Source organism: Danio aesculapii, chromosome 3 (genome assembly GCF_903798145.1).
Source record: "Danio aesculapii chromosome 3, fDanAes4.1, whole genome shotgun sequence".
Lineage (NCBI taxonomy): Eukaryota > Metazoa > Chordata > Actinopteri > Cypriniformes > Danionidae > Danio > Danio aesculapii.
The window spans coordinates 36,674,141-36,746,229 of record NC_079437.1 but is presented as its reverse complement, the minus strand read 5'-3'; the positions used below and the strand labels follow the sequence as shown (position 1 = coordinate 36,746,229).

At 36.2% G+C, this 72,089-nt stretch overlaps 3 protein-coding genes across 3 annotated transcripts in view; 1 reads left to right on the top strand and 2 right to left on the bottom strand.

The window, feature by feature from the left end:
- The window catches only part of gosr2 (golgi SNAP receptor complex member 2), a 13,266-nt gene extending 9,580 nt beyond the window's left edge, over nucleotides 1-3,686 (bottom strand). Inside the window, exons 1-2 of the mRNA XM_056453916.1 lie at nucleotides 3,510-3,686; nucleotides 2,982-3,046 (exon numbers count right to left, since the gene is read on the bottom strand). Of these exons, the coding sequence (XP_056309891.1) occupies nucleotides 2,982-3,046; nucleotides 3,510-3,538 (94 nt within the window). The 5' untranslated portion in view covers nucleotides 3,539-3,686. The remainder of the gene's footprint in view (nucleotides 1-2,981; nucleotides 3,047-3,509) is intronic.
- A 22,390-nt stretch (nucleotides 3,687-26,076) lies between these two features.
- Nucleotides 26,077-35,921, bottom strand: wnt9b (wingless-type MMTV integration site family, member 9B). The gene is made up of 4 exons (XM_056453915.1): nucleotides 35,764-35,921; nucleotides 34,489-34,742; nucleotides 32,925-33,190; nucleotides 26,077-29,948 (listed from the first exon to the last, which is right to left on the bottom strand). Exons 1-4 carry the CDS (start codon nucleotides 35,847-35,849, stop codon nucleotides 29,478-29,480), a joined length of 1,077 nt encoding a protein of 358 aa, XP_056309890.1. The 5' UTR covers nucleotides 35,850-35,921; the 3' UTR covers nucleotides 26,077-29,477.
- A 3,222-nt stretch (nucleotides 35,922-39,143) lies between these two features.
- Nucleotides 39,144-52,151, top strand: arf2a (ADP-ribosylation factor 2a). Its single transcript, XM_056453914.1, has 5 exons — nucleotides 39,144-39,250; nucleotides 47,623-47,780; nucleotides 48,233-48,343; nucleotides 48,423-48,547; nucleotides 49,980-52,151. Exons 2-5 carry the CDS (start codon nucleotides 47,633-47,635, stop codon nucleotides 50,139-50,141), a joined length of 546 nt encoding a protein of 181 aa, XP_056309889.1. The 5' UTR covers nucleotides 39,144-39,250; nucleotides 47,623-47,632; the 3' UTR covers nucleotides 50,142-52,151.
- The last annotated feature ends 19,938 nt before the right edge of the window (nucleotides 52,152-72,089 follow it).

Sequence of the window (72,089 nt, the reverse complement as noted above, 5' to 3'; positions counted from 1 at the left end):
AAACATGAATCATGAGTCCTGTAGTCCAACCAACAAACCATAGAAGAAAGAAACAATCATTTTTGTCATCATTTTTGTCATTTTGAGTTCACGTAACTTCTTTTTGGAAACTTTATTTTAAGAGCATGCTTTGTTTTTAGTGTCGTTTCACAAATTTGGGCTGTTTTTGATTGATCATGGGTTATATATGCAAAGAAATGAAGTTGCATTAATTACAGAAATTTATTCTCAAAATGCATTTTGATTGGATTGTTAGGGTAAATCGAGTGTTAATGTGTTGATGGCAAATGCAGGGTGTCTGCGAGGTCTTAAAATGTCTTAAATTTAAACAAACAAAACTTTAGGCCTTAAAGTCTTAAATTCATTTAAATATTGTGTTTTAGATCTTAAATCATTTTAAACAGGTCTTAACTTTTTTTATTCCCAAGTAAACCTAAAACAACACCCAAATTACCAATCTCTAAACTTTTTTTAAATTGTTTTTATTGCAAAGAGATACAATTGACAACTGCTGTTAAACATTTTTACACCAAATTATACAATTAAATTCCCTATGCAGGTAAAGAAATCTAAAGCAACACACCTTTTTACATGATCTTCCATTAATACAAAAACTGTTTACAGAAGTAACCCATTAGAAAAAATCATTAGTGTTTAGCCCTGTATAAGTCTAAAATTTAATTTATAATGGTCTTAAAAAGTCTTAAATTTCACTTCAAGAAACTTGTAGAAACCCTGAAATGTAATGTACTGTACATGTAAAAATACAAGCAATTGTCACATTTCATTAATTCAGTATAATAATATTCATTAAATTAGAACTACTTTGCAAGATGTGAAAATGAATAAACAGCCAGAGTGGAAATCGCGCAGTGACATGCAGATCCACTGATTAATAATGAGCGCAGCTTCCTTGGAGAGAAGCGTAGACTGGTGGGAAAGTTTTATCACTTAGGCAGTCTGCCCTGACCCCCCCACCCACCGAGACAATGCAATCTCACAGTCGCTCTCACACAGGCAGACATGCGCGCACATTACGCATCCTTCCCGCCTATGACATCTCACATGATGTCATCACTATAGGTCGGCGACGGTTATCTTCTTCAGACCCACCAATGAGCCACAACACCACCTCAAACCCACACATACACAACAAACCACACCACCCTCCTGTCCAGCATACACCGCTCCTCCCTGTCCTTCCTGCACTGGCACCAGCTTGGCTCTCTATACAGCAATCAGCTGGCCAGTGGCACCGTGATGACTGCTAAGTGATGATTGGTTGGTCTAGTTTGTGTGCAGTTTAACATATAGGTGATCATGTGGAAATCACTGGGGTCCAAATGTATTTGCGATATGAGCACTGAAATGACATTTAGAGGGTTGTGGGAAACACATTTTTAAAGGGTAAACTGGTGTAAAGGCCTAGAACAGTTGCTTACTGATCTAGATTGGTTATATGTGATGCTATTAAAAATGAATGTTGCTTGTGTGCTTTCTCTGATCTCTTGAAAGAGAATAAAGATATGAATTCATGTGGAGGTTAAATATCAACAAAACAAGGGCAATGCCAAATAAACAACTAATTTCTCAGTGCACCGCCAGCAAACATCTCATCTTGTAATTACATTAATTACGATGATACATGACAGGAAATACTTGGTTGTACTTAAGTTTATTGCCATATCAGTATCACAGGCTCTCATGGAAGATCTAGATTCAACATTACACAAACAATATAATAAATACAAACTTTTTTCAACTGAACTTGGAGAAAAACTAATATTTTACATACACAAATACATATTAACTATAACAAATTATCATGAAAAAGATTCCCAGTTTCTCTCAGTAAAAAAACTAAATAGAGAAGATCAAAAATGCACACTCATTGGCAACTTTATTAGGTAAACTTGCTAAGTCAAATATCTGCCAATCAAACTGCAGCAAATCACAGAATTAGATGAGGTGAAGGTGATCTGCTAAAGATCAAAATTGGAAAAAAAGAGGATTTTAATGACTCAAATTCTGCAGGTTGTTAGTCACAGATAGGCCGCTCTGAGTATTTCAGAAACTGCTGATACACTGGGATTTTCACAAACAACCATCTCTAGGGTTTATAGAAAATTATCCAAAAAACATAAAAGAGTGGAATTCTCTAGTAAGCAGCAGTTTTATGAGCAAAAAATGCCTGATTTATGCCAGAGGAGGAGAATAAGTGCAACAGTGACTCAAATATTCACTTGTTAAAACCAAGGTCTGCAGAAGAGAATCTTTTGAGACACAAAAAAATTCCACCTTGAAGCAGATGAGCTACAGTAGTAGTAGAAGAGCAAATCGATGACTCTTCTTTTAGCTAACAAAAGGAAACTGTGGACATAAATTAAACAAGACAATGACAAAAAAAGACTATGGTCTGATGAGAGAGTCTCAATTTTTTCAGCAACATTCACTGCGTTCACTATTTTCAAACGTCTTTAGGTGGTTCTTTGCCCAATTTCACAAGGCTAACAAAAGAATTATGTTATTGTTCATAATATCTTCATCAAATATTAGCAGATTAGAGATGGATAGTAATTGTTTACTTTTTATAGCCTAACACACAATCAATCAGTTGATAATTGATCTGTATTAGATAATCTGAATATACTGTACATTTGCAATAGATGTCTTTTTTTTTTCTTACACTACAGGGTAATTTCAAGTAATTTCAACTATTCTAAACAATTTGGGATTCTTTCGTTTCTGCTTCCAAATAATATAATACACTAACAACATGCAATATGGTTATTTGAGGGGTTTGGTGAAGAAGAAAAAAATAATAATAATGTGGGTGGGATGAGAAGGCAGCTTTGAGATGATATTCGTATACCAAACTGGCCATATCTGAGCGTAATTTTGTTTGAGTGTCCTATTTTTATCCAATAGTCTCTGTGGGACTGAGGATCTTCAAGCTATTGTAAGTGTAAACACAGACTTACAGTGGACTGACTGTCGGTCTGTTGTCTCCAGTCGTCCCATCTGAGACTGAACCTCCTGAATTTGTCTGGAAGTTAAAGTTACGTGAGAATAGAAAGAGTGTTAATTACATAATATACATTATGACAGCCATTATTCAGTGCCGTTGGGAGCACTTCATATATATATGTGACCCACTAATTCAAAGGACACATCTGCTAAGATTGATGCTAAAATTACACACGATTCAGCTTACTATTAGTTTGATCACACAGTAGGTAAATTGAGCGGCTGACAAGCCATAATAAGGTATTATATCAGCTAAAAATCATTACTAGTCTTACACATGAAGACCACAGGAAGCTTTTTGTGTAGTTAACAGATGCTCTCAGTTCCAATCAGCTTCTGACATTTCCAAGCGATAAAAGAGCCTATTATTTGTGAGATATCAATAACAACTAATGAAAACGCTAAACATTTAGCATTATTACGTAAACACTGAATAGTTCCGATTACTGTTAAAGCCAATAAGCCAATCATCATAAACTCACTTATTGGTCTGATGGTAAAGCGTCTCCATTTTCGGTGACGGTCAGAGACACCAGCAAAAACAGTTTTTAAAAAAAGCTTAAATCGAAAGCTATGCAATGTTTTATTGTTTCCGTTTCGTTTAGTTTCACATATCGCTGTCACGAATACACGTCACCGGAAAAAGGGACTTTTTTTAGACGCCCTCCCAACCGCCTGACTAAAAACCAAACCCAATGCTTGACGAGAGAACAGCGCCAGCAGTCTATGGCGGCGAGGTATAAACGACTTGTTTGTAAACTAATTATTTGATAGCTCGTATAACAATCAGACAAATTAAATTTTATTAAGAAGCGTAAGTTATTCCTGATTTTTTAAAATTATTTTTCGTTCAAGAATTGAAAAGTTTTAATAAAAAGACCAAAATATTAACTAACATTCTCTCTCTCTCTCTCTCTCTCTCTCTCTCTCTCTCTCTCTCTCTCTCTCTCTCTCTCTCTCTCTCTCCCTCTCTATAAAGGTGCAGTGGGACTAAATGGCTCATGAGGTAAAACATCTTTTCAACATACTTATTCATATGTGAATAAGTAACTGGATAAGAATGTCTGGGTGTGAGTTTATGCTAAACATATTAGAATTGTTGTGTTATGTTAACCACAGACCTTAGGTCGTTAATTGAAATTCTCCTTTATAAAACCCATAGAAACACTTTGTTCGATGTTTTTGAAGGAACTAGATGAATTACTGTTCTTGTGTCCTTGCACTATATACAATATTCAAGCTACTTATCAGCTATGAACTCAACCATCTTGTGTGTGCACTTAAAAAAAAGGTTATTTTATCTTTCTTGTACAAAATATACACCTATCAAATCTAGATAGTGTACACATTTTTCCCAGTTAAATAAATGCAGCATCCAGATAAAGTCTGCATGAATCGGAAGTTGCAGAGACTTATATTTCAGTTTGTTGATTTACTTCCATCTGAAACTGGTTATTAAGTAGGGGACATGGCTTTTTTTCCGCATTATTCCCTCATAGCAAACTTAAGGTACGAGGGGTGTGTTTACGAGTATTGCTATTAATTCACTATGGAAGATATTAAATTGATGTTGACCGAGAAGGACCACCATGGTAAAGTCTAGATAGGATACAGCTGCGGACAGCTAACATAACATAAATAATACTTGGTACAACTACTGTTTTCACTTTACTGTGATGGTTGGGGTAGGGGGTAGATGTTTATAAAATACTATTAATGGGAAATTTAATAAGTAATATAAATAATTCGTATTAACTTCCAGATGCAACTGTATCTGATCTAGCAACACTAGACCAGCACTCTAAATGTGGAAGCAAATGGTCAGATTTGATTTACAAACATTTCAACTTGCACAGACTAAATATTCACTTAGAGAACAACAGTGTGGGCTAGCAACATAAACATTGGGAACATTTTGATTACGCGCAGACTTTAAAGTGCACTTTTTCCTTTCACAATTTATTGTGTTAATACACAAATTCTTAAAAATACTATAGAGTTGTGCTGTAATCATTTGTGGCATTTATATTGCTTTTGTTGGTAGTTTAATCCTGTGTGTCTGCCCAGGCTCACAAGGAAACCTATAACTATTTGACAAATTGTCCAAAAAGTGACTAATTCTTTCAAATTCATATGATTTAATTTGTATGAAAACATACCATTTTTAAAGGATTATTTAGCAAATGTACAAATGAGACCATACAAATTAGCAAATTAGCAAATTAGCCACTAGATCAAGAATGTATGAATTGCCAGGAAACTGACTTGGTCCCTCTAGGGGCTAAAGAGGCAATGTAGAACTAGAGATTTATCACATCTTCTTTTTGGACAAAATATGAAACTTGGTTTCAGTAAAAGCTATTTTTGGATGAAGTTTTGATTTCAGATTCTGGCGCACTCTACAAATTAATCAAATTTGAATCAAATGTGGCCAAATTGTCAGGTTTATTTTTTTACTGCTTTTTGTTGATTAGAATGGCTAATTGCTAAGTTTTTAGACATTTTTGAAAAATGCTTTTGTTGCCACAGCCATATATGGCCACTTGATATGGCCACAGCCATATCACCCTGCAGCCCAAGATCGCTTACTCACTGAAGCTAAGCAGGGCTGAGCCTGGTTAGTACCTGGATGGGAGACCACATAGGAAAACTAGGTTGCTGTTGGAAGTGGTGTTAGTGAGGCCAGCAGGGGGCGCTCAACCTTCGCTCTGTGTGAGTCCTAAGGCCCCACTATAGCGAAGGAGACACTATACTGTCAGTGAGTGCTATGTTTTGGATGAAACATTAAACCAAGGTCCTGACTTTCTGTGGTCATTAAAAACCCCATGGCACTTCTCGTAAAAGAGTAGGGGTGTAACCAGTGTGCAAATTATGGGGGGTTTGGGGGATAGACCCCCAATTAACACTTGATCTTCCCTGAAGGACATTAAAACAACATTTATAGGGGGTCAGCTTTTTAATACTGAAAAAATAATTATCAGTCTGCGAGGAAAAAACTCATTCAACAGTCTGAAACTGGCAGATCTAGAGCACCGATAGACAACATAACTGTACACAAGACTGTTTTCTCATAAAATAGCTGTTTGTTTCTACATATAGCCTTAAAGTAAAGTCAAATTAGATGCATAGTTACAGTAACCTCGGATACTGTATATCAGAATACACTAAATATCACCACAAAACACTGGAAACCTAAATATGTTTTATTAATAAATTAAATGTCATTTAAATAAATACGTATATTTGATTCACTGAAGCATGTATTGCAAAAACGAACATTGCCAAAAAAAGTTGACGTCCCAATTGTCAATGTATATTTCGCACCCTTGGTGTAACCCCGGTGTCCTGGCCAAATTTTCTCAATCGGCCCTTACCAATAATGGCCTCCCAATCATCCCCATTCACTGATTGGCTCTAACATCATCTCTCCACTCCACCTATAGCTGGTGGGTGGTGAGTGCACTGGTGCCATTTTTTTCTGTGGCTGCCGTCGCATCATCCAAGTGGATGCTGGACACTAGTGGTGGTGTGGAGAGACCTCCCCCCATGATTGTGAAGCACTTTGGGTGTATGGCAATAAATACTCTATATAAATACACATTACGTTACATTTTAATTATGACACTAACACTTAATTTCAGGGCGTCACAGTGACGCAGTGGGTAACTCGATCGCCTCGCAGTCCAAAGACATGAGGTATTGGTGGATTAGAAAAGCTAAATTGTTCTTAGTGTATGTGAGTGAATGCAAGAGTGTACGGGTGTTTCGCAGTTTTGGATTGCAGCTGGAAGGTCATCCGCTGCGTAAAACATGAGTTGGCGGTTTACTCCATTGTGGCGACCCCTTATTAATAAAGGTACTAAGCTGAAAAAAGAATGTATGAACACTTTATTTCAACATCTAATGTAGTAGCAGAAAATAGACACACAGCAACTGCTCGATAACAAGTTCTGGGAGCTGATTTTGTGGCTTAGGCCCATACAAAATGGGGTCCCTGTACAAAAATACAGCATTGTATTTATAATTACAAATTTAACTTTTTTTAATGACTGAACCGAATGTTTAGATTAGCTCACAAATGGCAATTAGCTGCCAGCTTTATTCTTATACAATGTGAATGAGGTTATTTTTCCCATATGATCTCTACATTCAGAAATCTGTTCCATAAAGCCCGTTAAATGACAGCTATTAATGTAACCCTCAATCCCATTCATCATTACTGTGAAACATGAATCATGCAGCAATTGTAGCTTTATGAAAGCAAAATACCACTGCTCTTATGGTATGGTTCCAGCTTGAGGCCTTAGGGAAGGTGTGTCGACTTTCATCCCTTGATGGAGCATCAGTGACAGGAAGAACATAATGACAAAAGCTCTTGGGGCTAGATTTTGTCAACTCCTTTCGCTCATCTCAGCTTTGTCTAATTATGCTGGTTTCCGCAGCCCTGTATCAGAACACACTAGTCAGATCTGGTGCCTCCCACGCCCGGAGACACAGACACAAAAATAATGATATCAAAATTTCCACAGGAGAGACAGACAGACGAGGTGTTTGTTTGTTGACCTGTTCATCATAGTTTGAAGCCAACGAGTGGAGGAAAGTGACGTTGATTTCTCTTTATTGGTTTTTGCTTTGCCTGTGGTTAAACCTCAACAATGTCATCATCAAATTCTTCAGAGATTGTCTCTGTCTGTGAGTGTGTGAAAGAATAAGACAGTAGTTTGATATGATTTTTATATAATATAATATAATATAATATAATATAATATAATATAATATAATATAATATAATATAATATAATATAATATAATATAATATAATATAATATAATATAATATAGATTTTTCCATATACATGCGTTAGACCTATTTACCTCTTTAAACTGTTCATGTCGCAGTGGGATTTTCTATGCCAGACCTGCATATTAGATCAAGCTCATTAACAGGGTTATTATTATTATTATTATTGTTAAATATCAATATTTTATCATTTGCGAAGTTTGTGGCTGTTAAATAATTAGTACTTTTTTACATTTTTTAAATACACAATTTTTTTTGGTGCACTCTGAAAGTGCTCATAATTGTTGTTGCTGTAAACTCAAAACATACTTTTGCTGCTTGTTCAAACTTAATATGAGTTGATCCAACACAATTCTTACTTTTTTTGGCGACAACTTAATGCTTTATGGGGTGGCACTGTGGCTCTGTGATTTGCACTGTCACCTCACAGCAAAAGGGTCACTGGTTCAAGTCCTTGCCGGGTCAGTTGGAATTTCTTTATGCAGTTTGCATGTTCTCCCGTTGTTCGCGTGGGTTCCTCTGGGTGCTCCGGTTTCCCCCACAAGTCCAAAGACATGTGCTATAGGTTAATTGAATAAACTAAACTGGCCGTTGTGGGTGTTTCCCATTACTGGGTTGCAGCTGGAAGGGCATTTGCCGTGCATATGCTGGATAAGTTGGTGGTTCACTCCGCTTTGGCAACTCTTGATGAATATAGGGACTAAGCTGAGGGAAAATGAATGTATAATGGTTTTATGTTCAATTCACTTAAGTTTGTAAAAATTATTAAGTTAATTTATGTTGGGACAACATGAAAAAATTGTGTTAATCCCAGCATTTTTATAGTGTAGTTACTTTTTAAATTTAGTTGTATGTAACCTTTGTAGTTACTGAAACATTTTAAAATATAAAAGTAAATATGGGTTAAAGACAAAGTGGCTTTTTCAAGCTGCAAAACAACAAAGGTGTAATACAGCATTATTTTACACTATACATTAGAATGACACTCACTAAATTTTTATTGGTAACACTTTACAATAAGGTTGAATTACATCATGTTAATTAACGCATTTACCAGTATAAGCTACTAATGAACATAATGTGAACATTACGTGCCATAAAATCTTATTTCAGAAGAATCAAGGATCTTTCAATGGCACATCAAATTTTAGGATCACATTGCAACCCCAAATTACAGATTATTTATTATTTTAAAAACTTTGCAGCTATTTGCTACTACTTTAAACATTAAAAACCTAATTTAGTGTGATCACTTATTATTTTATTGAATTGCAGGTCTTAATAAGTATGTTATGTTTATATTTACATAAATATATGCTAAGCTAAATGATGAATTCTTTGCAAATGTTACTTGAAAATGTAATGCAAAAATGAGACATCTCATTAAATACAAACCATATTAAAAATAAAATCTAATAAAATGCAGCCATATTAAGTGCAAACATTTGATTTATTGGAAACATTTTAACTAACTTTAGTTTCAATTAACTAGAACTAGAATTGACTGGCCCAGTCATTCTTCTCTATCTGTCTCTCTCTCTCTCTCTCTCTCTCTCTCTCTCTCTCTCTCTCTCTCTCAGACGTGTGCTGTGGTCAGGTGTGTGTGTAATTATGGGTGTCTGTAGGTGTATGTGTGTGCATACGTGCCTGTGTGTGTGTTTATGTGCTACTCAAGAAGATCACGGCAGTTACCTGTTTTGACTGGTGTTGATGTTTACCCCCCCAAACCATTAGTGTGGTGGGTGAGACAGGCAGCTCTGAACAGAGGCCGAATGGCGGTTGATGTCTGTCTCTCCAGGCTACCTTTCTGAAACAGTGCCCCTTTCTTAACTCCCGTCTTTCTCCATCCATCCAGCTCGCCCCCAGCACTATCTCTCTTCATGCTCCTTCTTGCTCTTCGCGCACTCCATCCTTACTGTCATAACAGCTCCCGAGGCCAAGCGGGATATTCAGGGAAACAGAGAGGGAGGGAGACAAGCAGACAGCAAGTCTTGAGAAATGGAGGTTTGGGACGATTATTCTGGGAAGAGGAAGTAGATGGAGAGCAATGTAGCTGGTTGATGTTTTCCATCATATTTTCAGAGGTTACATGTGTCAAAGCCATCTGTCCTGCAGCGACAGAGCATCGCTCAACCTTCTTCCATCACACAGCTAGACACACACACACACCTGTGAACCAGAGGCGGGGGGTTTCGTCAGGTGTCTGATTTGTTAAATGCCCCTGATGACCTGTTGTGCTATGAAATTCATGCAAATGCTTAAAGGGGACAAATAATGGAAATCAGACTTTTTTTCTTGTTTAATGAAAAACACATCTCAGAACATCTGAAGAAAAAACTAATTAATTAATAAATTGGGAAACCCAGTAACTCTGTTTTGGTAATTCTTTTCTGAAATAATCTGAAAATAAATAAATAAATAAATAAAATAAGCAGCTTGGATATCACTCCCCTTTTTGGTGCACTGTAAAAAATGTTGGGTTCCACACAATTCCTTTATGTTGTCCCAACACAATTGATTAAGTTAACTTAGTCAATCATTCATTTTCCTTCGGCGTAGTCCCTTATTCATCACAGGTCACCACAGTGGAATGAACCGCCAACTATTCCGGCATTTGTTTTACACAGCGGATGCCCTTTCAGCCACAACCCAGTACTGGGAAATACCCCCCCCCCCCCCCCCCCCACACACACACACACACACACACACATACACATACACTATGGTCAATTTAGTTCATCCAATTCACCCATAGTGCAATGTCTTTGGACTGTAGGGGAAACCGGAGCACCAGGAAGAAACCCACATGAACACAGGTAGAACTTGCAAACTCCCCCAAACCTTAATGTTTCCATCCACAGTGCCGCTATTTTGGCATTATAATGTCAAGTATATATTGACGGTCAAATTTTTACTATTGTTAGTTTGTGTAATACATTCTTCATGAACCAAATTTATATATTTAATTCAATTCCCATTTAGTAATTAAACTATTTTAACGTGTTTTATTTTAACGTGTTTTGAGGGATATTGAGTGTTTTCTGACCTGCAGTAACTTCTCATTGGTTATTCAGCAGATGTGGCTCTCAACAACCTATTTTTGATATAAAACCAATGGTGACAAGTCTGCATGGCCATGACCATGAAAGACTGCACTTATTATTTTACTGGTTAACTTCTGGTGACATGGTGGCTCAGTGGTTAGTACTGTCACCTCATAGCAAGAAGGTCGCTGGTTTGAGTCCTGGCTGGACCAGTTGGCATTGTGTGTGAATGAGTGTGTATGAGTGTTTGTGGCTGGAAGGGCATTTGCTGTGTGAAACATATGCTGGAATAGTTGGTGGTTCATTCCTTTGTGGTGACCCCTGATAAATAAGGGATTAAGCCGAATGAAAATGAATAAATGGTTAATTCTATGTTTGAGCAGATTATGCATCTACTTTTACCATACTTTTAGGCTATATGTACACCTATTTTACAAGTGAAGTGTCTTGTTAACAAATATAGTGTCTATTGGTGCAGTAGATTTGCCAGTTTCCAACAGGTGAGTGAATTTTTTTTGCATAGACTTTGCTTGCTTGGCAAGATTATTAATATGGCAAGAGTTCACATTTGTATGAACCGTTACAGGGGTTGTCAAATGTAAATTTATATTACCTGTTATTTGAATTATTAATATGATTAGTTACGATACATATCAGAACAAACTATTTCTCACCTTTTAAAGGGGTTGACCCCATGCATCTTGTTTTGACAATCTTCATTTAGACAACTAAGTACAGCGTGCAGGGTTTTTTGCATCTAATTTTACTAATTTTTGGACTGTCAATATCATGCTGTAATATCTTTCACACACTTGGCTGGATGTCAAGATATTGAGCTTGTAAATCTGTAAATAAAGAATACAGAAACAAACATTGTTAAGTCCCTAACATCACTGAAATTGGCACAGAAAATGTGAGAGGAAAAAAAGTATACAGTAAATAAATAATTTTAACTTCTACATAAAAACAGGTGGGTGGCACGGTGGCTCAGTGGTTAGCACTGTCGGTCACTGGTTTGAGTCCTGGCTGGACCATTTGACATTTCTGTGTGGAGTTTGCTTGTTTTGCCCTTGTTGGTGTGGGTTCCCACCTGGTGCTCCGGTTTCCCCCACAGTCCAAAGACATGTGGAATAGGTGAATTGGGTAATCTAAATTGGCTGTAGTATATGAGTGCATGTGTGAATGAGAGTGTGTTTGGGTGTTTCCAAGTGCAGGGTTGTGGCTGGAAGGGCTTCCGCTGCATAAAGCATATGGCAGCATAGTTGGCGGTTCATTCCTCTGTGGTGAACCCTGATAAATAAGTGACTAAGCCGAAGGAGAATGAATGAATAAAAACAGCTCATTTAATTATCATAATATTACAAGTTGCATTTTGAATCTGATACTCTTTGTTTAAAATGCAAACTCTAACTGTTTTGTGTTTGCAGGTGTGTTGAGTGGCACATAGACATCAAAAATTGATAAATGAACATATTATGTAACCCATTTTTTATAGCCTTGCAGTGCAGATGGCAGACTCTCCACAGAGAGAACGCAGATGGGTTCAGTACTGATAGGCTTGGGAAAGAAAAAGCTGTAATCACATGAGATGTTTAGGTGAACACATGTTGTGTATGCTTATGAAAAAAGAGTGAATGTTGATGTGAGGAGCAGAGGAGTAAGGACTCCAATCTGCCGTTATCTGCAGAGCACTTGTTCAACAGTCTGGGAAACTCTTGTTTTTACTGCTAATAGAGGTCAGGTTTGAGACTTGATCTGATCACACAGGCAGCAAATGGGTGCTTTGTAATCATTGGTCTATATTTTTGATTGCAAATTGTGTTTCAGTACATGTTGAGAAGTGTGTCGTATGATCTTAGTGGAGCTTTGGAGTTGAACCCTACAGGTGTTTCTTTAACACTAGGCCAAGGCTCATGGGAAATCCTCCCTCACAGTTTTCCCAGACTTCAGTCACTCTGCCAGGATCATGAGGAGACCAAATCCTGGTAATGTGTGAGCTGCAAGGCCGAACAACACTGTGCTAAAAGAACACGAACACACACACACACACACACACAGCTAAAGTGAAAGGAATTTGTGTGTAGACACCTGTTGCAGTTTCTAGTCTTTGCGCTTTCTTTAGGGATCCACCAAGCATCATTTACTTGCTAAGCCGTCAATCACATGCAGTGGTGGAAAGAGTACTGAAAAATCATACTCAAATAAAAGTACCATTACTTGCCTAAAAATGTAGTGCAAGTAGAGTAAAAGTATCTGTTGTAAATATTACTCAAAGTACGAGTAAAAAGTAGACCTTTCAAAAGTACTCAAGAGTAGTGAGTAGTTGAGTATTACACCGTTAAAAGCTGATGCGTTTACATGTAATTTGTACATGTGTGTGTAAACGTAACATTCTGTAGTGCATCAAGTTATTGCCCAGCGGGCACACAACGTCATAGGACGTTAATATTAGGTTAGATTTAGGTTATGTCAGGTAACCAAAATTCAGTGTCTAGCCAGCGTCTAAGGACAACGTTATTTTGATGTCCAATAATGACATCAAATGACATTGATATTTGGTTGATTTTAGGTTGTTTTAGAAAGTGACCAAAATCCTACATCGAACCAACATCATATTGAAGTCAAATACTGACATTTATTCATCAAGTATGGCAACCAAAATGCAATGTCTGATAGACGTCATAGTGGTAACGTCCACACAACTTCAAGCTGTAACATCATTAGATGTTAATATTTGTTTGATTTTAAGTTGGACGTTGTAAATTGACATTGACTTCTGACATCAACCCGATTTTCATTTCTAAACAAAATGCAACATCCCCACAACGTTTAGTCTACAACGTCAATCTGACGTCATGTGCCTGCTGGGGGTTTAAACCCATTTCAGCCATCACATAGTAAACATACGTCATCTTTTCATAGATGACATGCATCTAAACATTCTCTGGGTCATTGCGTGTAAAGACTTTGGACATCATCTTGGACAATTTTAATGATTCCAGTTTGCTGCAATTATAAATCACACATCTTGAGGTAGCCCTTTATGATGCGATTTACCTTTTATGTGCGATTTGATTGTACACGAATAGTGGGGTAAAAGTACAGATTTACTGTACTTAAACTAAAAATTACTCAAGGGAAAGTAAAAGTACACTTTTAAAATGACTTGGTAAATTACAATTCCTAAGAAAAGCTACTTAATTACAGTAATTTGAGTATTTGTAATTAGTTACTTTACACCATTGATCACATGTGCTTAAAAATGAAAAATTAGAATTTGTATGTTAATTTAACCAACTTCAGACCATCCATGATGTGACTTAGTAACTTTTTAAGTACAACATCAAAGATGATATTTAGCTGGAATGTGATTCCTAGGTATTCATAACATCAGTGTCTACCAGCATTTTAAGAGTGTAAAAATACAATAAAATTATTTATTGAATAAATAATACCGCTTTAATATCCTTTGCTCCAGATGAAATTGAGGTTTTAAAAAGTTAAATTATCCTTCTGTGCAAGAAGCGAAACTCTATTTATAATATAAATAATAATTAATCTAAAGGTTTAGCTTTGCATAGATTCTTGATGCAAGTACTTGAGAGTAAGATTCTTAAGAGTAAGTACAATATATGCTGTGTATTGTTCATCAAAACTGCATCTACTCGAGCTTGGCTGCTGCAGCATTTACAACACACATTAAAACATTAGTGTTGGAAAAAAATTGCTGCTAAATTTATTGCATTTGTAGGAGGTTTTTTTTTAGATGCAAAACTGATTGGAGGAGAGTATGTAAATGAAGCATTCGACACAATTTACTAAGGATCTAGGTTGTCAGTTAATCGTCTCCGCCCAAACCTTATACACCCCCCCCCCCCGGCTAAAACATGCCTTAAAGACGCCATAGAATTAAAATCTGAAAATGTATAGGCATATCTGAATTATAAATGTTCCATACATGAAAATGATATACCGTGTGAGCCTCAAACACCATTGTTTGCTCGTTATCATATAAACTCTGTGGGTGTAAAAACCCAGTGGAAGAACAGACCAATAAGATTAAAACACTGACTCTGACAATCCAAAGGGATCATTATTATGCAATTGATTGGCCACAATGTTTTCTAGTAAGTTTACAACACATTATCATTTTTATCTTGTATTAAACTTACTGTAGGGACTCTTATTTTGAAAATAGGTGTAAAGTCTGCTTGAAATCAAAATTTACAGTGCACATCATCAATTTTAGGTGAACAATTAATGTGGAAGAGAATCCATTGGGAAAACATTTTTTTGGTAATCTTCAAAGTTTGACCATTTGCTTCCATGTTTGCAGTGGTGGCCCTTCTCTGTTGACGTTAGTGTGACAGCTTCAGCCTCAATATTCTTAACCACAGCTAACTTACTGTTAGTTTGCAGCGAGGAAATGATACACAAAAATTAAACCCACCTCCTACTTAATTTTTTTTTGTCAGCTGGAAAGTAAGAATCAACATTCACACTCATTCAACACTCACCCAGAGTTTAACGTCATCCATCTTCAACATTTTCACTATCCCATATTCTGAAATGATACCTCACAGCAAACTTAAACAATCTGTAGCGGTAATTATGCATACAGCATGCCTCAATAATAAAACAAGAGGAAAAAAATGTTTTGACATGATTTGCTGTGGTTTGAAGTTGTCGCACGAATTGCATCAACAATTTTGTCTCTCCTATTGGTTCTTGGATTCACACTTGTCACAGCTGTTGTCACACTGCAGGAAAGAGACTGAAATCTTCAGAATCTACCGGAACTTCATCGGAGGAAAAATCTGATCGCAATGGCCATTGAGTGACTGTCGTGAACAAGTCAAACCAATCCTTTTAGGATTTCTCAAATCTGTCTCAGACAAGCCAAATAATGGCTGAAATCCCACAGTGTGAGCAGGGCTTTAAGTGTTTATTGTGCGTTTTATGCATAATGTCATATTACTCAACTCACACTGTCATTTTTCTGAAGAGGTGTGAAAAATCTTCATAGACTCATCTATTTAAGCGGAGGTGGATATTAATTTGTGCCTGTGATTTTGCATACATTAAAACCACAAAATACACCTCTGAATACGTCTCTGTCAGACCCTTTTTTTAAGAGTATAATTATAATGAAAACTGGGAAAAATATTTGTAAATTAACAGTTTTCTGTATTTGGTGATGGATGTTTTTTTCACTTATTTATGCCTTTAAATTGCATTATGGGCTATTGATCTTTCCTCCAAAAACTTTTGTTGTTGTAAAGTTTGAAAAGTGATAGATTTTTAATAGTTTGAAGTGATATCGATTGTCTGTGTTTGTGTTCTGTATTATGGTACAAAAGCCTGGTAATAAACTGCCAGTACCTTTTCTGTCATTTTATAGACTTAATTTTCTTTATATTATTTCTTAAACAATATCCTGTCCCAAGCTACCAAAATGGCAGTAAAAGTCACTTTAGTTAAATTTTCAACATCAAAGGTCAACTTTATTTAATTCACGACACAACTTAAAAGCAAACCAGGCTACTCTGGTGGCCTAAAGATAGCTCACTCACTCCTTCCAGCTAAAATTAGCCTCTTCACCACTTAATGATTGTCATTTAACAAGGAATCTGCTCGGTTTGTTCAAATGTTTTGCCGCTCATTTCTTGTAACTTCGCTCACCTACACAATTATATTGGCACATATAAGACATTAAAAGTTAGACCACATACAGTACCATAATTACAGACAGTTGCAGATGAAGGGATGAAGAGAGAGATGGGGGATGAAGGGATGGATGGAGGTATGGAGAAATGCACTGAGCCTGTCGTAGCTCCAGGCGCTGTGGCTTTGTGATGTGGGTTGAGCAATAACATTACTCATTTCACATTCCAAATTCTTACCCTGTGCCATCGTCCACCTAACACACACATGCAAACAAACACACACACATAACTATCCAGACAATATCTTTTTATTACATTTCTTCTTATCTTTTGTAATGAAAACGGCCTTCTGTCCTTCCATAACTCTCACTTTTTTCTTTAATATTTTTATAGAGTGGTCCTCTAGGGTGCATAGCAAAGCAAATTCATAGAAATGTGTTCTTGCTCAAGGCTAAGGAGCTAAGCATCGGTTTGTTCCAATAGGTAACACATAAACCAGTAATCAATGTAAAACTATGTTAGCCATTATGAATAAAGGACATTTGCTAAGCAACGGAAAAATAATAATTATGAAAATGTACAGTAGACTAAACGTGGCCTACTTGCTGAAAGTATTGTATTTTTTAAAAAAAAGAATATAATAATAATAGTAATAGTAATATGTCCTAACAGTAATTCTCTCTATTCCATAATCTAAAAGACTTGCTTGAAAACATGGTGTAAATCCCAACAGTCAACTTTATCAAATGAAATGAGTGTAGCTAACTCAAAATGTACTGAAAATTAACTCTACTTATTTGAAAAGAGTTTTGAACTCAGTGTTGAAGGTAATGAGATAAATAAATGCCTAAAATTACTTCAACTTAAATAAAATAAGTTCACAGTACTCATATAGATTAGTTTTTAAACTCAAATGGTTTGTTGAAATCGGTTTTCTCAAATGGTTTGAGTTGCCTTGATCTATTGGGTTTTACAGTACTCAGTTGGTTTGAGTTCTCTTCATTTATCGGGTTTCATTGTGCTCAAATTGCTTCATTTACTCAAATGAATTAAGTTCACATTACTCATTAGGATTAGTTTTTGAACCTAAATGGTTTGTTGCAATCGGTTTCCTCAAATGGTTTGAGTTACCTTAACTTTCTGGGTTTTACAGTGTACAAAGTAAAAAAAAAAGTCTATATGAGTACTGTGAACTTAATGTATTTAAGTTGAAGTAATGTGGTTTTTAACTGACTCGTTACCTTCAACACTGAGTTCAACACTCTTTTCAAATGAGTAGAATTAACTTTTGGTAAATTTTGAGTTAACTACACTCCTTTCATTTGATAAAGTTGATGTTGGGTTTTACAGTGTATGAATTGTAGAATTTCACCTAATTTCTAAATTATATGTTTTTATTTAGCTTTTTCAAAAGTTAACAATACAGAACACCAAAACTGAGCAGCAAATCAACTAAAGTAAAACATACACAAACATAAATAAATAAAATTGAAAAAAGCTACAGTATAATGGGAAAATACTATTTTTGTCAAATCAATCAAATCATGTAGTACTGTTTTTTATCATTCAAATTTTGATTTCATTTATTCCATTTATTCACTGTCTTTTCGGCTTAGTTCCTTTATTAATCAGGGGTCGCCACAGCGGAATGAACTGCCAACTTATCCAGCATATGTTTTACACAGCGGATGCCCTTCCAGCCACAACCCAGCACTGGGAAACATACACTCATACCCACTCTTGCATTCACACACATACACTACGGCCAATTTAGCTTATTCAGTTCACCTATAGCGCATGTTTTTAGACTGTGGGGGAAACCGAAGCACCCAGAGGAAACCTACGTAAAAACATGCAAACTCCACACAGAAATGCCAACTGACTCAGCAGGGGCTACAATCAGCGACCTTGTTGCTGTGAGTTGATTTTGCTACCCACTGCGCCACTGTGACGCACAAAATGGATTCCATTTCTTTTTAAATAATTCACCCTTACCTCTCAAAGAATATGTCATCTTCTCCAATGGTATACAGTTACAAACTTCTGAGATTAAGAGTAGTTTAATTGGTTCATCAATGTCTGTTTTCCATTTTAAGCAGTACATTTTTTAGAGATTGTCAATAACAATTCAGTAAGCTTAATAGCATGATTATGCTGGAGGTTAGACAACTAATTTCTTAATCTGTTTAAAGTCGCTTTTGATTAAAGCTTTTTTATTATATTTATTTAAAGAAAATTAAAACATTTTCAAATTTATAAATCAAAAGCACAGCAAAAAATTATCTGTCACAATTTACTCATTCCCAAAAGATAAATTTTGTATATCTGATCTGGGCTGTGGTGTTTCATTTTGTCATGAGATTTAAAGATTTAATTTCCATCTATTTCATCCAAGATCTAACTGGTATTTTATGCAATGTGTCTGTTTTCTATCCAGACAAAAGATGGCAGATAAAGTGTCCTGTCCCCAGAGGCTAACAGATCTACCTGTTTGACCTGGCTGATGAAACACACATTCACATTATTACATTATAACTCCCTCCAAAAGTGAGTACTGAAATACACAACAACTCAAAAGATAACACACTTGCCTATGCAATGATGAAGATAAAAATGTGCACATCAAAAGCAGCCATTAAAGAACACACACACTCTCTCCCCTGTTGCAGGCTCTCTAGGGGATGTGTGCGTGAGAAGAAGGCTGTGGATGCTGGGCTTTGGGGAAATGAAGGCTTTAGGATTCGTTATTAAACTGGTGCTGTATCATCCCTCACAGACCCCCTGTGGTTCCCCATAGCAGCTTGTCCATTCGGAAACCAAACGCTTCTGTGTGAAACCAATGTCAAACGGTAACTTATTTACATTAAGTCAAGTTATTAGTATTTCTGTAGCGCTTTATTATAAATGTCATTTTTGAAGGAATAGATTGATTGTAGGGGTGCTCTACCGACCCTAACTGAGCAAGCCAAAGGCGACAGTTGCAACCTAAACTCAACCAATTGACGTAAATGGTGAAACAAACATTAGCCAACTTGTCCATCATAACATAGCAGCTTGTCCGTCCGCAATCCAAATGCTTCTGTGTGAAACCTCCATCAAACTGTAATAGTTCACCCAAAAATGAAAATTACCCTAGTCACCCTTAAGGCATCCTTTGTCTATATGACTTTCTTCTATCAGACAATCTGTAACGTGAATGGGACGCTGACAAGGGAAGTGCGGATCCAAATGCAGGTTTATTGAGAATGGTCAGGCAAGCAACGGTCATAATCAGGAGCAAACAGATGTATGCAGGCAAATCCAGAGTCATAGTAAAATACACAGGTGATAGATCATTACAGGCAGGGAGCAGACAACATAAACAACTGAACAAGGTGAGGGTCAAAACCACGGCAAAGCAAAGCAAGGAAACCGCATCTTAAGGTTCACAAAACTGTTTACAAGACTCAGCAATGAGGTGTGTGTGTGTGTGTGTGTGTGTGTGTGTGTGTGTGTGTGTGTGTGTGTGTGTGTGTGTGTGTGTGCGCGCTGTATTAAAGTCCATCTAATCAATCGTGATTTGAAACAGGTGTGTATGTGTGGTGCATGAGTGGAACTTGTAGTCCATCTGCCAGGATTAAATCGCTGGTGATTATGACACAACATAGTCAGAGTAGTTTTACATTTTATCCAGCATCTCCCATGGTGGCCCATTTTTTACATTTCCAAGTGCATGAATCTGTTGTAAAAATATTCAATATGCTGCCAGGAGGGTTAATTCATGTCTTATGCAGCACATTGGTGTGTTTTTGTGACAAAAAAATATTTTCAATTTTTTAAGTATAAACTCAGACAGCATGGTGGCACAGTGGTTAGCACCATGTTTGCATGTTCTCCTCTGGTTCGGGTGGGTTTCCTCCGGGTGCTCCCAGTGGAATGTGAGTGTGTGAATGTGAGTGTATGGGTGTTTCCCAGTACTGGGCTGCGGCTGGAAGGGCATCCTCTGTGTAAAACATATGCTGGATAAGTTGGCGGTTCATTCCACTGTGGTGATCCCTGATTAATAAAGGGACTAAGCTGAAGAAAAATTAATGAATGAATAATTTAAAACTCAAGTCGTTGGCATTTTAAAAAAAAAAAAATTTTGTTGATTTTTTTTTTTTAACCATTATTAACCATTATTTTTACAGTAATGCCAAGTAAACAAGTTTTCTGGTTCATCATAAACTTGTAAGCTGTGTTGTAAGCGGTTACCATCTCTATTCCCGGATCCTCTACTAGGAAATCATCTTACGATATGCGTCATACATCAAGTATAGTATTTATATATTTAATATACTCCCCTTCTCAAATATTTGTAAGAACATGTATTTCGTTGTTTATCTTATTAATAATCATATTAGTTGATCTATGATGGCTGATGGGCACCGCTATGTCAAACCTCATTCACAATACGAGCGACTCGCAGCAGCAAAGCGACAAGCGACCGTTTATTTCAATAGAGTGTGCAACTTCTGTCGACCTCCATCTACATGAGTGACAGTGACTGCTGGCGACCAGGTGGGCGTGTCGATCGACGCTGGAAAGTTGAGAATCCTTCAATTTCATGCAGATGAAGAGCGACTTTCTTGACCAAAATACATAAAAGTATGTGTCTGTTTAACTGGGGGAAGTATAAAGTAAATGTTTATACTGTTACATGAACGTGAAAATATTGTCACATTATGTGTAAAATGATTATCATTGCCGTGTTTATAGAATTCAGCTTGTATTTTACAAGCCATGCATGTTTTGTTTTGCTAGTACATATTCACCTTATTCTCCGCATACGAGCGGGCGCAGACATTTGAATCATTTTGGCTCGAGACTTCCGGTCTCATTCACTTCTATTCATTTTTAGATGTTAAAAACAGCTCGTTTTGCCGCTTGGGGTTACAAACTGATATTTTCTTATAATATTATTCTACTTTGTCTGTATTGTCATGCAAACACTTTTGTTGAGTAAGTAATGTGACCGTTTTCTGCCGTTTATTATTCCTAATCATTTCTCCCATAGGCAGCTGAATCGGAAGTTCTAAAACAATAGCAAAAATGAGCGCACTTCTGCGTTGTAGAATTAGGTCAATACAGTATATGTTAAAATGACTACAACCCGAAACAAACATTTGAACGAAAACATTAGTAAGTTTTGATCTTTATCAAGTAATGCGCTTGTCTTCCTTTGGCTCAGGGCCAGCTAGTAGAACAGACTTTGCTGCTTTGTCAATGTGCGTGGCAATGTTAAAGCTGTTCGCCAATCGCAGTGCACTAAGACAGCTAACCAATCACAACAAACCCAGAACCAATCGAGCCATTTGTGCCAGTGTGGAGAGAAGTACTGTAATAACGAGAATTATGATGGGAAATAGCATAATTTTTGAGCTTCCAAGCATGAGAGCATGTTCTAGGACACCCCTAAAAACAGAATCAAGACTTTGTAAATGAGCATAATAAGACCCCTTTAATGACTCCATTTACTATAACATGTAAAATGTGATAGAAGCAATAGTCTTAAAGGAATTCCAGCAAATCATAATTTTCTCTTAACATAATATTTCAGTTCAGTTTAATTTGAAAGTCATTGTTGAAGAATGTGATTCACCGGAGGCGTATTGACGTAAATTGAGTGCCACACATTTTTCATTTGTTCATCCATATGCTGCACTCACTCACTCATTATCCAGTCTGAGCTACCTTTCCCTCCTTGACATGCCCTAAGGGATAGAAATTCCTTTGTCAAAGCATGCGTGCATCTGCCTAAAAGTAGTCAACGAGGCTTAAGTTAACTGTTTTTAAACTTGGGTTTTATACCAAATCAGCTTTTATTGACAAAACCGACGCATGACGTTGCTGTTGTCTTGTAAACACGAGATCTCTGGGCCATTTCACCTCCAAGCTTTTTTCCCCTGCAGGCCTTTAATAAAGGTAAGTAGTGATAAACACCCATTAGACGAGGCCTGGGTTGAGGATCTGGGCAGACAGTGAAAGCACAGATCTGTTTGATGGAGCACAACTATTACTCTCATTACGGCTTAACAGAGAATGGGACAGTCTTATTAGAGCTATTACCTTTACACACATCAAACACTGCGATACACACATGCTTTAATGTGCAGACAATAAAGTGCTGTGTATATGCTCTTTGGTTCCGATTATGCATATTACCAGGTCATACGTACACAAAGACTTTATTTGAGAGAATATCTGTTGAATGGCATAAAATGTGTAAGACCCTGTTTTATTCTAAAACGTTGTGTTAGTATAGACAGGCTTAAATGCACACTTTTGACAACAGAGGCATTTTAATTGGAGAGGGGAATAGTCTTTGAGGAAAATGACGGCATAATCACATTAGGCAAAGCATCAAATAAATGAAAGTAAATGTGGCCAGTAATGTGTAGAAATGAAAAAATCAGGTATTGCAATTTTGTGGAAAATTTGAACCTTTGCAGAGCTCTACCATCAATATATATAAGCAGTTAAATAGTGATTAACCAATGAAGAGACAGGCAACAACATTGAAAGATTGTGGAAATATATTTTATGTAAACCATACAATTAACTATAAAGTATTTTTGGTGATGAGGAACCTTTAAAGAGCTCCTATTATGGGTTTTTGAAAATGGCCTTCCATATAGTGTGTTTATAGCAGCTTGTACTGTATCTGGTTAACTCTGTATATACTCATATCGTGTCTAAAAGCACGCTGAAAATGTGAAACATGCCGCTTTCTTTAAGGATTTAAATGCGTTTTTGAGCTTTTCATTTGTCGTTGCTATGGTCACCGTCTGCTGTTTCTACACACGTGCAGTGTTTAAGTTTCAAAATAGTTTAACTTTTGCCGCTGTGTGGATTAATACTGAATGTGTGTCATGGTTAAGAATAGAGGAATATGCTGATGTATAACTGCTGGTGTATAACTGCATTGCTTTAATGCACTCCTGCATTTAGCTCACACATATACTCTGCACTCTGCACACTGGCTACTTCAACAATGTTGATAAGCCATGGTGAACGTTTCTCTCAGTCCCGCGCTGAACACAGTCTTTGAACACAACATTGGGTTACGACAACCCAGCATTTTTTAGAGTGTGAGCAAAGGGTTCTTTATGAGGAAAATATTTTCAGTCCTTTAGTTACTGCACACATCCCCAATTACATTTACATTTATGCATTTAGCAGACAATTTTTTCTAAAGCGACTAAATCCTGTGAACACATAGCCTGGGGAGCAGTTGGAGGTTTGATGCCTTGCTCAAGGGAGTCACATCAGCCATAGTATAGAGGTGGATACCCACCCTATACACCAATAATCCCTAATGGTACCAGGACTCAAACCTGAAACCTTTGGATCCCAAGTACAACTCTCTAACCATTAGGCCATGCAATAGTGCCTTACACAACTGTACACACAATTGCTAAGCTTAACGCCTGTGACCCCGACATGATTTGAACAGTCTGACGCACTACCGTTGTGCCCAAAGGTCCTGTATAATATTATATTATCATCCTTGTGCGAGGGACCTCCATCTCAAAATGTAAAAGACATTTATATATTCTTGTATAAAGATTAAATTATACTGTGAAAAATATATATTATAAATTATTCTACAATATAATTTGGACAATACTTAGTTTATAACTAACTTGCACAATTATTTTCTTGTTACTCACATTGCAATTCATTTAATATAAAATATATTTACTTTATTTTATGTTTTATACACATTTAGCAAATCTAATACATGAATAAATCTAAATAAATGGTTGATTTCTTTTACTTTATTTTTATGCTATGCTTTTTCTCCAGACCCCCTACCACTCCCTTACAAGCCCAGTTTGAAAACATCCGACCTTTTGCAGGTAAAATGATGAATCTATTTGTGCATTTACTCTTATAAATGAATAAAGTAAACAACACAAACACCTTCACTAGAATGAATATGGCGTTCCAAGATTGAAAATAAGATTTCAAAATCGATATAGTATGTCTAATTTATAATTTTGTTTTGGAGATCTCCTACACTGTAAAACCCAATAAGTTAAGTCAACTCAAACCGTTTGAGGAAGCCAAAATGCTACAAACCATTTGAGTTAAAAAAAAACTAATCTATATGAGTCCTGTGAACTTATTTTATTTAAGTTGAAGTAACGAGGTTTTTAATTAACTAATTACCTTCAACACTGAATTCAAAACTCTTTTCAAATGAGTAGAATTAACTTTCAGCACATTTTGAGTAAACTACACTCATTTCATTTGATAAAGTTGTCTGTTGGGTTTTGCAGTGTACAATAGCTTTAAATCCATTCAAAGTAAAATAAAAATCTCATATTGCAGCATCACTATATCTCAATCTTTCTAAACCCCTCCTTTTCTTGAGCCAACTCTGTTCTGATTGGTCAGATGGTTCAGTCTATTGTGACTGGTCTATGGCTTAGCTTGTCGAAAACAAAATTCCATTATCGTATCTGAATGTCCTTATACTTTAGAAGTGCATGAAAAATGCATTTGCTTTCACAGCACACAAAAAACACCATCTTCTTAACATGTCTTCAGCTACAGTGCTCAGCTAATATTATTACACCCTGCTCTATCTTGTATATTCATATTTTTAATAGGAAGCTATATATAATATTTTAGTGCATATACATTAGATTAGTCAGTACTGAAGCCAAATCTGGAGCTTATCTAACAAAATAACTTGCGATAATGGTCCAAAAACTAGTACACCCATATATATATGTTATATAAAATTATTAAATACAAATTTTAAAAAGCAGAAAAAATCAAGAGAAGCAAAAAATTGAAAAATTTAGTTGAAATTTTGTAGGTTGCAATTTTTTTTTCAATATTTTGCTTGAATTGAATTGTATTATCTTTCAATTTCTAAATATGTTTGACTAAAATATTATTTTAATAAATAGATCTGTTTAATAAATCTGTTTTGTTTAAACGCACCAAAATGTATTACCTATATTCACTGAGAAATGGATAAAAATACTCAATTATGCTGAGCACTGTAACTTCTTTCTTCAGCTACAACTACATTGTTTAAGGGTCAATATAGACATTGTTCACAAAGATCATAGACTGGCATTATGCAAATCTGTTTCAAACCTATGTACGTTTCATAAAGCAGCTTGATACCAGAAAAGCTACAGTAATATGAAAGCAGCTGAACTATGGATCATGCCAGATTCACACTGTCCATTATTTAGGCTTTGTGTGTTTGCACATGTGGCTTGGTACGTAATCTTGCGCAAGGTCAACTATTTGTATATGTTTTGGGTGAGTGAAATGAGAATGAGGCTCAGGTTTAGAGCAGTGACAGGAAAATACTGCAGGTCAGCATCCGTCAGCTCCATGATTAGCTGTGATTTAACTAGAGAGCAGGTGCTCGCGTGCAGAGCCTGGACAGGTGTGCAACCACAAACACAGAAAGAGAAAGAGAGAGAAATCTGCACTTTTATAGTCAATCCTGTTCACAAATATATCAGACACCATTTTTTAAAAAGGTAGTATTTTATTTGAATGATAAATTGTTTTTAAATAAGAAAATAGGTCACAAAAGTACAATAAAAAAGAGTAAATGCATCTGTATTTCTGGGTAAAGCTTTAAAAAGAAAAAGTATTGTCTTAAATATGCACTAAGGGAGTTAAAACACATCTTAACATCCATAATTGACCGGGTGAGGTAGTAGAAAAAATCCCCGGCGTGAAATCGCAAAGTGAAACATTACACTGTTAAAGCTATGACAACACAAACAAACACATAACCCTGCAGGTTGACAGAGGGTTCATTGTGGGTGTCTATGCTATAAATGTTACCATTTGAACAATTGCAGCAAACAAACACAGGCGAAATACACTCATATTCACTCACATATCACACACTCAAAAGTAGGGAAGGATCTCATTTGTTTTTTCACAGCCACTGTTTGGGTTTTGGATATTTGCATATGCTTACTCAATGACGGAACTCTCTTTCTTTAGCTAAAATCTCTTTCGTAGAAACTGAATCGATTACAGATGAAAGAGTTTCAGTTAGTCGGAGTGAAACCCTCTTGCACCAAACGTTTTACACATTATAAATGCTTCAGCTGAATGGCATTTCACTGAATGCTTGGACTTTCTTCCACTTGATTGATGTGGCCAATTTTACTGCAGTTTTCTTCCTTCCCAGAAACACCACACACACAAAGAGACACACACACACACACACACACATGAACAAGTAGGCACGTACACGCTCACATTCTGAAACTTTACATTTGTATTTTAGTTGATAAGTGAAGAAATGCATGTTTTGTTTTGTTTTTTATCAAATATTATGTAATACTTGTGTTTCAAGTTTAAACGTGCCCTTAATTAACTTATACTAAGCTGATTATTTATTCTAAGCTATATTATTTTTATTCGCGTTTGGTCTTTTTCATGACTCGGTCTCTTTCTTTTCAAAACAAATGTAAGAACTGCAAAACAAACAAAACAAGAACTAAGTTGAAAACAACAAACAAAAAAACCTATGGACTACAAAACAAACAAAACAAGAACTAAGTTGAAAAAAAACAAACAAATAAACTGGATTACAAAACAAACAAAACAAGAACTAAGTTGAAATCAACAAACAAACAAACTGGACTACTGAACAAACAAAACAAGAACTAAGTTAAAAAACAACAAACAAACAAACTGGACTACAAGACGAGCAAAACAAGAACAAGTTGAAAACAAACAAAAACTATGTACTACAAAACAATAAGTTGAAAACAACAAACAAAAAAACCTATGGACTACAAAACAAACAAAACAAGAACTAAGTTGAAATCAACAAACAAACAAAAACTATAGACTACAAAACAAACAAAACAAGAACTAAGTTAAAAAAACAACAAACAAACAAACTGGACTACAAAACAAACAAAACAAGAACTAAGTTAAAAAAACAACAAACAAACAAACAAACTGGACTACAAAACAAACAAAACAAGAACTAAGTTAAAAAACAACAAACAAACAAACTGGACAACAAGACAAGCAAAACAAGAACTAGTTGAAAACAAACAAAAACTGCGGACTACAAAATAAACAAAACAAGAACTAAGTTGAAAACAACAAACAAAAAAAACTATGGACTACAAACAAACAACTACTCAAAACTACAAAACAAACTAAACAAAGATTAAACAGAAAACTACAAAAAAAATTCTACAAAATAAATAACAAAGAGACAGCAACAAACAAAATATCAGACTAATTAAACAAAATAAAATGTATTTGTGGAACAATCATAATAAAAGTAATAATATTTTTTGTTGTTTCTTACAAGGGATTTAGACCATGTAAGTCTCTGAAACAAAGGCGTTCACTTAGGCATTCAGAAAACTTTCAACTCTGGCACATCCTGGCAAAAAAGCACTGTTATTTTCTCTGATTGGTAATGGGCTAATAAGAGACTGGAATGGACTTTATCAAAGGCTTTACACACATGAAAGACTTTATAAGGCAGAAAGCCTTTGTGACTAGGAAAGGAGATGTTTTCCTTTGTTCTGGATGCGACATATTCATTCACATTGCCCTTGATGGGAAAGTGAAGAATAGAGACTACACACTCAGAAGCCCAGATGTTTGCACATACTATACACAGCTGTAGAGAGAGGTTATTTTAGGGTCATGCTGTAATGGTCCCTAATGCTTTTGTTTTTGACAAACTACTGCATATCAAGTGGAACATCCTGCAGCATCGTGGCAAATGAAACAAAAAAAGTATAATATTATGAATGCAGTCAGGAATGCACTAGCTAGTGTACTTGAAATTGGTGCAGCATTTGATCAGTTTTGTCTAATTGCAATAAATACATTCCTATCTAATATCACATACAGCCATTTAATGGCCATTAAAAGATATAAACATAACATTTAGATTATATAACTTGCTCCAACATTCATTAGAAGTCTATAAAAGCACACTGTGTTCCAGTAGATTTCCAGTTTATCAGCATACCTCCCCCTCTTCCATTAATATACCTATGTTAAGCATGATAACTTAGAATACCATAACAGATGCAAGTACTTTCTTCCTCACAAATATAAGACTATTCACAAATAAATGCATTAAGTGCTTCATACTCTCAGTATATTTTGAAGCCATATGTGGACTCTCAGAGCAATAGAGAGATATACAGTATAGGCAGGTAGAGAAATGCAAGTGAGCATTAAAAAGTGCTCACTTTCAGAATATTACTTTCAGTATAATTAAACATCGCAGCTTGCTAGTCTATTGCCATAGGGGTGTGCGTTCAATACAGACTGTTCAAAAGTCAACCTTCATCATGAGATTGGTAAAAATCGATAATGTGTTTCGGTTCAAACTTCCATCTCTTATGAGAAGCTGGGAAATATACATAAGGAATGTCCTATTTTCTTTCTTTGACAACAGAAGATCAATCTCAAGCGCGCTTTGGGCCCCATGTCCAAGTTCGGCCACACTTGTTGCAAGAGTTTCATATACGCTTTAATGAGAAGGAGGAGGTATACGTATTTTTTTTTGCTGTCTATGATGGAGATTCGAGGCTCAGGTCTTGGCTCAAGCACCACCTAAGACTTTCTTGGCTGGTAGACGTTGAAGGAGAGACAGAGATAAGCAGCTTTGTTCAAGCACTGACTGCTCAAACTTAATGAACATGGTCTCCTGTCAAGCATCTGCTCCGTGTTGGAGTCCAGAGTTTGAGAATGTGACACTCGGCCATTGAGCCATCTCATCTTTATCAGATTAGGCTGGCAAATCATCCTCAACAACCTCCAAACCCCTCCAAATTCATCTAGTTGACTAGTGGATGCATTCTCAATTACCAGCACTCCCCATTTCCCGCTCATTTCTCTCTGTCTACTTCCTCTCTCAGTCTGTGTCTTGCAAGGTCAATCAGTGTTTCTTGCAGGTATAGACCTCCTCCTCTCTGAGACAGGTTTGACATTCAACGTGACAGCACCAGCGGACCTGACAGTGACAGGAGAGTGTGGTGAGGCGAAGGGCCGTGTTGTAACCCCGTCCACAGCACAGACTGCTGCAGCTTGTGTCCTTGGAGCACGGTCTGCCTGCAGTCCCAGGCGAGAAGCGGGATGGCCTGCAGAAGCTGGGCGATTCCTCCAGAAACACCAGTTCAGTGGGTCGGGGTCGGGGAACTGTGTTGCTGTGGCGGCGAGGGCCTGCCAGCTCTGTTTCCCCAGTGGCAGAGTTGGTAACGCTGTGCACTCTGGCAGCTGTGTCATAGCGGTACTTCAGCAGATGACCTGTGTCTTGAAACGGGGAGAGCTGCTTCCAGCACGTCCTTACAGCACATGAACCGGAAACACCATGACACTTACAAGTAGTCTTAAGTCCACTTTTCACCGCCTGAAAGTAAGCACAATAACAAAATTGAAAGCATGAACATGACCAAATACAACACTATGCTCCTGTGAAAAGCAAATCTATATGTGGTCTATATATTTGGACCTAAACATCTAGCATTCAGTTGACTATATAAGTAACTTTGTATCTACATGTGAACTCTCAGTGGTTAGAGTATTAGTAGTGTAAGCTAAGGTCTTCTAACAGTTTATTTTGATCCTCAGTCAGACTGACTATTAATTATTTTGCAAGCACATGTCAACTTGTTCTATTCACCCCATCCCTACCAATGATCGAGTACTTGCAAAATAGCTTATAGTCACAAAGATGTCTAAAAGGGGTCATCAAAGTAAAGTGAGTGTACATAAAAAAATAAAGCCTATGAAGCTTTTTTTTAAATGTATTTAGTCAGTCAGTCAGTTAGTTAGTTAGTTAGTTAGTAGTGATGGGAAGTTCGGATCATTTTACTGACCGGTATCTTTGAGTCTCGTTCATCGAGATGAACGAATCTTTTTTCAAGTCATTTCGTTCATTTGGTTCAATTTGCCAAAATATTATTAAAATGTTACGAATTGCTTCCAAACACATCTACAGCGAGCCCAAAAGGTTGATCACACGACAAATAAGTCATAAATAGAATACTATAAGAAGGAGAAAATAATAATACAATGTTTGTCTGCTCTTTTGTCTATGAAAGTATTTTTGTCTCTTTGCTCAGCTCACCTCTTCATGTCTTCAAATGTCAGTGGTTCCTTCACGTTACACTGACAGTCACATATAATCTTAACCAATGTACACAGTCTGAGCCGATAGGAGTCATGATGATTAGTTCACCTTTCGAGTCTTCTGATTCTTGAATCGTTCGTTCATCACGTGATATAATGACTCAAACCCGAGGACTCGAGAGATGAATGGATCAATTCTCTTTCGGCTCTAAACGCATATGATTGGCCCGTGAGGAACGAATGACTCAAGCCCGATAGAGGACTCGAGAGGTGAACGGATCAATTCTCGTTCCTGCTCTAAACGCAAATGATTGGCTTCTGCCTTTTGGCGATGAATGACTCAAAAGACTTGAAATGAACGACACCACCTGCACAAATGTGTGCAGTCTACCCTGAGAGGACTCGCAGTTCCCGAGTCATATTAAAGATTTGTTCAAAATGAATGAATCGTTCAAGAATGACTCATCACTATTAGTTAGTTAGTTAGTTAGTTAGTTAGTTAGTTAGTTAGTTAGTTAGTTAGTTACCATCAATTCACTATTAGTCACATGTCAGTGTTGAGACCAGGGACTGCAAAGGTCTGAGAACTATCTAGAAACTATTATTTAACATGTTTGGAAAAGGAGATGAACACAGAAGTCTCCAAAAATGGAACAGCTGCTTATCTTAATAAGTTGTTCAGAAGTATCTAAATGAATATTCTGGGACTCGATAGCCTCAAGCTGAAATCCTTGAGTTGACGTGGTGTAGATGATGGACGCAGGGGGAATGCCTGAGTTGGCTGTCTTTCAACTCTGACCTGCACCTCTTGAGGACCACCATCGCTGATCTATGCTCAGATCAACACATTTAATTTTGTATTTTTGGTCTGTTGCCTTTCAATTTCAAAGTTCTGTATCTTTGAGAGCCAAACTGCATTGTGTACATCTTGACTACTCATCTTTTTCTCCTCTCTTCAATTTACATTTTGTGGAGGAGGCTTCAGAGCAGATTAGTTTATCGAAAAGGGCCCAAGGGGTAGATGGGGAGGTCAAATGGTCGATGGGGGTGTTCCACCCTACATAGGTATGAGCTCCCACCCCAGGGCCACCTGAGAAATGCAGAGAAGCAGAAGCAAGGAAACGGAGAGAATCTGAAAGGGGAGGGATAACAAGACCTCAGCCACCTTTGCTTGTTTTTGTTAACCGCCATCTGTGGCCTGAGGTGTCAACTGTGGGAAACAACAAAACCGGAGACTGATAAGATAAGATCCGAGTTTGTCCAGCCGTTCTTTTCTAACTCTTTCTGTGAACATCGTAAACCCTCCCCCCTGTTTCGTTCTCTCTGTCTTTCCCTGAGGCTGCCAGTTTCCTGGTAACAGGACTGTTTTGAGGGATGTTATGAGGATTTATGAAAGTCTGGAAGAGCAACAGCGGCGACGGTGGCGGCAGCAGTGAGACTGGTAGAGCGGCAGGCATACAGTAGGTGGAAAAAATGCTCGTATATTACAGAGGCCTCTTCTCTGTATAATCGCCCTCATGGGAGACCTCTAATTTTGAAAAGGGCCCCCACAGCAAGCGCTGTCATGCCTGGACCAGGGGAAGGAACACCTGGCTCCAGTGTGCTGGCCAATGCCTGCTCACTTACCTGCCTCACCCCACTCACTGAACGCTCCTTTGGGCTACAATGAACTAGAAGACCGCAGGAGAAGTTAACCCTTACAGATATTCACGTCTACAAGCTTTGAAACTACAGGGTCCCCTTATAAAATAATGCTATGTACAAGTTTTTTGGATGTTGTAAGCAAAAAAAAAATGTTTTATGGTTCCATGAACAACCTTTAACATCAGTGGATGTTTCCATGCTACAAAAGTTTCTTTATAATGGAAAAGGTTCTTTAGATGATTTTTTAAGGACTTTCAAACTAAAGGTCAATTCACTCTGCACCAATATATGCCACCCAACACAAACAATCCCAAGATTACTGTACATCAATTCTCGGACATATCACTACCCGACAAAGGCAGTTTGAAAAAACTCTTGACCAATGGCAACAGAGTAAACAGGCTCAGACAAAACCTGATGAAGTGTCTGTTGCCATTGATCAGTGTCTGCTGGTGCAGTGTGAATTGAACCTAGGAAAAACAAACTCATAAATTAATGATCATTGTGCAAACCCTAAAATGTTTCTTCCGTGGCATCACTATAAAACCCACTTTTACTTTAGGAGGGCACTATGATGTACATTTTTTAATATGAATATATCGCATCTTACCCGGATTCCAACATTAATGTTGTGTGCGTCAATCTGGGCACGCAGGTCCTTGCTGACCCTTTTTTGCCCTAAAAACTTCTTGAGAAACTTGGTGCTGTATTTCAGATTGTCCCCACACACGCCCCACTGCCAGGCCTCACGGTGCTGCAGACCAGGGGAGTCATCACAGGTGCAGCGCTCCATGCGCCCAGAGCTGCATGCTTTGGCAAGCGCATGAGACAATGCTGCAGATGACACAGCAAGCAGGAAGGCCGTCTCTTTAAAACCTGATGAGGGGATCCATTCATGAATGAGCACTGTGCATCACAGTGTACTGCTTATTTTGCACATTATTTATATGTAAATAAGAGATTGAAAACTTTTTACTAAGATACTGTAAGTGCTTAATATTAACTATTTTTAAAAAGTCATCATTTAAATCAACATTATGTGACAAAAGCGGAAAAGGGTACAAATATGTTCATACTTATATAAAAAATAGCTCGTTTTTAATGTAAAAGTATTTCTGTTTGTTCTTTAAAACTTACTTCAAGTACTTTTTGCAATTTCCTAATGTGTTTTTCTTAAATTTTCTCATATTAAATCCTATATTGTGAACTTTTCCAGTTAAGTGTTAAGTTTAGTGTTTTATCCTGATACTTTTGCTATAACCCCCTACCCCCCGTGCGACCTATTCGTATTGTTGTTTGCTTAGATCAGAGCTGAGACAAGGCTTGTATTTTGATCCAATTAATTATTATTTTGACTAAGTTTTCTGTCAGATGAAAGCGCGCGATCACACCGCCCTTTTCCTCTGAGAACTGGGCGCTTTTCCGCGAGATAAAAATACTTCAACTGGCCCCGCGAGGCCTCACCGCACAGGGATTCCGCGCTTCCCAAGTCCCTAATTACCAGCGGACTGACCTACGCATGGCTTTCACATTCACATCCTGCACATTACGCACATGTCCGTTTGGAAAGCAGGCACCACATGGAGGTTTCTAAATAGTTGTTAATACTTAAACATTTCCCTTTCTGACATATAATAGCTCTGGCTAATTTAAGGGTTGCTTATAACAAACTAAATTGTGAAATTGTGCTGTTTTTTTGTGGGTTTTAAACGGAATATTTGGTCATTCTATTTTTGTGCCTCATTAACATAGATGCAAACAATATATATATAGCCTAAATTGTATTAGCCTACACTTTTCTTCTTTGTCCATTTCATGTCCTGAGCTCTGCACTTTCAGTTCAATTAAAAACTAGGGTAGGTTATATTATTACATATTATTATTATTAAATATTATAATATTAGTGGACATATAATTTCATTTCAAACGTAGCCTAATATAATTCAAATTTGAAATGCTATGCAATCAGCTTTAAGTTTATTGACCTTGAGTACAAGGCTGGTAAATGAATAGCCTTATAATGAAAGAACCACATAATATTCCATATTAAAATGTTTATCTTAAGTACGTTAAAACACGTGAATAGTCTGTTTTATATTTTAGCTACAAAAAAAAATCATAATTCTCATATGTGCGAATAAATGTAAAAACACCTGGAGTTCCTTATATCTTACCTCGCTTTAAAAGACTTCCTCGGCCATCCATACTACAATTCCAGCGCTCGTTGCGGAACTGGTAGCGGCACTCGAGGAGGCTGAGGCGGACCGATTCTCGCAGAGTCTCCGCCAGCCCTGGTTCCCGACGGCACAGGCGCTTTTGCCGGCGCGTCAGAGTCATCTGCTCGCATTGCTTCAGGTGCGCTTTACCGTTTGGAGGCTCGTTGGCAAATGGACCGGGCAGAAAAACCAGAGGCTCGCGACCTGTAAGCCTGACGAAAGCACAGTAATAACAGATTTATATTTCAGCTGCTTCATTTTGTTTAGTTTATTCACACAAACCATTTATTTTGCACGAATTTGTGTAAAATATTATCATTATGTTGTTATCAAATTTCTTTAAATAACTTAATATTTATTTAATTTTCATAGGCTAAACTTTGACACAAGTTTTGCTGTAGATATTTGAAAATATATAACCTTTTCAGAATGCACTTTTGTTGCCACATGTGCTTTGAATAATGTTTAAATAATTTGAATAGTCGTGTTTGAATAGAGAGTGCACAAAACTGCACGTGCTCTTTTCCCCAGTCTTTCACAGTCTAGGCGCTCTGGCTTTTGAAAACAATACTGTGGCGCGTAACAAACTTTAATTGGCGCTATTAAATAAAGTCCGTTGAAGAGTGTTTTTAGGTGTTTATTTGATTCTTAATATATGCACCAGTGGGGCAACATCCTGTGAGCCTAAGCCAGAAAGATCTTAATGATCAGGTAGAGCGAGGGGAACGACGCAATGCCAAACCATTGGAAGACATCTGGATCCAGATACACTGCGCTACACTTAACGGCAACAATTTGGTAAAAAAAAAACACATGGCTACAATATATTTACAAAACTTTAAGAAAATGAAAATATACAAATATGAGTAAAATGATATATAATGTTACTGGTAGCTACTTTTGAGAACACACCAATGTTAAAGTTTTCTTATATAAATAAAATATAAATAAATACTTTTCCTATACATCACTTTTGCAACATTTATTAAATTATTATTTCATTCAATAATCATCTGATTATTTTAAACAGGCGACCTGTATGTTTTAAATATGAATGTTAAACTTTAAAACATTATGTGCGTAATTACGCATTGGCTATCCAACATCACCAAAGATCCCCACCTGTTGACACAAAATAAACTTATTCTATTCCAATATAACATAGCAAAAAGGCATTTTGATGCTATTTCCATGAGTTAAAACTGATGGAGAGTATAACAAATTTCTGCTGACCCGAAATAGGCTGCTGCGTGGGAGAGAAGGATGCAGAGGGCAATAAGTCGCAGCGGACAGGCAGTCCTCGGAAGCCCGGTGCACATGATGACGGGTCGGCGCTGCTCTTCATTGCGCTATCTGTCCGTGTTGAAATCCCAGCTGTGCTGGACAGTGCAACTTCTTAAAGGGGCAGAAACTTATTTCAGCCCTTGGGGAGGCGCGGTCCCGAGAGGGGTGAGGCATGCGCGCCAAACATATTGGATCATCAGTCATTTTCTCCGCCCATTGCCAAGCATAGGACTCTTATTTCTCTACAGGCGGGCTGGCAGGTGCGCGTACCTGCTGAATGCTTCGCGTTTACTTGGGTATCACATTTATTTAAGACTGATTCAGGCAGCTATTGTCTTTCTGATCATTGAAGACATGCGTAATTCCATTAAAACATTGATTGGTAATTTCATTTATGTTTTATTTCAATAATTATGAAGTCTTTATATTACTTTAGGGTTAAGATAAGCTCTTATAATAAAAATGTAATGAATTAAAAGAAAAAACGAATGAAAAGAGGTGATAAAACAGGACATTTCTGTGCCTTCAAAATATGACTCAGACTTTACAGACTGCCATCATCACTTGCTATTAATATTATTATTTTTATAAAACATAAACAGTGAAGTATTTCTCCGAGTTCAGTACAAGGATAATGAGTGTCTGTTTACTCTTGTTTAATTACAACACCTTGTTTACAAACTGTGGCTCCATTCTCATTTCCTCAGCCTCAGTAACATGCCGGCATCTTTGATGCTGTTGTCATCACTGAGCACAAGATATAATGAGCTAATCATGACTGATCTTTCATCTCAGTTCCTCTCGTCTCCATCAGTGACTGACCAACTGGGCTCCAAATTTCCCTTATGATGTCACCTTCTTTGTTTAAGACACCCACCTTAATGGTGCAGGTGTCAGGTGCACTTCCTGCTTGTGATGACAAATCCAAACTATATGGAGGAGACATGTTTTGCTCCTGAATTGTGAGCAATCGTCTTTTCTTCATTTGTGCTGGATTGTTCTATCTTTTTGTTTACATTAGAGCTGTTTAAGGTTATAAGATTACTCAGGATAACATTTAAGCTGATATAAATATTAATGTTTTTTCATTCTTCATTACATTAAAAATGGATCTTGTTGACAGTAAAACCTTGAATACCAGATTTAGATCACTGACATTGATATCAAATGTAGTCAGTTATAGTCTTTGAGAATGTTTAGCTCTCCAACAATTTTCTTTTTAGTGGATTGTCCATTTTAGTGTTATGGTCTATGTTTTAGGAATATTACCTGACAGAATTTTAAAAAAAGCCCTGTTTTGCAGGACCCTGCTTTTGGCACAACCTGAAAGAAATTTGTTCAACCAGAACTTTCCAATGAATGGGATTAGTTTAAATGATGTAAGAGTATACACTTTTCATATTAAACTTTCAAATCTTCTGTGAACTGGCAATTGCTTGATTTGTTGTATCTTTAGCACCCTCTGCTGACTGAACTGTACTCTGTCTACATACTGTGCAGCTCAATGAATCAAATTTATTACACCATCTGGTGGACTACTAGTTTTATGATGTGCTATTCATATTTCCATGCGTTGTGCTGATTTAAGACATCCTGAAAATGCCTGCACTCTCAAGAATAACAGTTCTTATTTGGTATTGATGTTCGCATGGAGATATTTTAACATCCATAGAACCTTAAGTTTTAATCCATTAAAGTAAATTATGGCTATTTATATGGAATTTTAAATTATCTTAAAATTAAGAAGAAAATAAAAAACGATTCTTAATTTGAAGAAGTTCATGCTAAAGTTTCTGTTGTCGTCACTATGAGCTATTTTTTGGTTCTTCCTGACACCTTTACTGTTTTAGTGTTTAAATACCTTTAGACTTTGTGTTTTGTTTTTTTTTTGCCTTTATTTTGTTTAAAACCTATTTTATTTAATATGTTTGTTCATTTCCTCGCTTATATAATGCTCTAATGTTTATTAATATTTTGAATTGGTTTAGCATCTTATATTATTTACATCCCATTATAATTTTAGCGAGTTTGTTTTTTGTAAGTTTTGTAATTTTTTTATCAGTTATTTATTAGTTATCTATTTATGAATACCCATATATTTTCTATTGACTAAATAAATGTTGACCTGACGAGCTGAAATAATATTTGTGAATATTTCATTTTATTTCAAGCAATGTTAATTTTGTTTCTGCTAACTATAACTTTAAACTAAGCAACTAAAACGTCTTAAGTTCTATTTCAAACAGAACAATGGATACAATTGTATTATATGTAACTAGTGTGTCATTTTTACTGGCTATGCTCAGCCTATATAAGTACACCCCTCACAAATATCTCTTTTAAATTCATATTTTTAATAGGAAGCTCTACAATATTATATTTGTGCATATACGTTAGATTAGTCAGTACTGAAGCCAAATCTGGAGCTTATCTAACAATATAACTTAAGATAACGGTCCAAAAACTAGTACATCCAAATTTATGTTATAGAAACATATTAAATACAAATTTTAAAAAATAGGAAAAATCAAGAGAAGCAAAAAAAAATTTAAAATTTGGTTGCAATTTTGTTGGTTGTAATTTTATTTTCCAATATTTTGCTTGAAGTCAGGGGCGTAGCAGTCGGGGGGGACGGGGTATACGTCCCCCTCACTTTTATAGACAGACCATTTAGAAACAGGTGATAATATTTATATGAACGTAAACTTTTGGATCTCATTCATCTACCCCCATCCCCCCCCCCCCCCCCCCCCCCCACACACACACACTTTTAAAATTGAAGACTTGAAGTTAATTGTATTATCTTTCAATTTTTAAATATGTTTGGTGACTAAAATATTATTTTATTAATATATCTCTTTAATAAGTCAAATACATTGCCTATATTCACTGCGAAATTAATAAAAATATTCATTTTCAAAATGGGATGTTCTCAATTATGCTGAGCACTGAATAAATAAAGGGCACCTGACGCATTGTAGTATCTCTGCCACTAGAGGAGAGCCTCATGTTAATGTTAGTCGATGCACTCCTCGAAGCAGTTAATATCATATATTTAGAAAGTCCTCCTCCAACACAGCCTTTTATTCATTTATCCCTTTTACTTTATAATTACTCGGTTCTCTGGTAAAATGCGGTTCAAAACATGAGGTTCTCATCAGGAGCATAACGTACATTAGCTAAACACATTCAGGTCGAGTCATCTTTCATTTTGCATGTACACGCGTACCTCAGCCCTCACGCCCACGACACAGCCATTGGACGACGACAATAACGGGGTGGAGCTTTGTACAAATTTTGAAGCGTGTGATTGGATGGCCCTTATGCGAGGGCGGGTTCCATGACGCCACTGTCCTCGGACTAGAGAAAGACGCCATTTTGTTTTTTAGCGGTGAGGAGGAGAACCGGAAAATTGTAGCGAAAACTGCACCAAAAGGTAAATACCTTCAAAACGACACATTTTGCGTTGTCATTCTGATATACACCACGCATAGGCATTTATATTACAATTTCGTTCACACGTCGCTAAAAGAAAGCGAGACTTCGGTTATGAATTATCATTTCAGTCAGGGAGGCTAACAGGCTAGCTAACGGATGTTTGCTTAGCTGATGTGGAACTGCACAATCCGTTCGCGCCTACTTTTCTCGAATATTCCGATTTTTACGACTACTTTTTTCAGTGCCAATGCGTTTAAATCGTCTACGCGAATAGTGAAGTTAGACAGGAGTGACTAGGGTAAAACAGGTAGCAGTCTAGTAAACAGCAGGGTGATCTGGTTACCTCGCCTGCGCCCTTAGCACTTTAGCGGAGTACAAGGCGTCGCTACCGACACAAGTAGAACGTTACGTTGAAAACGCCGAGAGACTTCATTCATTATATTTAGGCTATATATTTTACTATATTGGTGTATGCGTAGATATAGGCGATGAAGAAAATGAATAGATGATGTTATCCACTGACTGACATTCTGACGGAGAATGGTTGTTAGGCCGTGTTTCAGACGTTGAATTAGAACTTGAATTCATGCTTTACAAATAAGCTGACGTCTATCGGTTTAACGTTATCTCAAGTCTCTATTCTTGAGGTGGTATTTATTTAATTGTTCGTAACAGATTTCGTGTGGGTCTTAAGTGGGTTTGAAAAACGTGATCAGTATTGAACCAGTCTTTGGCATCACGATGAAACATCACAGAATTCAAAGCGGTGACTGTTTTTAAAGACATAGTTCGCCCAAAATTGAAAGTTCTGTCATTTTTTTTTCTCGCTTTCCACTTGTTGCAAAGCTATTTGTGTTTCTTACACTTGTTGATTATTAAAGGAGATATTTTAAAGAATGTTGGTAATGATGGCATAAGAAATAATACAATTGAAGTCGATGGCTATTAGTTACCAACAACTATTAGAATATCCTTTGTGTTCAACAGAAAAAAAGACTATTAGGTGGACTGTTCCTTTAACAATGACACATTTTATTTATCATATCTAGCAGGTGTCATACACCCGGTGGCCACTGTAATGTGTGAATCAAACGGATTGTGATGCTAGTTCACTGTCAGTAGCTATGGTTCCATCCAAAGATGCTAATTAAATTTATGCACTATGCTAAACTGCAATATCGCATGAAAGATGTGCGAATAAAGCAGCGTTTCCACCCACTGAGTCAAAAATAACTAAACTGTCACTTCCTGATAAACTGTTGTCAAATATCAACAGTAAAATTGGAATTTGCTGTGGTAAGAGAAGCTGAAGGAATCTTTTCTTATTTAATAAATGATTTGCGCCTCTAAAGACGATGTCGACACACAATGAATGTGTGGTGTCGTTTGAAGGCGTAAGACGTGGAGCACAGACAGACGCTCTTAACAGTTCTGGAGGTCATTAATAATATGATAACGCTAATACTAAAACAACATTTTCGATGTTTTACAATGCGGTCAGCATGCTGGTTTGTCCATTCACAGACATTTTTATCATCACATGATCTCTTACAACAAAATCACATGACCTTTTTTAATATGCATACTGGAATTTGTTCGATAAAAGTGTTTCCATCGTAGTTTATGCCCATCTTTTCTTAACGAATAAAAAGTTTATCCTACTCAGGTATGTAAAATTATTTTTAAATAAAATAAATTATAATAAATTTATACGCATCTTAGCTTTTCCATCCACCAATTTATTTTATAAATTTTTTATGTTCATATCCAAAATGCGCATAAAAGTCGGTGGATGGAAACGTAGCTAGTGATGATTCATTTAACTCCATTGAAACCCAGGTCCAGTGAGGAAAACATTGATCTCTAATGTGGAATGCTGGTTTTTGTTCATGTGGTTGTACTGCTGCTGTTAAGTTGTAAAGTGTTTCGTAAGAAAACACAGCCACCCAGTCCCGATTATGAATGACTGACGTGTTGATTTCTAGTTTGGAAGCATTTCTCGCTATAATTGGCCTGTGTGTCTGTCGCAACATTGAAACTGTGGATAGGATCAGATGTTGTCATGTGATTTGTCTCTAGCTTCTGTTGTGCTTTCACTTCCTAGTCTGCCTGATATACAGGTTGTCACGATTATTTAGGCCTTTGATGGTTTTGCATGTTTAATGAGCATTTTATCTTGCATATGGGTTAAATATCTGTCCCATGTTGGTGTTTGAAACATGTTTTTTTAATATCCACAATCTGATAAGCATTGTAAAGGTTAGGTATAATTAGTTTGACAACCACTGTATTTTTCTAGCATGAAGTAAATTCACAGTACTGTTGCAAGGAAGATGTTGATCTATCTCATATTGTTTTTTAGCCAGAAGATTTATGTCTAATTTCAATACTTATTCTTACTATTAGAAACTAATAGTCTCAATTTGTGTGATCACAAAACTGTTACTTTATTTTCATTCTCCAATGTCTGGAATGTTGTTTGCTGCTACTCCCTGCTGCAAAAATGAGCATTTTTTTGTGTGTTCAGTGAATAGCAGTCTCTGTAAATGTTAGCAGAAAATTATCTGCTAGAGTTTGAGGCACTTTATAGGAGTAACACTGTGTAAGCTGTTCAGATGTTTGTTGTCAGAAAGATAATTTTATGTTTTATTTGTTAAACATTTATTTATGTATAAGAAAATAGTCGTTTCTAAAGCATGGTGTGATTGGAGTAATGTTGCTGAACGTTTAGTTCTGACATCACAGGAATACAGGATTAAATAAATAAATAAATAAGATAGTATATGTGATTTTATAATAAAAAAAAATAATAATAAAGTAGGGAAAAGTGAGTAGTATAGTATGTGACATTACTCTGCTGTTTGACTATTAAGCTGAAGATATGGCAGCAAGAATGTGGCTGTTATTTAAACTAGGGCTTAACCTTAAAAGCCTTTAGTTTCAGCATGACTGGTTTAGTTTGTACCAGCAAGGAAAAAGACACTGCAATACTCATCACATCTGATGCATGATTATTAAATGTTTCTGCAGAGAGGGACAATGTGAGTCACAGTAGAGAAAGAGGGAAATTTCACTTAGCAGAACAGAAGTTTTTAAATGTTAAGATGTGTTCTCTGAAATCTGTCACTAGCGTCAGACTTGTATTCAGCATTTATTCAGATTTATAGACTGGTGGTTATGGTGGTAGTTTGGTTAATTGGAGGTTAATGTGCAGTTATTATTACAGCTTCATTAACAAGAGCTATTTGTTTCACCTTTCTACTCCACTTTTTTGTTCTCATGTATTAAATATGTGGCTTAATTTGTGGCTGACACATCCTATAGAAGAATAAAAAAAATCTATTGGTTCAGAAATGTGCATTTTTGACCAGTTTTGTCTTTTGTTTCTCCAAAATGTTCTTAGAAGTTCTGTCTTGGAACACACACTGACCATAATGCAGGCCCATCTGATCAGTGAGTCAACCTGTGGAAATCTGTGTCACAGAATGAGTCAGTTTTTTCTAGCACTTCCTTGTATTTGGTGGGACATCTTCTACTGATATGACCCCTTGTGGAGGACATTGGTTAAACAAAAGGGTGGTTTTCAAATACTTTAAGGCTTATGTAGTGTTTTTGTTCTTTTGGGACTTTGTTTCAGCTCTGCTGTCTTTGCGTTCTGAAGCCGCACCTCACTTCTTTTCACCCAAAGGATGCTGCTCTCACAACCTCAATGGGTGTGTTCTCCAGGGGCGTAGCGGTTGTTTTAAAAGTGGGGGGGACGGCTGTATGAGATCATACGTTCATATAATTATTAATAACCTGTTTCTAAATGGTCTGTGTCTAAAAGTGAGGGGGGCGTATCCCCCCGTCCCCCCCGGTTGCTACACCCCTGGTGTTCTCACACCATTCTTAGTGCCTAACCTGTGTACCACTTATAGATTCTGTGGAGAAGAGAGTATATCCCTTCACATTTTTTTTAATTATGACCTATTAGTAAAGATTTATTTATTTTATGTGGCTACTAGGGGATTGGATTATATATTTATCCACACACCCATGTATGAAGTTTGTATAGTGGGGTATCACCACCATCGCAAAATGCACATTGGTTCAGGGCCCTTCCCTTATATTTAATCATTTTTGCAGGAGCACTCTGTGCAATGCATCAGTACTACTGAATGAACTAATCAATGCCATATGTATAGGACGATAACCGTTTTTAGGGTATACCGTGGTTTGAAAAAGTCAAGGTTTTAAAACCGCCAAAATGTTCTGCTATACTGTTCCTAAGGTATGTGTAAGATTTTTTTTTTAGGACAACAGTATCTCCAGCATAAAAAATATCCAAAGATGCCGTTTTAAATTGTAAAGAAATCTGTGTTTTTGAAAATAATGAAAAAAAGCAAAAGTCAATGATTCATTATAATTATTTATTCTGACATGTTTACTGCTTTAAAATATTATAAATCTTATAAAATATAAATAATAAATATATTATTTTCATATTATTTTTTACCCAGACATTTGAAAAGAATATATTTTCAAGAGTTCACACTTAGCTGATCATTGATAATAAAGCGTGTTTGGCATGCTATGAGCTCAGAACATCCTTGTTCAGTTATAGTCAATTTTCACTTTACTATGGTTAAACTCTGCAGTGACTCCACAAATCGCATGTCTTCTGAACTGTGGTGCCCGGTCAACTATAATCCAGACTCAACACTGCAAATACTGCCATGTGACCATTGCAGCGGTGCGTATTCTGACCATAGATGCTGAAACTATATAATGTGCAGCCCTAATAGGAACTAATAGCTTGATCATTTTAATTCAGAGAGTTTTCAAACATGCATCATATGATTTCAGCCGTGGAAAGAAAAGATTCTGTCTTTGGTCTGAATAAGGTTGAGGTGGGATTATTGTCAAAACGGTCCAGTTGATGTCTAGAATTACAGTTGGGATTAGTGTGTAACTCAATCGATGGGTACCAGGCTCTCCATCTCTCTCTCTCTCTCTCTCTCTCTCTCTCTCTCTCTCTCTCTCTCTCTCTCTCTCTCTCTCTCTCTCTCTCTCTCTCTCTCTCTCTCTCTCTCTCTCTCTCTCTCTCTCTCTCTCTCTCTCTCTCTGTCTCTCTCTGTCTCTGTCTCTCTCTCTCTGTCTCTCTCTCTCTCTCTCTCTCTGTCTCTCTCTCTCTCTTCTCTCTCTCTCTCTCTCTCTCTCTCTCTCTCTCTTCTCTCTCTCTCTCTCTCTCTGAGTCTCTGATTAATTCAGAAGGCAGGTGTCTCCTTACATGTTTGACAGGTTTCTGGTTTCCTCCTGTCCTCTTCTTTCCACTGGTGGCATCTTGCATTCACTTCATCACTGAGTTTGTTGTTTATCTGTGGCTACATCCTCCTCATTTCTCTTTACCTGATGAACCTGCATTCATGGGACTTTGACACTTAATCATTTCCTGTGTAATTGTGATTGCGGATCATCTAATTTGGGTGTTTAATTTCTTTGAAATGATTTGAGTACTTTAGTGTGAAATTATTTAGCAGATGCCTGTATGTTGCAAGCACTTAGTGGTTTCAGGCCTCCATTTCTACCCTAGATGTTTACCACTTTGTCACACTATCTCCTAGGGGTGCAAGGATGAAAGTCAGGGAATTTTTTTTTAAAGGGCACCTAGGTTACCCCTTTTTTCACATTTAATACGAGTCGTTTGTGTCTCCAGAGTGTCTGTAAAGTTTCAGCTCAAAACCTCCATCAGATTTTTTATTATACCTTTTATAAGATTCTATTTTATACATTTTTGCACATTTTTTTTTATACATTTTTTGTTTTGTTGTACTGCACATTTAAGGCTAGTCCTCCCTGCCTACCATTTCTACGTGCCTTTCAGCGTGCCATAATCTCCTCCCTCGGCTGCGTCAGACAACAAACAGACATAATGGAAGCAGATCTCACGTAGCGTTTGTGAGAAATACTACAGTAAGAACTTTACCAATTGATATTTGATGCATTTGTTGTGTTAAGATGAGCCAACTTAACGATGAGTAACACAATGTTGCTACAAAGTTCACGCGCACACACACAGATACACATACACACACACACACAGACAGACAGAGCGCATGTTTAGCTTTGCACTCTTTTTGCACGCATATGTGACAGGATACAGGTTACTCTCCACTGCTGTGTGGATATCTGTTATGTTAATGTACAAAATAAACCAGATTTAACGTCCACAAACCGAGATTGAAGTGTCTTCTTTGATAATTGTTATATAATTCTAACTTAAAAAGTAAAGCTGAAGTGAATCGCTGTAATTCATTACACACGTGCTCTGTTTGAAAACATTTTAAACTTGTAAAACTCACTCTTGATCACATTTGATGATGATTGATGATCCTAGCAAACTGAACAGACCTTTTATTCCCGGTTGCTTTGCGCTCATCCTCTCTTGGTGATATGATTATACACATGACAACCGGGACATGTTAATACGCGCAGCTGTCAATCAATTCAGTGGGCGGGGGGATCGCACTCCTACCTAAAGTTGCGGTCGATCTGAAAACAGCTCCAATTGGTCCACCGTTTTTATGTTGTTAAATTTCACCCCAATATGACGGTCTATACACCATACATGCACGTATGTATGTCCAAACAGCTTGAAAAGTAGATTTTTCACCATAAATGCCCTTTAATAATTTCAAAATTATTCAGAGACATTCAAGCTCCAGAAAAGGAACACAAACTTTGAACCACTGAAGACGCAAAGAATTTCTTCAAAGTTCCAAGAATGCTTTTGTGCACCCATGTGTCATTGTCTTCTCCCCTACATCAAGTCAGTGTAGGCATTTACTACAGGCAGTACAACGTATTGCCAAAGAGCAATGTTGCATCTAAGCAGTGTATTAACTATAGTAAATGCACATCCTGATCCATCACAGAACACATAGGCAAAGTCAGTTTTTATTGTTTTTGTATGATTACAGTGAACCACTGAAGTCACATTGAATGGTTTGACAATATTTTGGTTCCTTTCATGCAGTTCTAGGAGGGCTGGAGTGCATCTGGAGTGTAGTAATGGCTTCCACCCTGAGTCTGAAACCATAGCTCCACTGCAGTTTTAAGTGCATTGTTTACCTGTTTTTTTTGTTGTACGATGTATTGCACCAAAATATATTGCGATGAATGATATTATTGTCATTTTAAGCCACTCAGTATATAATACCAAAATCACAATATAGTAACATCATAATGCAAGAACACTCTTACAAAGAACTCATAATATTTTGTTTTTAAGAATATTTCATTTAATTATAGTCATATTAACGATTTCATAATTAGGCATTGGAAAAAAAAATGTGAAAACGCATACCCTAAATTAATAAATAATATTAAATGTTAACAAAAAAGGTAAGGTAAGGTGCAAGGTAAACAGAGGCTGCGATATCTGCTACCAGATCTATTTTCAGTTGTCAGACACCCGCATAAAAATATACTAAATTAATTTATAGTAAATACTGTAGTATTTTTTTAACCATACTGACTGAATTGGTTTTTATGTGTGAGTGATATCTATTATATCACCAAAAGTAATTGAGGTCATTTCCATGTGTTGTGTGATTAAATCGATGTACTGATTATTGTGACGGGCCTGCCTGTGCTTGGAAAATTATTTTACATAAAAGCTGTGGACCAAATGAGTGCCAAATGTGTCCTCTGTGAAAGCATGATGGCCAAACTGCCTTCTGCATAAGTTTTAGATAGCATTGTGAACGACAATAGAGGACAAATAGCAGAATTTGTTCTTGCTTCTTAGCATGTGGCTGTTTGTCACTAAGTAATGAGCTTTGTTTGAGCTCTGGTTGATCATGGTGTATTGATACGTTGTTATCATATTAAGTTGTGATGTCTCAGTGGTGTATGTATGAAAATGTTGCTCGTGTTGTCATTTTTATGGTTTATTGCACACACTGGTGACACTATACTGTAACCCGGTTGCTTTAAGCTGCGAGTCTAGCTCAACCCTTTTGATGACATACTGTTGTCCCAGGCACTCTTTGGAAACTGTACCAAGAAAGTGGTACGGTTTGCTATTTTGGTAGTTTTGTCAGTGGAAACGGACAAAAATGTGTCCCATAACACTCAATGAAAACTGGCCATAAAAGAATCACAAACAAAACACCAAAACAAAAAGTATACAGTGCACTAATGTCACACTATATTCTGTCTCAAGCCCAGTTAATGGCATTTCGCTGCATAAAGTACAACCTGCACAACCCTTAAAGTTTTGGCTATTATTATCTTACTTATTGTTAATTTTGTCTGTAATTCGAAATGAGGATTTTTCTTGTTATATTCATTTATTAGTTCTATAACCAGCTCTCTTATGTTTTGCAGATCTGCCATCATGGGGAATATGTTTGCAGGCCTCTTTAAGAATCTCTTTGGGAAGAAAGAGATGAGAATTCTGATGGTGGGCTTGGATGCAGCTGGAAAGACCACCATCCTGTATAAACTGAAACTAGGAGAAATAGTCACCACCATCCCCACTATTGGTCTGTGATCCTAGAATACTGTTTTTCTTTTCATTACATCTCCATGTCAAATAATATGCTTGTGATTTGGACTTTGTTAGGATTATTCTGCCTATTTTTTTAAATGTCTTAAAGAGTAAAGGTAACATCATAGTCCATTTTAAAACTTGCAGAACATCAGGTTGAAAAACATTATATTCAAATTAATTGATAACCTTTAGTTAACCCAGTATTGTACAGCATTTTTAACTTTTAAGGTTTTAAAAGTTCCCTTTCCTGTCTAGTCCCTGCATCTTGTCTATTTCTGTGCATTGTGTTTTATGGTAACATTCTCTGCTCTCAGGCGGCGATAGTGTTATTATAGTGAGGTGCCAGCAAGAGACACAAGAAGTTCATGCCCTTTCCCCCCTCATCCCGTCTGCCCTGCGTTTTTCAGCCAGTGTTTTACTTTCCCCCTTTTTCTCTTATTGCAGGTTTTAATGTTGAGACAGTAGAGTATAAGAACATCAGCTTTACAGTGTGGGATGTGGGCGGTCAGGATAAGATTCGGCCGCTTTGGAGGCACTATTTCCAGAACACGCAAGGTCAGTGTCTACACACACATGCACGCAAACAAACCCAGGTAACAAGCACAAACTCATTCTCCCACTGTCCCTTTCACAGGCCTGATTTTTGTTGTGGACAGTAATGATAGGGAGAGAGTGAATGAGGCGAGGGAGGAGTTGACGAGGATGCTGGCAGAGGATGAGTTGAGAGATGCTGTGTTGCTTGTCTTTGCTAATAAACAGGTAAGCAACTTTGACCTTTCTACTCACTTTTTTTTTTCATTGTTAAAATGCACATATTCATTGCGCTATGTTGCCCTAATTGTACATACCCACAGTATATATTCATTTGTAATTATGTTCATATCTAACTGTATACCTCTTATTAATAGCAACCTGTACATATTCATCTATTGTAAATCTCTGTTCATAGTTAATGCAACTTGTATATAATGTTCATAGTACATCCATCTGTAAATATCAACATAGTTTTTCTATAATTGCACTATAAATTATACAGGGTATCCACGGAGTCTTAAAGGCCTTGAAAAGTCCTAAGACGTACAACACTATTTCAGTAGATTTAAATCTTTTTTTTAATCTTTTTTTTTAAATTTCCTTTGTTCATGTGTAGCTACCCAATCTGGCCATTAACACCCATACAATCACCAACAATCCCAATCTTAATAAAACTTTTAACTTTTTATTTAAAAATAGCATTTAATTACTTTCCTTACTGTGACATTTGTCTCAAAGTTCTCCATATATATATTATTGTTATTATTATTGTATTATTAAATTATAATAATTTTTGATAAATCAAGAGAAAATCTTTTCCAATTGGCATATTAAAAAATCCTTAGCATGTAGCCCTGTGTAAGTCTTAAAGTCTTAAATTTAACCTGGTGAAAGCTGCAGAAACACTGTTATACCTATATCCTGCACCTGCTGCTGTTGCACTCCTTGTTAGACCTAACCTGCATTTCATTGCCTTGTACATGTGTTATGACAATAAAGTTGAATCTAATCTAAAATTAAATCAACTGGGTAAAGAAAGTCACTCACTTATAAAATGAAGTTCTAAAGACACTGTGCCTAATTTTACTCCACTGCTGGTCTTGTTCTTCAAAAAATTGTAGATATACCCAAGTGACTCCTAATATGGATATGATATAATAATATACCTAATGTTCCCATGCGCACACTCAAGAGGTTAATCAGTTAGCATGACTGAAAGATATTCTGCAAGAATAAGTTACCTTTTTTTTTTTTTTTTAATACAATTGCAGTTACTTTTTACTATGATCCTGACTCCACATTGCAGATCCTGGGGTGTGAATTGTGTGTATTCACACATTGCGATATTGATGTTAAAACGAAACATTTTGTAACGCTAAATTGAAGGCAGTTGTTTTAAATGAGTAATTTAACAATATTTGTGGTTTTTGGATGTAATTTAAGTGATAATAAATATAAAAAAGTTTAGTTATAATCTAGTCTAGCAGAACACCTGGATATCAACTTGATGTCAGCATTATACACATTTTATTATGGCCAGTAAAATAGCCATAGTCATCTTGGGTTTTGATGAATCAATACTGATCAAATTAATGTTCAATATATTTTGAAAGCTCAGTATCTGACTGCCTTGCTCTTGTCAATTGTTCCGCTACAGGACCTGCCCAATGCCATGAACGCAGCCGAGATCACAGATAAGCTGGGCCTTCATTCCCTGCGTCATCGTAACTGGTACATCCAGGCCACCTGCGCCACTAGCGGTGATGGCCTTTATGAAGGGCTTGACTGGCTCTCTAACCAGCTCAAAAACGCTAAATGATCCATTCCACCTTCTCTTCTTCTGTCAGCGCTGTGTGTGTGGGTGTGTGTGTATGAGTGTATGTAAAAGGTGATAGCACTGGTTTCAGTCTCGCCCGGTTGCCCAGTTTATTCATTTCCTTCTCTTGTCCAGTCTTGTATACATCAGAGACTCTGCCCAGTGCTGTCTAAAATACACATGCAAGAGTGTGTGTGTGTGTGTGTGTGTGTGTGTGTGTGTGTGTGTGTGTGTGTGTGTGTGTGTGTGTGTGTGTGTGTATAAACTGAGGGTGGGAGTAGCCTTGCTGTGCCTTTCAAAATAGACACTCAGCGTACAGCATGGTTCTCTCTTTCTCTCTCTTCTCTCTCCTCTCCCCGTGGTTTTCTGCACGCAAAGAATGACCCAGGATGTTAAATATTTCTGTTACCTAATACACTGAAACCAGACTATAGGCCTGATTTTTCTTCCCTTTCCCAATGTTTAAAGCAATCACGCATGACTTAAAAAAAATGTTACAAGGTGTGAGTTGCCATCCTTTGACCCCCACATTTGATAAAACTCATTGTAACCTGCATCAGGTTGGGAAAATAAAAGAAGGAACAAAAATCAGACAATAAAGTGACATTTTGTTTTCCATCCATTCTTCTTCGCGTTCTTTGAAAATCATGCGCACGCATTCAGGTAGGTCACATGATGCTTTCCATGTGAACGCCAGCTCGATTTCTCTATTGCCTGTGAAACATTATGTAGGTCTGAAAGACGTCCTAAATTATCGCCGGTGGGGAAGAAATCATTTGACCCTGTGTGTCTGCTGTAGTACGATCATCCAATCAGATCCCAGGCACTAATAACAGCCTTACATGTGTTTGGATTTGCATGTAAGCGGCGGCTGCAGAAGTGTTTGTGGGAGTATATGGAGGGAGTGAGCGCCTTCTGCTGGAGCAGCGAGGCCTTTCGCGAGCTGCTCCCACTCCAGTGATCCTTCTTTTAACTCTCTCTTTCTTTATTTTTATTGATGATGTGATGATAATTATTATTTTTTTGTTTGTTTTGTTATTACGGTCCCTTTCGAGGTGTCCTGCATCATATGTACAGTCAGAATCTCATGAGCGTTCAGGTGAGGCCACTAAGGGCTTTTTAGGATGCATTGTTTTTTCCCCTTTTGTAATCTCTAAAACCGAGATGCACGATCGATCGATGGCATACACTTGCCTGTAAGCTTCAGTGGTTGTTTCTGATTTTCTTTGAGTGAGAGAATCTTAGAACAGCTGTAGGTTAAAATGCAAACTCCTCCAGCCAGCCTCCCTTTTCCATATTTCACATTTTCCTCATTTCCATCCGTCGATGGCTGCTCTACCTGATGCACCGGTCCATTTTGAAAAGCGTCACTGATAGAAACAAGCACCAGCAGAGAGATGTTTGCTTTGGGAACGTGTACACGCTTCTTTTAATAATCCAAAACTGACAAACATGTTGTTTTTTTTTCCTCTTCTTCATATTCCAAAGGCAACTGCAGTGTTGAATGCAGCATCTGTAAAGATCCCAGTGGTTTAATCCTTTACTGACCTTTCACAAGGGAATAGGTGACGTTTTACCTTGTGTGAAACTTGATAGTGACATGAATGCATTTGGTTCGTTTAGTTTTCCTCCCCCTTTGTCTGTCATCGAAATTCATGTCTCATAACTCTAATAATGTTTATTATAATTTTTCTTGGCCTTTTAGTTCTTCTGATACAGATCTACTGTAGTAGATAAAGATTTATTTGAATAAGCATCATCTATGACAAGTAATTAAAGTGTATGAACTTGAGTATGAAATGTATTTAGCTTGCAGATTTCATTTAGCTATCCTATGTTCAGATGTGAAGCTTTAATTTCAACAATTCTGTAAAATAATAGGAGCAAGGAACGTGTGCATATGTTTTGTTTTCTTTTACTGAAATGGTTTTTGTTTTAGCTTTTTTTTTTTTTAAACCCATCTTGTAACATCTGATAAATGCACTATAATAAAGAGATCTCTATTACAACTTACTTTGGTGATATGTCTTTTATCAGGATTGAAATATTACACATTACTAATAATGGTGAGGCTCTGTGTTCATGTCATACTCTAGTTTACCATAAAGTGGCGCTGTTGTGATGGCTGAAAAAAGCTAATACATCTGCTAATAAATGGTTTTGAGTTTTTAATCAGATATTTATTAATGAATATTATTTATTAAAATACAAGTGACAAAATACTATTTTGTCTTTGAAATACATATTTGAAACTCATGTATTATAAAAACTGCCCATCGCTGGGTGCTACCAATATATTTACTATGGTCGGATCGATTGGCCGGAGATTGGTATCAGCTGATAATCACATTTAATAACTCGATCAGTACTCCCTTATCATGGCTGATCTCATGAACCGATCGCAAGTGTTTGTTAGTTGGACATAAGCAATATATTTGAATGACCTTGCAGGCCTTTTTACATACAACAACGGAAAATTCAGTTTTTGACAATATTGTAAGTCTACTAAACTGGCTGGAAATATTAGATACATTTAAAAAATGAAATTCAACTTCTTGTAATATACTTATTGCAATAAACAGTAGACCTATCACCTTTTGGTAAAGACATAGTGGATTCATAGGTCTGCATTTTAACTTCTTATGCATCAAATTTGCCTTCCAAACTTTTTCTTGATTGAGACCTGTTATTTCCAAACTGCATTGTTAGTCATTTTTCTATATATTTATTTATTAATTTTTTAGATTTCTGCCATATTATTTTCTGTAAAGCTGCGTCTGACCATGACAAATGTTTAAGGGATTATATGCAGCATCCTTAATTTATTCTCTTAGGTAAGGAGAAAGCTCTTAAGTATTATAAAGCTTAAAGCATCAAAATCGTTACTCTGTATCGGCAGATCACCATGACAAGAAATCCGTGCTCCATACAGAATCCTGATTGGAGCATCCTTAATATTTACACTAAAACTACTTCACACTGAAGTCTTTCACACTTACGCAGTGTACTTCTTGGAGTATCCCTACATAAAATGGCTTAAAAAATAAGTGAATGAAATTTATCTTTTGTGACCAATCAGTGAACTTTATAGCTTTCATAGTATTTCATATTATTAGATTCATCTTAGCATATTTTAACCCTATTAGCTGTACTGTTGTCAGTGTCAATTTAGTGTCAAAATATAAGTACAAGAGATAATGCATGCTCAAAAAAAAAAGATATCCAGAAAATAAAAAAAGTTTTATAAACAAATTTAGAAAGGATCATATGCTTACGATTGACCACGGCTGGTCTCGCACCATAATCAGTCGGACACATTCAAATGCATATAAATAGTCTGCCTTTCTTACCTTACTCGTCATTTTTTGACTCATAACCACAGTAATGAAACAACATAAAAGTGGTGGATTATAAAACTGAGGGTGAAATAACATTTTGGCACTTTCCACTTACTCTCAGCCTCAAATGTCATGTCAACTGCTGGGTTTATAGAGCTGTCAGCTTTCTAGTCACTCTCGTGGCTCATTTGATTTTATAAACTGATTGGTATGTGCAGCAACACTTCAAGTCATGCCTCAGAATAAAATGCTGAACAAAACAAACGCTGATTGTTTGCTTTACACTTGTGGTCCTTGGTAAAGAAAGGCTGAAAATGAGTCCAGACCTTCTGCCAGAAATATGAAGGTCTGATCCATGCGGGGCTCCTAAAAAGTAAGGCCAAAACATTGAGTACCTCCTGTTGGCCCTATGCACTACAGGTGACGAACGGATCAGAACTCATATATGAAAGTCAGGATGGAGTCGCATTGTCTCTTATTTTCCTTTAAAACAGCATCGAGTCTGCCATCTGCTTTCCACTATGAAAACTGAACTGAATTGAAAAGTGCTGGTGAAACAAAAATCAAATCAATTCTATTCGAGAACCAATTTCCCTCCTGAGCCATTTTCCTGTTTGCATTCTAAAGCTTTATTCAACAACTGAAGTATTGAGGATGCTGTAATAATCGAAGCTCTACAGTGTGCGTCAAGTGTTTTGTGAAATAACAAAGATGTGCAAATGATGTGACTGAGACAGCAAAAAGGATGAATAAATCACCCATGACAAGGCTAAGAAAAAAAAACAATGCCACAGAAAAAAGCAACAGGTAATAATGTTAGCATTCTGTCTGCATTTCTTTTTACACAATAAATACTGTGACTGTTTTGTTCAGGATGCATTCCCCCAGTCTGTCTACACAGTACTATCAGAGGCAGTTCCTGTCCCAGGTTAGAGCCATTTTCTAGGTCGATATGGTTGGGAACCATACTTTCATTCTGGTATAACAATTAAGGAACTTTGCTGTAGCAGGCACAATGATATTATGCAGCACCTGAAAATAGTTTCCAGCTAGGTAACCGCGAGAAATGGGAATATAGTTCCTATAGCCCTAGAATAAACAACTTGTCTTAGTACACAATTTATCTACAGAAGAGTCAGGCTTTAAATGGGAAAATTATCCAAACTTCTGAAATTTGAGTGAGATTATATTTGTCTAAATCTCATTGAATGATTTATGCTAAGTGATCCCACCAGACCCAAAGATTGGCAAGATGTCCTCGCTGCAGTCTGTAGCCCGATGACGTACTGGATTAGGTCCAATATGTAGTGGACATTGTAATGCCCATGCTACTGTGACAGTTGGGGTTAGGGTTGGGGTAGATGTTAATAACTGTAAGGGTTGGGTTTAAGGTTGGGGTAGGTGTAGACATGAATTAATTTAATGGTTGGGTTTAGGCTTGGAGTAGACGTTAATAACTAAGGGTTGGGTTTAGGCTTGTGATAGCTGTAAACGTTAATCAATTTAAGGGGATGGGTTTACGTTAATCAAATTAAGGGTTGACTTTAAGGTTGGAGTAGGTGAGATGTTAACATTAAGGGGTTAGGGTTTAGGTTTGGGGGTAGACGTTAATAACTGCAAGGGTTGGGCTTAGGGTTGGAGTAGGTGTAGACGTTAATAACATTAAGGGGTTGGGTTTAGGCTTGGGGTAGACGTTAATAACTGTAAGGGTTGGGTTTAGGCTTGGGATAGCTGTAGACATTAATAACTGAGGGTTGGATTTAAGGTTGGGGTGGGTGTAGATGTTAATAACTTTAAGGGTTGGGTTTAGGCTTGGAATAGCTGTAGACATTAATAAATTTAAGGGTTGGGTTTAGGCTTGGGGTGGGTATAGACATTAATACATTTAAGGGTTGGGTCTAAGGTTGAAGTAGGTGTAGATGTTAATAACATTAAGGGTTGGGTTTAGGTTTGGGGGTAGATGTTAATAACTGTAAGGGTTGGGTTTAAGGTTGGAGTAGGTGTAGATGCTAATAACATTAAGGGTTGGGTTTAGGTTTGGGGGTAGACGTTAATAACTGTAAGGGTTGGATTTAAGGTTGGAGTAGGTGTAGACGTTAATAACATCAAGGGTTGGGTTTAGGCCTGGGATAACTGTAGACGTTAATAACTGTAAGGGTTGAATTTAAGATTGGAGTAGGTGTAGATGTTAATAACATTAAGGGTTGCGTTTAGGCCTGGGATAGCTGTAGACGTTAATAACTGTAAGGGTTGAATTTAAGATTGGAGTAGGTGTAGATGTTAATAACATTAAGGGTTGCGTTTAGGCCTGGGATAGCTGTAGACGTTAATAACTGTGAGGGTTGAATTTAAGATTGGAGTAGGTGTAGACGTTAATAACATTAAGGGTTGTGTTTAGGCTTGGGGATATATGTTAATAACTAAGGGTTGGGTTTAAGGTTGGAGTAGGTGTGGATGTTAACATTAAGAGTTGGGTTGAGGCTTGGGGTAGACGTTAATAACTGAGGGTTAATAAATTTAAAAGTTGGGTTTACGGTTGGGGCAAGTGTAGATGTAAAAAATGTAAAGGTTCGGCTTAAGGTTGGAGTAGGTGTGGACGTTAAAAATGTAAGGATTGGATTTAGGCTTGGCATAGGTGTAGACGTTAATAACTGTAAGGGTTGGGTTTAGGCTTGGGGTACACTGTAAAAAATCTGAGTCTTGAGGCTTGTAATTTTCATAAAAAAATTGATGTGTTCATTAAAAATAATGTGCATATTTTCTTTAAAAATTTGATATTCTAGATTTATTATAAAATATTGAGAATATTTTTCTGATAAATTTCACTTATTTTTTCAAGCAAACCAGTGCAATTATTAGGCTTAATTTGAGAAACCAATTGAGCTAATAAAATTTAAGAAAATTCACTCAATTATGTGGATTTGATTGAGATGTTTGCATTGGAATCCCAACAACGGCAGTGATCAGACAACATTTTGAGGAGCAGATCAACAGCGAGCATGTTAAGAGGTAAGCATTAACAGTTTATAATTTTTATAGTCTTAAATAAGCTCTTTCAGGAAGGATACATGCTGTTTTTGCGATACGATGTATACAGAGATATACTGGTATTTTTAACCACCCAACCATTTTTTAAATATTATTCTGAATTATATATTGAAATTGAACAAATTATTTGCTTTGTAATATTTAAACAGCAGTGATTAGGCAACATTTACGCAGAGTGGATGAACAACGAAGTGGTAAACCTAAGCTAAGTTAGCTATAGCTATTCAATGGGCTTTATGCACAGCTAGTGTTTTTCAATTTCATAAGGTTCCTTTTACAGCATTGATGATGTAATTTAATAAATTGTGTTTATATATAGTACTGTATATAAATACTAATATTTGTTTGCTTCATTTTTCAGATTAATGAAGAAAATGTTCACAGTATTTTCCAACAAAAGAGGATCGGTTTACATAGGCAGATTTTGATAAAGATAATAGGTGTCATACAGCAGGTATTTTTTATAATGTTATTTGTGTATTATTATTATTATTATTAGGAAACATTACTAATTTCTACACTTTCGTTGCATTTGACCTCACATTAAATCAGGGATGAGACGAGAGATGTCATCCTCTGTTGCTGGCCTATTTGTATGAAAAAGAGGAAGAGCTCATCCAGGAGTGCAATGTGAGTGTCTTAAACTGTTTCAGATACTTATAGTTTTCAGAAAATTGCATTTTATATTTTGAATTACTGTTCACAGAGATACAAAGAAATGCTTTGTTTCCTTAATTTTAATGTGTTTTAGTAAACCTTAAACATTTGAACTACAATTGCATTATTTCATAATAATAAACTTATTGTTTATTTTACAGTGTGGGAGTGCACAGAGAATTGCTGTCTGCCAGAGAGATGACCAACCATGAGGACTTCTGCATTGTCTTGGAGGATAAGTGAGTCATGCATGGCTTGGAAAATCTAGAATTGCTGATAGAATTAGATTTATACAAGTATTCCGCAAATTAAAATCGCCCAGAAACAAACTTATATTAAGTTTCCGACATAAATTCACTGCTACAACCTTTGATGAAATGTCACTGCATTGATTGGTTGATTGATTGGTTGTATTGCATATTTTGAGATACAGCTTTTATACTGGTTTTACATGTTATGCAACACAAATTCTGTCAGAGTTTGTCTAAAAGGTGACAATTCCTACGAAAGAAAGGTGATAGAGCATTTTTTCCATGACATGGATAAAGAACTTTTTTCAGAGTTTAACGCTGCTGTCAATTTTAAAGAGATTTGTTTAACAAGTTGTATGTACCATTTTGTTATCAGTGGAACATGTAATAAAATGATATTTGGCAAAGATGACAAATATCATGCCATATTTCATTATAAATGATAAATTTGAAGTAATTTTCATTAATAAATATGAGTAAATGGTGGGTGGTTTGCATAGATTATAAAAGCACATTCCACTAATAATATTAAAATCATCATCTATCACTCAAAAATAACCTAGTAATTTCACCTGATTCATTCAAGTGGTTTTTGCTAAAAAATAAATATGAGTAAATTGTGGTGGATTTGCTTAAATTATAAAAGCTCATTCCACTAATAATAACTAAATCATCATCTATCATTTAAAAAAATTAGTAATTTTCACATGATTCATTGAAGCAGTTTTTGCTAAAATAAAAAAAAATCAAGTCTTGAAAACTACTTAAAAATATTACGTGCAATAGTTACCACTATTTTTTAAAGTAAATAGCACATTTTTAACAGATTTTTAACAGGTGTAGACGTTAATAACATTACGGGCGATGTATTGGATCTGATCCAGTACATCATCATGCTGCAGGCTGCAACGAGGACACTCAAGATCAGCTAAATGGATTCAAATATGGTAAAATTCAACTGTTTAACTTTGGAAGACTTGTAAAATGAGCCTATTTCCTAGAAGCTAATTTAGCACCCCTAATTGGCATTCATAGATTAAAAATTGTTCACAGTTCATGTGGTGCAAATTTGAGGAAAATGGAGTGCTTCCACCAGTAGATCTATACTAAGAATAAGCCCTTATCCAGGGTCTTGGTCATAGAAGCAGATAGAAGGCTATTGGTGCATGTCTACTCAAAAAAATCCCTTAAAAACCCTAGTAACCACACTAACCATTTATGTGTTGGTTTTTAGAGGCAGGACAACATGCCAATGAGCAAAATCCCAGCAAAATTGAACAAAAAGAGAGAAGAGCACTTTATTAAAATCACAGATAGAGCAAATCAACTAATATCACACTTAAAGGGATCTATTGTTGTGTGCAAATTTTTGTTATTTATTTACTTGTGGATGTTCCTTATAAATCAAGATAATTTAAAATGTCATATTTAAAAGGCTAAAAACCTAACAAGGATTTTTGGCCTGTTGTTCTGCAGTTAATATCAAGATCTTTGTCCCACAAATGGATTTGTCTATATTTAGTTTTCATCCAGGTTGATGCTAACAAGCTTTCTAGTTTCTCCTGTTAAAAAGAGAACACATGATGCTGTCACTGCATTGCTATATAGGCGCTGAACTATATTTGGTTTGTACCTAATATAGCATTTGTCTTTCTTGCAAGAAAGTTCAAGTCTCTGACAGTCTTCCTTTTTATCTACTTGCCAGTTCATCGCAACACTCCACAGACAGCAGGATTGATGTGTGTACTTCTGTCTTAGCTATAACAGCTCAAGACCTCTCAAAGTGAAATGAATGAGGCCATCGAACAGTTGAACACAGGTGGATTCAAATGAACATGAGGCAGTACAACGTTAAGGTAATTAGCATGATTAATAACTTCATTCGAATTATATTGTTAAATAAAGGGTTTAAAAACTAGAGTAAATTGCAGATATTCATTTCTAGAATCACTTTTTCTAATCTCATAAATTAATGACATTATTGTGATGTTAATTCTATAGAAATGTAAATATTTATACTTAAATATTACACTTGGAAAAAAACGTTGTACGATTACAATTCCTTACTATCTTAAAATGAAACAACGTATTTGAGAAATTTCACCTTTTTTAGTTATCAGTGTGTCAATAATTGTATATTTTTTGACCCACAAAAATGCAAAAAGAAAAAGAGAAGGGGTTTTATTTTATTTTAGAGGTGAATTTTTTCAGAATACAATAATGTTTTTAAGCATATGATGTAAAATGTATAAAAAAAAAATTGTCAAATAAATATCACACAATATACAGTGCTCAGCATAAATGAGTACACCTCGTTTTGAAAATGAATATTTTTATCAATTTGTCAGTGAATATGGGTAATATAAACTGGTGCAGTTAAACAAAACAGATTTATTAAACCAATATATTTATTAAAATAATATTTTAGTCACAGAACATCTTTAGTAATGGAAAGATGATTGTTACGCCCCTTGTGGCTTGGAGGATGAAAAGGGCTTAACATAATTATGACAACACAATATTTTAAGAATTCCCCTGAGACGTTAGCTGCTAAGAATAGACACAGACAACAACGTGGCAAAAAAGTGGCTTTTTTATTACAATAAAGATAAAGGAAAATATTTAAATCACCCAAAATATATTTACAAATGTGTACAATAAATGCAAAATGAAGTAAACAAACAAACCTAATAGAGGGAAGGAAAATAAGCGGTGCCAAATCAAAGAAAATAACAAATTAAACACCCGCTAACTAATCCCCCCCCACCTCTAAATAACTAAAGAGAAATATGTAAATAGGAAAAAAAAAACATCTTTGGCGTCACACGCCACTTACTCAACTGCACTTACTGGAACAAACATACACAGAATAGCACCCGCTTCTAACCTAGTGGATTAACAGAGAATCAACTAAGTGTGTGTAAAAATGTAAGTCACGTGACTTTTAGTACATTTAAGCAAGTTTAGTTTGAGACTTTCTGAACAGATGTGCAACTCACAAAAACTCTTTAAAACGAACCAGAGAACAAGATAGCCACAAATGTCAATTAATGATAACATTTAAATGATACATTTAAATTAACACAAAATATTGCAAAAAAAAAAATTTACAAACAAAAAAATTTCGACTTAATTGAATATATTTTTAGTTTCTTTTGATTTTTGCTATTTTCGAAAATTGTATTTAATATTTTTCACTAACATAAATTTGGCTTTAGTACTGACTAAACTAATGTATATGCACAAATATAATATTGTAAAGCTTCCTATAGAAATATTAATTTAAATTAGAGATTTGGAGGGGGTACTTATATATTCTTAGCAATGTTAATGATAGTGGTAACTGGTGTTACTATTTAACCAAAAAAATATTACATTTTTATACAAAAAAAAAAAAAAAAATACACTGGTGACATAACTTGACTTTTCTTCTAATTATTTCCTGAAGATCTATGAAGAAAGGCCTCTACAATTTTTCAGATTCAGAATGATGTATTAATATTATGATGTCATATAAAGTCACTGGGTGTGACCTTTCTTCTAAATGGATTCATCTACTTGATTTAGTGAGAATACCATGATTGTCAATATGTGGTTGTATATCTTACAGCAGACATTTTGTAAAATGAAAATTGTCACTGGTGTTACTTTTCCTAATGTAACACTGAAGAAGATAATTGTTTCTCACTTGTGATTCATTGTGTTACTGGTGTTGCGTTTTACCCCCATTTCATTAATTAAGAGGTGTCAAGGCATAACAATTTAAAGGATCATATTTTTTACATCCAATGAATTCTGCTACACTCAAGATTTCAGATTTAACAGGGTTGCATCATTCATTACATTTTCATTGTTATAGCAAATAGTGGAAATGAACTGACATTATTAAATAACAACAAACTTGATTAAAACAAATAAAACATAATCTCATTTGTTGCATCATCATTCTTTTCCCATAAACAATTTAAAGTGAAGCATAGATTACACAAGACAGGCTCCATCTCCCACTGAACTACACCTGTCACAAAAATGACAAGTCTGCTTTTGTGAAGACTATTTCACTTACGTCTGACTATACATGGAGGAAAACCCTTAATTCTTCCCAGAGGGCAACCCCCCCCCCCCCCCCCCCCCACACACACACCCACACACACACAGAGTAGTAGTAGAGAATGTTGTACATGCGCACCACAATCACAGTCACACAAATATAAGCTTTTATGATTGTAGCATTTCAGATTGCACAAACATTATCCCAGCTGTGCACTCTGACTCTGTTGGTTCTTGATTTGATGGTTGTTATGTGGAGAAACCAAACTGTGGCACTGTGTTTAAATGTTTTGTTTTGTTCTTTATCAGAGTGGCGGTTTGATTGCAGTGGTCATTAGTTGTCTGTGTCCAATTAGTGATCAAAGACTACCCTTGTTGGTCTAGGATCAGAGAAATCTTCATAGGATTTAGAAAATCTGTCTCATATGGCCACATTGTGCTCCCGGTTTAAGTGTAAGGTGGAAACTCTTTAAAAACAACTTAAAAGAGTCATGGCATGGATTTTAGTATTATATTGGTAACACTCTATAATAGGGTCCCATTAGTTAATGTTAGTTAATGCACTTACTTACAAACAGTGGACCATATATAACAGTATTTATTTATCTTTGTTAACATTAGTTTATAAAAAATTGCATTTATTATTTTAACATTGTTACTGTTTGTTACATTAACATTTACAAGTGTAAGCTTATTGTAAAGTTTAACCATTACTTTAATATATTACTTCAAGAGTTCACACTTAGCTCATGATTGATAATAAAGCATGTTTGGCATGCTGTCCCAAGAGAGAGCCCTGAGCTCAGAAGATCCTCGAGCCCGAAGCTCCCTCCCTTTTGCAGGGCGAGAGGGGAGTTTGAGCTCAGGTAGGTCTCGAGAACTCCCCTGCTTGTTATGGCTAATGACGAGTTAGGAATTGTTATGAGAGATATATAGCTGACACCAGCCCTCCAGGACTGAGTTTGGACACCCCTCGTCTTGTGAAAAGGAGTGCATTGTCAGAAATGCATTGTATGGGTCAAAATTATTGACGTTTCTTTAATGCCAAAATTCATTAGAATATTAAATAAAGACCGTGTTGCAAACCGATATTGAAACTCGGTCTTTGATTAGTAGTGTGAATTGCTGAGCACTTTTATTTGGACATTTAGACAACTTTAAAAGCACATTCAAGCTTTCCAAATAACTATCTTGACCAAATATTGTCTTATCCTAACCATGCATCAGTTGAAGGCTTATTTAGTTTGTCATCAGGGGATGTATAAATCTTTTTTTTTATTAATATTAGCATGAATGACTGGATTTGGGGTCCAGGGTCATAGCTTTGTACTTTCTGAGTGTTTCTGAGTGTGTAAATACCAGCATGGCTCATGATGCTTTGGGAACACTGGCTCTGGTCATGCAGGGCATATGAACAGTCTTAGAGGGAATAAAAGAAAACAGAATCCTCTGCCAAATAAATAAATAAAAAAATGGCTCACATGAGCTTTTGTCAAATATCTGATTAAGCATTCAGTTTTCCTCTTCATTTCCATCTTTTTTTTAATGTGTCTGCTGCATTGTTTCGGCACCCTCACAGCTCTCCACCCATCTCTCCTCCCTCCATCTTCCAATCCCCATGACTGATATTTGGGATGATCACTGGATAATGACTTCCAGTGGACTAATTGTGATAATTTAATCGTATGCTTTGATGTTTCCTGGGATCTGCTCAGCTAAGAGATGTTAATTAGCATTATCAGGAAAAAAAGGAGAGACAAGAAGGGATTTTACGCCAGATACTCTTCCCACTAGACTTGGTGTGTGTAATCAGAAGGTTAATACTGTATTCTCATACTCCCTAGTGTGCTCCATTAATACCTTAACACAGTCTTGTTTGACTGAAGCACATATTAATCGACAGCGCTAGCCTCGAATGTTTAGCTTCAATAAGCTCACGGAGTTCAGGCAAAAGCAGCCATCTTAGGCTATGTTCACAGTGCATGCTCAATTTTGATTAACTGTTCAGATCTGATTTTATTGGTTTGGTTGTTCACATTAATATATATATATGTATATATATATATATATATATATATATATATATATATATATATATATATATATATATATATATATATATATATATATATATATATATATATATGTATATATATATATATATATATGTATATGTGTATATATATATATATATATATATATATGTATATATATATATATATATATATATATGTGTGTGTATGTATATATATATATATATATATATATATATATATATATATATATATATATATATATATATATATATATATATATATACATACACACACACACACACACATATATATATATATATATATATATATATATATATATATATATATATATATATATATATATATATATATATATGTGTGTGTGTGTGTATGTGTGAAGCTCCTTGTGAAGTAAAATTAAAGCTTTACTCGGAGACACACTGTTCCAAACTACACGTGTCTGTATAGTGATATAACCTGAATCGTCAACTGATTCAAACGTTTTGCCCAAAACCGAATCAATCCGAACCAAAAGAGAGACGATTCATTCTCGAGTCGGTGATTCTGATTCAAAACAGTCGACAGTCAACGCGAAACTAACACGAGTCTACACAGTTAATTCTAAGGTCTCTCCGGCCGATGTTCGATAGTAATACTAGTCAGATACATGACTTCACAGAAATCAGGATTAAACAAGTTGCTATTTTCCTGTCTAATGGATGGTTTAAACGCCCGTGCCTCCCAAACAGCAACGGATTGTTCCTAGTTATCCCTCTTCAACATGTCAGTGTCAAGCCACTTCTATGCTTCCAAACACCAAAGCACCACAAGATGGAGCCGTTCACAACAACTGCAGGTGAGAGGCCTGGTTACTTCACACTACTTTTAGTTAAATACATGTTAATGCTTATACTGCCTTACTTTACAATCCTTCATTGAGCAAACTCAGCAGTCAGATATAACCGGCAATCAACATTTACTGCAGAATCAGTATTCAAATCTGTATGGCTTGGCATCTGTTCTAGTTGTTACTGACATGCTGTAGCAGTGTACTTGTAAAGTTTCCCACCCAGTTTATGAGCACTCATTCATGCATCTCAGCACAAAGCCATCCCCATATGCTGTGATTTAAAGGGCTGTTGATGGGGAACGCCGCACTGGCGGGGAGGGAGTGATGGGAGACACAGGGCTAATAGATGGATTTATGGCTCTAGCTTATTCTTGATTGTAAACATTTGTGTATAGATAACGTGCACAGAAGAGCGTGAGACCTGTTGTGCCAGATTGTTGCTTCATATTGCACCTTTTCCCCCTTAATAGTGGAAGGGACTGAATCTCAGGGGACATGTTACCTTGGAAACGGAACCTTACTTATTTATAGAGTCTGTAAGGAGAGGGAGAAAGAGCAGAAACTGATAAGAAAAAGAAACCTGCTGTCTTTCTGTTTCCTCCACATCTGGGTGCTGTTTGATCGGTGAGGCACGTCTCTTAAATATTCAACCCGGGCATCACACACCTCTAGTTCAGTGCTATAGTAACCCCACCCAACAGCCTTCCAGTATTCCCTCCTTGTTTCCCAGGAGAGAAAACAGGCACACACACACACATTGCACATGCACTCGCCCGGCATTAATCTCATTGATCGCTGAACCTGTGGGCCCTTTGAAATTTGAGGGGAGTTATTCATTTGACAAGCTCGACAACTTCAGTCTCCACCACACAGACAATTTCTCCTCCCTTTCCACCCCTCTAAATCCCAAAGGGCTGCTTGAAGGCCATCGTGGATTGAAGAAAAGATGAATGTATGAGAGTTTATTTCTCCTTTATTCCCCACCCTGCCATAAAGGATCAAAGCATAATTGAGGAGACATTTTCCCTCGTATTTCTTTGCAGAGTTAGCGTTTTGTTATAGCTGATCCAGATATGTTAAAGGTCATCATTTCTCTGTCACCCAATCATATTTCCATACATTTTATGGAACACTAAGGCTTAGATCTGAAAATAAAATGCAGGAATTGGCTAAATTCAAACCTAAAATGAAAATAAATCACTTTCTGGAAAATCAACATAACCCTCATTCAAATTAAAACACAGGTAAATAAATAAACAAAACAAATAGATTGAAATTTTATACACTGAAGTATATACATGTGAACTCCATCCATCCATCCATCCATCCATCCATCAATCCATCATTCTAGTTCTCTATGTTCTATCATTCTATCTGTAATTCTGGATAGCTATCATTCTGTTTAATCCATGCATTTATTATCCATCCATCCATCCATCCATCCATCCATCCATCCATCCAACATTCTAGTTCTTTGTTCCACCATTCTATCATATCATTTGGATAGCTATCATTCTATTCCATCCATCCATCCGCTATCATTCTATTCCATCCATCCATCCATCCATCCATCCATCCATCCATCCATCCATCCATCCATCCATCCATCCATCCATCCATCCATCCATCCATTCATCCATCCATCCATCCATCATTCTAGTTCTTTGTTCCACCATTCTATCATAATTTTGGATAGCTATCATTCTATTACATCCATCCATCCATCCATCCATCCATCCATCCATCCATCCATCCATCCATCCTTGCATCATTCTAGTTCTCTGTTCTATCACTCTGTCTATAGTTTTGGATAGCTATCATTTTGTTTAATTCACCTATTTATTATTCCTCCATCCATCCTTCCATCCATCATTCTAGTTTTGTTCTATCATTCTATCTATAATTTTGGATAGCTGTCATTCTGTTAAATCCATCCATCCATCCATCCATCCATCCATCCATCCATCCATCCATCCATCCATCCAGTTAATAAGTTCTATTATTCTATCTATAATTCTGGATAGCTACCATTGTTTCATCCATCCATCCATCCATCCACCCACCCACCCATCCATCCATTTATCCATCCATCCATCCATCCATCCATCCATCCATCCATCCATCCATTCATCCATCCATTCATCCATCCATCCATCCATCCGCCATTCTAGTTCTCTGTTCTATTACTCTATCTATAATTTTGGATAGCTATCATTCTGTTAAATCCATTAAACTATCCTTCCATCCATCCATCCATCCATCCAACCAACCTGTTAGCTGTGCGATTCCATTTTCTTTTTTAATAATTAAGAATAAATCTGATCTTGTGCTGAGCCTTTATAAATGTATTCTTATATCAGGACTCAGGAGTGTCCTTTAGTTATTCATTGTGTATGCGGAAGTGTAAATGTGCTTTTCCGATTCCCTATACTGTATACACATTAAGATGTTTGATGCTTTTTGTGTTTATGTGCTGTGGGAACATGGTTTTGCTCTCTGAGTTTAAGTGTTTGTGTATCTGTGAACATTTCATCTGTTATCTGACCTCTTTTAGGGTGTCAGATCACTTTTTCCTCTGCATCAAATTGACAGCTTGCATCCAGCATCACACGCAATCACTGGCACGCAAGCGGTACTCCGGGGACATTGAGCAATACTTTTATCTCTCTCTTGTGTATGTGTGTGACAACCTGTGTGTGTGTGTGTACACTCACCAACCACTTTATTTGGTTTACTTTGCTAGTATTAGGTTCGACCCCCTTTTTGCCTTTATATCGACTTGAATAGATGGGAAGTAGCCATTTAACTGTGCTCATAAAGGGATGGATGTGGTCAGCACTGTACTTAGGCAGGCTGTGATGTTTGAATGATTCTCAATTGGTTCTAAGGGGCTAAATTGTGCCAAGAAAACGGCACCCACAGCATTACACAACAGGCAGCTTGAACTGTTGATACAAGAAGAGATGGATCCATGTTTCATGTTTTTTTATAGCGAATTCTGACCCTACCATCAGAATTTCACACAGAAATCGAAATTATCAGGAAGGCATTTTTTGCTTTTTCTGCCTAGAATTTTGTCAAATATCTTTGGATCATGCAGGATGATTTTAAGAGAGTAGTAGTTGATAATATAACACATGGGAGAAAAAAAGTTAACTTTTATTTGAGGACTGCTAATCCACCTTGAACCACATGCTTGGTAAACAAAGTACAGTAAGTCTCACATAAAATATATCTAAAATCCTCAAAAATATTACTTTACAAAATGTATTGTAAATAAATTACATAATAAATAAATACATACAGCGACGCAGTGACAGTAGGTAGTGTTGTCGCCTCACAGCAAGAAGGTTGCTGGTTCGAGCCTCGGCTGTGTCGGTTGGCGTTTCTGTGTGGAGTTTGCATGTTATCCCTGCGTTAGCATGGGTTTCCATGGGTTCCCCACAGTCCAAAGACATGCGCTACAGGTGAATTGGGTAGGCTAAATTGTCTGTAGTGTGTGAGTGTTAGTGAGTGTGTATGGATGTTTCCCAGAGTTGGGTTGCAGCTGGAAGGGCATCCGCTGCGTAAAACATATGCTGGATAAGTTGGCAGTTCATTCCGCTGTGGCGACCCCGGATTAATAAAGTTATTAAGCTGAAAAGAAAATGAATGATTAAATACATACAGTTGAAGTCTATTAATTAACTAATTAATGGACTTCAACTGTATTAATAATAAAACAGCTTAAAGTGACATTTAAATGGCGTAACTAGGTTAACTAGGCAGGTTAGGGTAGTAAGGCAAGTGATTGAATAATGATGGTTTGTTCTGTAAACTCTCTGTGGAAAAAAAATAGCTTAAAGGGGCTAATAATTTTGACCTTAATGTTTTTTTGTTTTTTTTTTAAACTGCCTTTGTTCTAGCCAAAATAAAACAAACAGGACTCTCTCTATAAGAAAAAATATTATCAGACACACTGTGAAAATTTCCTTGCTGTGAAAAACATAATTTGGGAAATATATATATATATATATATATAAAAAAAAAAGAAAATTCAAAGGGCGGCTAATAATTCAGACTTCAATTGTATATAAATATAAAAGAAATAATTTATAAATTATTGAATAATGAATATATATTGAAATGAATTGAACTCAATGATGACCTAAAAATGTCTGTGGAAATTTGTGGATTTCTGCAAGGACAGGTTGCGTCTGGGCCTATTAATCATGGTATTTGTAGTAAAATGAAATCTATGTGCCAGAAACGTGGTTATTTAAATTTTAGCATGATAAAAATACAGTTATTTTTCATGAGGATATAAAAAATTGAAGTTGCAGTTGGTTACATTTTTAAATACCAATCTACGTGACTTATTGATCAAATCATTTTCCACAGTGCTCAAGGTAATTTAATGAAATTAAATTTAGTCAAAACAAAAAACAACAACAACAAAAAAACAGTCCAACCTAACATACTCCTTGATTCGAAAGACAATTAAAATTAATTATTTTAAACATTTAGTGAATTGCCTGAATTTTGCCTGAAACTGTAAACTGTGAACTTCTGCATGCACTATATGTGACTCAGGTTCTGTAAATCTGATTCCTCTCTGTGTGTTTTTCTATTTTTTTGTTCTCTCTCCAAATACTCCCTGTGCTATAGATGCTGTAATGGCCTGTCACATTCAGACCTCATCAGTGGTCTGTAAACACAGCTCCCCACAGTTTCTTTACTTTCCACATCTCACGCAACAATGCAAAAAAAATAAATAAATAAATACAGCACCTCTCCGCCATCATCACGGTCGCCATGGAAACCCAAAGGTCTGGCTTGGTGTGTTATGATGATGTGTGCTGTGCTTTATGGTTGTGATTTGAGGGAAAATGCATTCTTTATATAGCATAAAGGCACCTGAAACTACAGTCTATAGAATCAATAGACATGTGCTTTAATTTCAGCATTTTGGTAATAACTGGAATGAAATACTGGAATGTAATTCCACATGAATGAGCTTTGAATAGAGAAGGATTGATAATCATCGTCATCAAGAAAGGGCCTGAGATTAATGGCATAAAATATGCACATCATAATTTGCTTTATCGGTCCACAAGGAAAGAGAGACAGCTGTTGTACTAATCTATTACTGCACCAAACACAAAAATGAGATTCCTTAATGCTGATTTTGAGGCAAGGAAAAACAGGATTTAGCAAGTAAAGGTGCAGAATTGTGTGCAAAAGCGCTTAAAAAGGGACTTTAAGGTGTATTATTGGCAAAGGAGAAGCTGATTTAAGTGAAAATCCAGACGGTGAGAAGATGGGATGTCAGTGTGTGATGAAGAATTGAGGTTATTGAATCCTCTGTGCCTCACTGTGCTTTTCTACAGCTATCCATCAAGCTGACTCTTCATCACTGTAACATGGCACAAAGCAATAAGGCCTTAATAGTATAAGCAAAATGCGCAAACTGGAGATGTTTGTTTGTTTGTGTACCTCTGAATATAGTGTATTTCTTCTATTAAATGCCAGTGCCAGTGGGCCAGGGATGTGTGAAAACAAATGCATGTGCATGGCATGTTGTTTGTGTAGGTGTGTTGGTACACAGAAGATCTACAAGGAACGCTGTGATGGATGCACAACATTCTCATGTTTTCTTAGAAACTAAGACTGATCTTGCATGTATGACTTCTTTATAATACTGATGGTATACATGCTGATATACAGTGGACATATTTGTGTGTGTGCTTTTTGTTGCTAATGATTTTACGTATTCAGCATGCAAATTGATTTATATTTTAAACATTAATGATTTTGTTTGTTTGGCACCTAAATTGATTTCAGATGTAATAGCGGAAAGCTGTTTTTAATAACTCAGCTGTATCTGTAGGGAATGGCATTGTAATTAGACACATGAAGTCACTAATCTTCTGAATAAGCTGAATTTTTTTTGTTTTAATTTTTATACATGCTAAAAATGCTTTAAAAGAGCACGAATGAACTGTAGATTGTCTAGAACGGCCTCTTTATTCCTTTATATTTGAACACTAATATTAAAACATTCAAAATATTCTTTTCTAAATGAATACATTCGAAATGAAATATTTAGAAGATCAATGTTTTAATCAGAAAAAATAATTTTATATGGCTCTATAATGACATTTTTCTTTTAACATTTTAATTTAATTAAGTCTTAACATTTACAGCTCCTGTTTACCCTATTGTACATAATTTAACAATTAATGAATCATGAATATTCAATAATATAACTTTAAGCATTTAATAAGTAAAACAAACAATCATATATTAAATAATTGAATAAAAAAATAAATAAGTTAAATTTAAATAATAATAAAATATTTTATCTTAATTTATATTTAAATATCTTATCTTAGATTTACAGAATATCCCCATCCCCATGGGGAAAAATGTTGTCATCATATTTTTTTTGTGGAGGAAATATTTGTACAGAGAACAGAAGTACAGCAGGTTACTTAAGTGTGCAGTGGTGTAAATTAGCAAATTACAAATACTCAAATTATTGTAACTGAGTATGTTTTCTAAGAAATAGTAATTTACTAAGTAGTTTTCCCTTGAGAAAAATTTTAGTGCAGTATCAGTACTTTTGCTTCACCACTTTCCTTCAACCTGCGGTCACTACTTTATTTTGTCTTGTCTATGGGGATTTGAAAAATCAGTCCTGCGGTTCCTGTCCAATCAAATCGCACATAGAAAGAAAATCATACTAAACTACCTTAAGACATGCAACAAACTGTTTAGAAGCATTAAAAGTGTCCAAGAACATGTCTAAAATCTTTACACGCAACGATCGAGAAACTGTTGAGACTGAATGTCACTGATGAGAATATGATGGATGTTTTCTGTATAAATGCACAACAGAATATTACCTTTACACACACACTTTAGCCGTTCACAGCGTAATACTCATTACTCACTACTCTTGAGTACTTTAAAAGGGCTACTTTTTACTCATGCTTTGAGTAATATTTACAACAGATACTTTTTCTCTTTTTGCACTACATTTTTGGGCAAGTAATGGTACGTTTACTTAAGTATGATTTTTCAGTACTTTTTCAACCACTCTTAATGTTTAACTTTTTTTGCCGTCCTATCAAAACTTTTTATAATACTTTTCCAATCTTTCTAAAATATCCATCTTCAGTATATATAAACTAGTTTCAGTCTGAAGGGGGTCACACACCAGAAGCGCCGCTCGGCGCCACGCAGCGCCATACATTTCAGAATTCTAAACATAGGTTTCTATCAAGGTACACACATCAGCGCCGCAAGTCGGTGGCAGTCCGCGACGCACAGCCACGACTCAGGAAACTGTTTATTTCACTGCCGCGCCACAGAGCGCCATCTGATTAGTTTCATGGTAAATATCATGCGAATGTGCGCGTCTGGTGTGTGATAATTTTAACTGTCATGTGCGCTCCGTGTCGTGGCGCCGAGCAGCGCTTCCGGTGTGCGACCTGCTTGAGTCTTTGCACTAGGCTTGGAGGATATTTACCATTCCAGTGTATTGTTTTAGCTATCAATACCAATTTTTTGGGCAATACTACCAACACGCTGTCTTTTTTATTTCTCTTATTTAACACTTTTCCAGAATTATTAGTTTTTTGGGCAGCTGTGTTAGTCTCTCTACTTAAATTTCTCAATTAATTTAATATACTACTTACAGTTGTTTTGTTATTATTTGTCAAACTTGCTACTGAATA

Excerpts from the sequence above, each read along its gene's own strand:
- arf2a (XM_056453914.1), top strand. The coding sequence starts at position 47,633 with ATGGGGAATATGTTTGCAGGCCTCTTTAAGAATCTCTTTGGGAAGAAA. Across the intron at positions 47,781-48,232 it reads CACCACCATCCCCACTATTG|GTTTTAATGTTGAGACAGTA; the intron begins GTCTGTGATCCT and ends CTCTTATTGCAG. Across the intron at positions 48,344-48,422 it reads CTATTTCCAGAACACGCAAG|GCCTGATTTTTGTTGTGGAC; the intron begins GTCAGTGTCTAC and ends TCCCTTTCACAG.
- wnt9b (XM_056453915.1), bottom strand. The coding sequence starts at position 35,849 with ATGTGCACCGGGCTTCCGAGGACTGCCTGTCCGCTGCGACTTATTGCC. Across the intron at positions 34,743-35,763 it reads CACGCAGCAGCCTATTTCGG|GCTTACAGGTCGCGAGCCTC; the intron begins GTCAGCAGAAAT and ends TGCTTTCGTCAG. Across the intron at positions 33,191-34,488 it reads AGGAAGTCTTTTAAAGCGAG|GTTTTAAAGAGACGGCCTTC; the intron begins GTAAGATATAAG and ends TCCCCTCATCAG.